Here is a 68,757-nt window from a genome sequence, read left to right on the forward strand (position 1 = left end):
CCTGGTTTTTAAAACTAGGTAGCGAAACTCAAATATGCTATTTAAAATTATTTTCAGGAAAAACGAATTGTTGGAGTGACCTGATTTTAGAAATAAGGATGCGAATACCGAACTCATTCATTCAATTATTTTTAAAACAAACAATTTTTTCATTTACCAGGTTTTAGAAATAAGGTAGTGAATTGTGAATTCATTAATTTAAATTAATTTTTAGGCAAACCAAATTTTTCGAGTTACCTGATTTTCGAAATAAGGTAGCCATATTTTTCGATGATAGATAGCACCGGTTTCAATTCGTACGAAATTCCAATTAACAATACAACGTACCCGGGTAATAAGGTGCCGCGAATTGGTTAGTAATATCAATAAAATTAAAATATTGATATAAAACCGAAAACTTATACTCAGTATTCACTAAAAACATAACTTTCAAGTCGAGCTTAATTTAAAAAAGGTATGTAAATTTAAATTCGAAAATCAGCTAAATATACTAAACGGAAAAATTATTAACTTGGGCTCAGATTTAAAAAAAAATATCGGGATGACGAGGCCAGTAACTGTTGCGTCGAACCAGATATCGTTGAAATTAATAACCCTGACTGTTATAGAGATATGTAAGATACGGTGGCATCAGCGGCTTCGGCTTCACTGTACGTAAAACCAATACACAAAATTATCTTGGATTGCTTGTCTAAACCATTATTCAATAACTTTGAACGCGGTTTCCGCTACTTATGAAACCATGATTTTCTGATTAATATAAATATACATTTGTTCGAATTTCAATCGTCCGAACGGTGAAACAAATGCTCGAATTTCATTCGTCCGAAAAGCCGAAATAACAATTGTTTCAATTGTTTGAATTCGACAACTTGTTTGTTTCATTCGTCCGAATCGGTAGCATCACTTGTCCAAATTCTGTCGCTATATTAGTATTTCTTAGTGCAATAATTAATTTTTTTCCTTTGGCCGATATAGTAAATGGGAATTGCGTTGAATATTGTGGATATTTTAGGTTAGGTTAGGTTCACGTTAATGTTACTATTTTCTTATCTTAACAATATTTAAAAAACAAACAATTCTTAATGTTCAAAAAAACGGACCAACGATTATTCGAATAAATGAAATTCGCCAGTAAAGTTAACATAAATTGAACGATTAAATCACCAACAAAAGTTTCGATAAATTTTTCGGGCAAATTAAATACGTTTTCGGACATACGATCCTGTTTTCCGGCATTCGGACATTTGTACCACCGTTCGGACGAATGTAATTCGAACAAATGTTCCCAAATCAAATCTTTACGCTTGACGGTGGTACTTAAATTAAAATAGTTTTGTATGTATTTTTCCTAAGAAGCACTATAGAAAATATTACTCAAATAAAGGTTACCGTGTTTGTTCGTACATGTTTGGGTGTAGGCGCGAGTTTCTACATATAAGTTTGATCACAAGCCTATCATAGGTGCCCCATAAGCAAAGGTCTACCACAGGGGGCAATGTTAACAGCGTCGTCCTGGCAGTGTTGGGCATTTTCGTCAAAGAGCCGCTCACGCTCACGTTTTTTTGAGCGGTAAAATGTTCGCTACTCTCTTTCCGCTCTTTTTTGAGCTGTAAAATTTTCGCTCCTCTCTTTCCGCTATTTTTGAGCGGTAAAATTTTCGCTCCTCTTTTTCCGCTCTTTTTTGAGCGGTAAAATTGGCGCTCCTCTCATTTTTGTTTTGCGCTCTTTTAAAAAGATATTTTACCGCTCATTTTCGCTAGTAATAACAAATCCGCTCACAATGAGATGAGCGGTGCCCAACACTGCGACCTGGAGATAAGAAAATGAACGTACGACGATAGGGCAGTAACGACATCTTCGTTTTCAAAATTTCTACATCTAAAATATTATCTTACCTGGTAGTTCAGCCACACTCGGGTTGATAAATACTACACAAAATGCGTCTAGATCTCACATTTGAAAAATAAATACCTGCAGAAACCAGTTATCTTATTTTTAAAAGCCAGTTTTAGGTTCTGATGAATCATTTTGCAACGATAAGTGTTAATATTATGTTTGAAAGTAATAAAATTGAAAATAAGCCTTGGCTCCGTTTCTAAAACCTGGGGGCGGAGATTTCTCCCGCCAGGTTTTAAGGTTAAAAACGTTAGCACACGCCTTCTGCGCGTTCATCAAACGACGCGTGAAATTCATTTGGGGAAATGCCTAGTTGCGAACATAACCACTAGGGGAGTCAGATTTTGAATACCTTCCTCTTAATAATGGGTATGTTATCGTAAAAAAATTAACCTCGACCTTTGCTTACGGGGACTTTATGATAGGCTTAGGGGTTGATGGTACATGTACGATATGATAACGCTTTACTGATACACCGTAGGAACGTATTCCATAAACGTTTTAGCACTTGAGTTTATAACCATGAAAATTATTTTTTAATCTTACTTGAATTAGTTTCAAATTCAAATGTATAATAAAATTTGTCACTGTAGCTTCAATATAAGGATATATTATAAGAGGTTATATTTCCTTTCTTCTAAATTTTAATTAAAGAAAAAACATTTTTGTAGCACAATATCCGATTTTTTTTAAATTAGAAGAGATACCTATGGACACCCTGTCTATAAAGATAATATCATTTAATATATATTCCAATTTCTTTCTCTGGCAAAGGAGGATGAAAGACGGAAGGTGCAAAAGAGGTTGAACAAGAGAATATGCAATGTAGGGGGTTCGACATAGGTTGCAGCGGAGGTTGAATGACGGAAAGTGCAACGGAGGTCGATGGACATAGATTGCAACGGGGCTGAACGACGGAAGGTGCAACGGAGGGTGCTTTAGATAGGGTGCTACAGAGTGTACTCGACATAGGGTGCGACGAAGGTTGAACGACGGAAGGTGCATTGGAGGGTGCTAAATATAGAGTGCGACGGAGGTTGAACGATGGAAGGTGCAACGGAGGGTGCTTTAGATAGGGTGCTACAGAGTGTACTCGACATAGGGTGCGACGAAGGTTGAACGACGGAAGGTGCATACGAGGGTGCTAAACATAGAGTGCGACGGAGGTTAAACAATGCAAGGTGTAATGGAGGTTGAACGATGAAAAGTGCAACGGAAGGTGCATGAAAATAGGGGGCAAGACCTAATTTGCTACGGAGGTTGAACGACGGAAGGTGCAATGGAGGGGTTGTAAATAGGTTGCAACGGAGGTTGAACAACGGAAAGTGCGACGGAGGGGCTGGAAATAGGTTGCTACGGAGGTTGAACGACGGAATGCGCAACCGAGGTGCTGGACATAGGTTGCACCGGAGGTTGAACGACAGAAGGTGCACCGAAGGGCGATTAACATTGTTTGCAACGGAGATTGAATGACGGAAGGTGCATTGGAGGGTGCTCAACATAGGGTGCGAAGAAGGTTGAACGACGGAAGGTGACATGGAGGGTGATCGACATAGGGTGAAATGGAGGTTGAACGACGGGAGGTGCAACGGAGGGGTTGTAAATAGGTTGCAACGGAGGTTGAACGACGGAAAGTGCAACGGAGGGGGCAAGACATAATTTGCAACGGAGGTTGAACGACGGAGATGCAACGGGGGATGCTTGGCGTAGGGTGCAACCAGGAGCAAATAGGGGGAGTAGTGTAACGAATATTTTTCGATACGGTACCCCTCTTTTAGATTTTGTTAGGGAAACAATTATTTTACGTCCCTTGGCATCCCCATATAGTCGCGTTGGATAGTTTGTAGGAATGGGAAGTAGTTAGCGAAAGGCCAAAAGAGGGATCCAACGTGTTTGCATTGTTACTACTCTGCTAAAAGGAATCTCTTTAGGTGCCCGAAATTGCCCTCCTGTCCACCCAGGCACTGATTTATAGTTTTACGATCGTCTTTGGAATCGACGGTGAATATCGTATGGTGTGCATGCCACGTGTATTTGCCAGATTTTCTCGACCAATGCTTACAATTATAGCAGTGCGCCTCGATATTATTGTTTTTTGTAATAGTCGCCAAATGTGTGCGCGTCTTGTGATCTCAAGAAATTGAAACACAAGGGCGCTTGAAATAAAGCCCTACGTTGAAATTTGGAGATTGGTCAAATCATAGTGCCCCTCCACGTGACAGCCCGTCATAGTAATTCGATTGGGTAACGAAAAAACCAGGATGTAATCAAAAAGTCACGTGGCTTATACAACAAAACTGGGAGACAAGAAGTAAAAAAGGAGAGAAGAGGAACCGTATCTCCGGACAGAAAGTAAAGGATGATCTTAAACACACCGCTCCGGATGACCTTAAGAAAAGGAACATAGTTTTCGCGCCGGTCGCAATCTATGAATGTCTCCAGCCAATTGAGCAGTTATCGCCGGACCATGGTTTTTCTTTGCCCATCACCACCACAACACCTCGTAGACGAAAGTAGTAGCCTCATTGTATCTCCAACGTCTCAAGCCTTCAACTCGTCTCTTCAACTCTACGAACTCTCTCCTCGCATCTACATTATTCATTTATTTTCAAGTCTCGAGACCAACGATAATCAAGAATAGTACTTTTTATATGGCACATTTTGTATAAATAGTAGACCGCGTATTTTTAGTAGTCTGGCATTGGTCGAGTACATGCTGCATGTAGTTATTTTGGGGGCCATGTAAATTAATCTAGTAGTATTTTATTTGTTAGCGGTATTGTTTGTTTTTTATTTAGTAGTTCGATTCGATTTGTTTCTCTAATAGTAAATTTAGTAGTTGATCATTAAATCAGAATCTGGGTATGGCAAAAACTTGTCCTTACTTAATAATTCATTAGCGTCCTTACGAACCATTTTAATCTAGTAGCATAGTAGTAGTATATGTCAACGATAGGCACCTTTAGGCCTATATTAGTAGTAGAAAAGCGTTACAGTAGCTCCTTAGAATGGTGTGGCGAGGCGTCCCTTTCCAGAAAAGTTCGTGCCTTTTTAGCTCGGGATTTTCCCCGGGAACTCGCGGGTGAATACAGCTTTCGAAAGAACCAAGTATAAAATTGCAATTGTCGTCTGCTACACAGTCGTATAGATCTAGGCTACTTGTTGTCCAGATTTCAAGTTTTTGCAATGTAGCAGGTGTAGTAAAATGATTCTTTTCAAAGGAAAATTTCTCAAATCTTTTAGTCTGGTAAGTTAATTTTTAGAATATATCTGTTAATGGTTTTAAATATTGAAAACTAAGGGAATTTTCTGTATTCAGCCAGTGAACTTTCAAAATGAACGAATCTAATTTTATGACTACTGAAGAATTCAAAGCTTTTTCGCTATATAAAAAGATAAATGAAATATTTCTAAATCTAAAAGAAAGTGGGAATCTTCGAGAAGTTTTTGCAATTATGGAAAATAATTTTTTAAGTATTAAAAAGAAGAAAAAACCCTCAGCTGTAGACCCTTAAGCGGGATAAGGTTATACGTGCTTTTTAAATGAATGCCAACAATATGTAACACATTTAAACGCAAAAACCGTGGGAATAGAAAATGAAGGTACAACCACTGTGGACGAGGAAAAAATTGTGAAAATCACAAAACCATTCATAAATTCTAAATCCGATGGGGTAATAGAAGAAATCACAATCATAGTTTAGTGGATTGCATCAGAAATTTTGAACAACCACAATAAGTAAGAAGTGCCTAGTCAACTACCATCCTATGTTCCTTTTGAAATTCCAGAATCTCCAACACAGTCATTAAGAAATAAACTAACAGATTCTATTTACGCATCTTATAGATTGGGAGGAGGGACTTTGGGATAAATTATAAATCTTCACAAAAAACGTCAAGAAAACCCTATTTTAAGTATTAATCAACGAAGTCAATCTAGTCTTCTTCTAAAACTTGCACAACTTCTCCGTGACAATTTAAAGAAAAGCTCGTTGATCCCAAGTGCATTGCATAACATGGACAGAGGCGGAATGCACTTCTTGTACGGAAGTATGGTACCATATACTAGAAGTACAAAGAAGTTTACAAAATAGATGAGCTAAATGTCATAAGTAATAAAGAATTAATTAACGTGCCTATTTGTTGTATTTTTATCTAATGATTATCATTCTTAATTTATTAAAAACTATGGATTTCTTATTTGCAGACAAGGACCTGGAAATGGAATTCTTTTAGTGCCTCTCTTCAATAAATGAAGTTAAGGAATTTGCATTCCAATCTGAAATAATTGAAGAGTTTCAACTAGTTCACCTTTGAAAAATGGGCCATGCACTCCTAAACGACTTTATAAATGCTAAAGTTGACAAAATAAAACCGAGATGCTAAACTACGTGGACGAGGTGGCCAACTCCTGAGAGACCAACTTGATCAGGTATCGTCATCTGCTAGAGTTATGATTTCTTTGGGCTTAAGCTTTTCTATTTGAGACTATTTCCATAGTTATTCAAATTAAGGTAAATTGTCCTTTATTTATCTGAAGGTAAATAAAACTTTTCTCATTAGAAATGTCTAACAAGCGCTATGGTCGAAAATGTTGTGTGCCAGGCTGCAAATCATATTCATATAGAAACCCTTGTTTCTATGTTAGACGGTTAAGGAAGATTGCAGAATGAAAACGTTAACTTGAAGGGCTCGCTATGGAAAGTGGAACTCAATTTTTTTATTTAGTTATCAAGTTACAATGCCTCAATACATGAGCGTTTAGGGAACTTGAAATTAAAGAACTGAAAAAGCAACTCAAAAGGAATCTACAATTTTAATTTATTCTGCAACACAATTTTTTTTAAACAGTACTTATAATAATAATAATCAGCTAGGCTAATACCCAAGGCACCACCTTAGGCCCAAGTCATCGAGGGACTTATAGTGCCTTTAAACAGCTACAGGTGGCCGGGTTACAATGCGCTTCATGCCACGCGAGCCAAACGCTCCCTACTACCGTTAACCTAGACAAGTTTTTATGGAAAGAGGAAACCGAAGACCTGGGGGGAAAACCCCTTTAACCCGTGGGGAGAGAACTTGCAAACTCAACGCAGAAGGAGTAGTTCCGAATTTTCACCCAGTGCCGCAAGTTGAGATCGAACCCGGCTCCTCTGGCTGCGAGGCGAAAACGCTAACCACTCCGCCACCCCACTTATTTATTAGCTAGGTAAATCTAAAAAAGATGTAACATTCATCTCTACTCCACGGTACAAGCTTTCTGAAAATTTCTTAGGGCTTTTCATGCCCGAGTTAATGAGTAGGGATCTTCGCGCTGGTTTATAATTAGCGCTGGTAAGTTTACCAGCAGTTATGAAACGCATCTGACTAAAAAATGTTTCAACCACACTACCGTTAATTTTGACTGGGTACACATAGAAATTGGGATTTCTTGCGTGATAGTCATTAATGAAGCCCGTGAATCCGAAAACCATTACCCGCAACAAGTCCCAGGTTCAAATATTTTGAAAGGTTGCACATACTTTGAAAATTGGGCCCCAATTTTTAAAGTATATGCAACCTTTAAAAATATTTTTAACTGGTTCACTTTCGGACGAGTTAACTTTTTTTTGCGAAAGAAATCGAACTTCAAATAAGTTATGACACGCATGGAGGTAATCATAGCACGCCATGACTGCCTCGTAATCTTTAGGTTTTCGTACTCCATTGGCATCAAGATTACTAGGAGGGGGAATAATTGTAAAGCTCGATTAGAAATGGAAGTTGTTGTAAAATCTTGGCTGGTGTGGAATTTAACCTAGTCCAAGCATCCCTCTCGATGTATGAGTGACGCAATCCTTTAACTTGGCACAACTCAAGATTTTTTCTTTCTTTCGTCCTCCCAAGCTTCAACATCTTCGATCAGTTTCCAGCCAAATGTAACGCTTCCCTTTTTAAAATTATGAGTTTAATTTTCTTTTGAATGGATTAGCCCATTAATTAAGTTTTTAAGTTGGTGAGTGGGGCAAATAAGCCTGAAAATCCAACGGTTAGGTAATAAGGGGTTTCGAGATCTTGGAGAAATTTTAAAATTTTGGGTGCCATCTTCTCTATTAGTATAGGAATATGGGTTGTTTTTTCATTGTCAAATTAGTAGTTGCTCCGTCACAAACTATAGCCGAAATGATAAATGGAATGCAAATATGCATTTTTGAGTTATTGCCGTCAATTGATCATGGGTAAATGGCACATGGTTTAGGAAATAGGGTCCGATGATGACGCACTTTCCGCCAGCGCACAGCCAAATAAACTGGAGAACGTACTGCGCTGCTAGACATTTATTGATCGATTTCGGGTTATAAAAGTTAGGAAGAGATGGGAGCTCAGTCGCATCCATTGCCAAGCCCATAAATTGGTAGTTTCTCGTTGTCCAAACCATCTTTCCTATTACTTTGACATCATCTAGCTCTAAAATGCCATCTTGCGGAGGAATTATCTCTTCGGGAAGCTTGAGAATGTTTCTTTGAACTTCTCACTCTCTCGCTTTAAATATTCGATATCAATTCCTGCATCACATTTTATCTTGGTAAGGGATTTCAAAGCTCTGTAAGAAGACGGTGAGCACGAGTATAGAGTTAAGGCTAAACGGTAAGTTAGGGGGCTCCATCTATTGCCAGTGCTGTTTTCATTATATCTTTCTTGGTCTTTTAAAAACGCTGCTAGTTTATGATTTTTACTGTCATTTTCCCACGAAGTTGAAAAGGCAGTTGCTTAAAGTGGATTTCGCTTTTTAACTTCTGAAACCAACTTTTTCAACTTCTCTTTGTGATTGTCGTTAATCTCAGATACCACTTGGGATAACTCCAAACTATGTTTATCATTTAGAGAAATAGCATTTTCCTTTAGTTCTTTCTCCATCTTCGTAATTCATTTATTTAGACGAAACCGTTGGGTTCGCAAATTTTTAATTCGTATTTTACGACTTATTAGAGTTAAATCTTGAATAGCAAATTATGAGCTGACATGTCGCCTTCTTAGTTTGGTACGTGATGTAGCAATAATTACTTTAGTTCGTTTCTTCAGGTACTTTATAAAAAATATTAAATATGGAAAATTACCCAAAGTGTACACATTCATATACTTACTTTTCTAAAGCAGAACATTTTGGACACTGGAAGATTTCCTTATTAAGAGTTGTAACATCTGAATTCGTACTCTGTTTTTTCAATGGCACTCTGAAAAGAATGGGGCAATTTTTTGACTGACTACGCTCGCACGGATGAGATAATTTATTCAGGGATTTTAGATTTGCATAGGGAAATTCCTAATTATTGATAAGAGTGTAGGACTTTAATTTCAGTTTGAATACCTGCACAAAACAAATTTTTCTCACTGAAGTAATTTAAAGCTTTGGATACAATTCCATTATCTATTTTCTTAGTTTCCGAATCCCAGAATGTATCTTGAATGACCGGCTTAAAAACCAAGATGATTGAGAGTATCCCATCTGTAAAAACCTAATTCTGACAGGTATTTCATTTAGACCCCCAATGTCCGTAAGCATGTTAGTTCGTGAAACCTCCATAATTGATACGGAGCCATCAAACGAATTTTGAACAACGCCAACAAGCTCTACAAATTAATAATTACAATTAAACCACTACCTAATGTAGTTATAGTTCATTTATTTTTAACCCTACCAGAATGGTATTCAATAAATTCATAAACTGGTTTTATAGCCTCGTTAGAAATCACTGGCCTAGAATGTCTTAAACGTTTAGGCTGAATGTCAGCACCACCAGGTAAATGAGAACCGCGCCTTTTACATTTACTAATTTCACAGCTTTGTTTAGCGGCAATTACTCCTATTTCTAGTACGGTTGTATCACGCTTTAATTCCTTAGTATTTTAAACACCACAGCGGACATATGCCCTATCCCGAGTATCCCCTTGTGCCACTTGTAAGAACCTTGGAGTATCCCAATCTTTTAAGTGGCCAAGGCTTGGCCTCTCAGTCTCAGTGGAAATTGATTTATCTTTTACTTCTGGTTTAGTTTGAACCGATTTAACTTTTCCCTTTAACGAAATTTTAATTTTCTTATCACTTTTTTCTTTATAGTTTAAATCACATTGCGTAGAAATATTCATTTTCCGACTTAAAACCCTCGAACGAATTTACTTACACAATTACCAAGAATCCGCCAATATACGCCGTAAACACTCCCGAGTAGTTCAAATTCTTTTCACTAGGTTCCACTATCCCGAACTTGAACGTACTATTTCTCTCAACCAAGATCTCCTCCTGATTGGCTAAGATTAAATATCTTTGGCCCGAACTGGTTTTCTAAGGATAACCGACGCCTTGTACTAGCCAAAGGTAGACTGAGCTACTCCCCAATTTTCTCCTGGTGTAACGGAATGTGCTCAACATAGGGTGCGACGGGGGTTGAACGACGGAAGGTGAAACGGAGGGTAATGGTTATTCGAACTCTGATTTTTGACCACGCAAAATATTTTAAACAACGCCATTACTTTAATGCGTTTATTAAATGAAATAAAGTTGATCGCATCCCTCAGTTTCATTGTTAAACATTTCCGATTATTGTTCGTTGGGAATTCTGACAATGGATAACGTGATGTGCTTTTGAAAGATAGTGACGAAGGAGCTACTTCAACACACACATTAAGTCTTTAGTTTTTTGAAAAATGTTTGCCTAACGAAAATATTGAAACAAATTTGATAAGAAAATAATATCAAAAGTTAGGAAGATCTAAATTAATTGAAAAAAAAAATAAAAAAATCAACTTTGGAGAAGGATAAATTATACTTCGATAGAATTAATGCGGTACTTCAATCGATGGGCCTTTCAGGCGGACATACAAATTGATTTATCTTTGTGCTTTCGCTTAGAAGATCAATCGGCTGATAAACGCTTTTACTTCTAATGAAAACCTTAATAAAATATTAGATTCAATGAAAATTGAATTGAAAATTTATATTTTGATTCCAATGGGATTTAATTTTTATATTGGATCATTAGGAATTACATTTTCTTCACGATAGGCAAGAAACTAACTTTATTAATTGATATAAGGAACGCAAGAGAACAACGTATTCAATACACCAACATAAATTTTATTACTTTACTATCTTATACAAATATTTTCAAACTAACTATTTTTAATCGTTGAAACAGTTCTAGACGTTTTCCACATTTAAACGATAAAGTAAATATCGTCACATTTCTGAAAACATATTTTGATTATTTATAAAATGTCATTAATTTCGTATCAAATAAAATCGCTCGACTTCGCCTTTAAATAACTTTAACTATTAATTTGTTGAAGGAAGCGGCTTATTTATTATTGGACAAGAGTAACACATTTCGTAGGGCATGGTTACATTTGATCGATTTTCAAATGATCGACAATGGGTCCTTTTGATCAACGTGCTTTTGATCGAAGATGTGGTTTCTTATTATCGACACGTTTTTTTAAATGGGAAGCTTTGTTTGACAAAAGTCATAGCACAGGTTATAAGTCTTAGACTCTAGGTTGCGAGTATCTTGTGTATCAAATTAAATTTTGTAATCTATAAATGTACCTGTTGAAAAAATAGCTTATCAACAACGGTTTGGGTAAGGTTGTTAAATAGTTAAATAAATAAATACATGATAAAAATTAAAACTGCAATTGGACGATCATTTGGGCTTTAAATATAAACATTTCGATCAAGTGGGAACTGCTTTTCGGTTTGTCAATCAAAGCACGTAAATCAAATTACTCATGTAGAATCACTTGGAACTCGATCAAATGTTCTCAATCATTCCGTAGTGGGGAACTGTTAAGTAAAACGTTTTATTGACAAATATCTTATATTTCAATACAAAAATTACGATGTTCTCTAAAATTGACACCTCTAGTGGTTGGTTTTAGAAGCTTCGAGCGAAAAGCCAATACTCAGCATCGTTTGGGAAGTAGGACAACATCACTTCGGCCACTAATATGAATAGAATATGCCGTCTACGATTAATCAAACCTCTGCCTTTAAAATTGTTCTATAATAGAACTTCTTAAAGACTTTATCTAGAAATAACAAGTACTTAATGTTGCCCAAAAAGCCATTTTCTTATTTCCAATAACCCTTTAAAGCCGTAAAGCAATTAATATGAGTTATTTATCCATGTTTTATTGCCTCGGTTCTTTTTAATGTTACACGAAAACCCGTAAAACAATGCAAATTCAATATCAATGCTTCTAATGTTAAAATAAAGTACTATGACCGAGAATGTATAACTCAAATATATGAATGACCCATTTGAAAAACTTCACTTATAGGTAGTCGGAAAGTCGTGAAAATATGTAAATGGTCCCAGGATCCGAAATTGCTCTGCGCGTTCCTGGTAGCTTATTATCTTAGAACAGGCAGGAATACGCTAGTTCTCTTTATTATATAAAAAAATCTTGGTAGTATGTTTAAGGTCCCAAATAACTATCTTTAAGGAGGCGCGTGACTCTTAGGCTGAAGCGCTTTCTGTGAATATCTCCCGTTTTTTAAAATTTTTAACGAATTCAACAAATATTTGATTAAGTATAATTTTAATAAAGTTGCAAAATCTCGATCAGTTCCATATTCATTTCTGTTCAAAACGTTTTCAGAAAACCGTAAAAACTGGGGTTGAAGGATACCGAGAGCAGTTTTTTTTTAATGTTAATAAACCTCGTTCGTTTCTTAGCTTTCAAAACGAGTTTAAGAACGAAAAAATGGACCGTACAGGCTTTAATAGTAGCCTCTCGTGCAACGCTGTCTCATTGGAGACACTCAACTACACTCACTCCACCAACAAATTTCCCCGAGCCTCGGTTGCCCTGACATTTCGTAATCTAGAAACATCTGTTTCTAGGGTAAGTGCGGGATAGATTGGACACTTTTTATAAAATGTAGCTTGCCTCTTTATAAATTATGTTTTGGAGAAATATAAGTAGTGGAATATGTAACACCATTCCTTATTCTACTTCCTATCCTTATTTGACGTTAAAATTAAGCATTTTAATAGCTAAAATAATTATTTTCTTGAATGAAGGTTTCGAGCCGAACTTTGGACAAAACGGTGTTGAAATGGACAGGGGGTGGGGTAACATTGGACACCAGACTCTAAGATTGGACACGCGAGGCTAAGATTAAACACACAAGGTTAAGATTGGACACGATTTTTCTTGTGATACATATAGATAACATTGGACACAATGGAGTTATCTTTGGACGCATATAGCTAACTTTAGACAGTAATGCCTAAATTTGGATAACTTTGAAAAATACATTGAATAAATGGTTTCTTTGCCGTTTTTAGGGTTTAACTCGTTTGTTCGATGCTAAAGGGGTTGATTTTATAATTAATTTTAGTTCATTTCACAGTTTAGACCATGCGGTCGGTCCACGTCTAATTTTTAATACGGGACTTGCAATCTCAAACTGATTTTGACAGTAATTTCTACGATTTCAAGATTTTGAAACGGATTTTAAGATTTCTAAAATCCCTTTTTCGGCATGTTTACCGACTTTTGACGTATGTCCGACCCTTCTGTTTAGGCGGAAACGCTATTTTTGAGATTTCCCTGCAAGTGCCGCCTTACGAAATCAAACGAATAGTTTGCTGCCCATATTTTCTCCTAGTTTTAGATAAAAATAAGGAAATTAAATCAGAAGTTAATCTTTAAACTTTAAATCTTAAACCAAGCTTTGGCTCTAGAGAAACCCCTTTGGATGCTTCCGTGTACGTATAGTATCGCCCTTTAGCGTTGCGGCAGCACAAATCTAAATAAATTCCACAAATAAGGGCATGTAATTTGAGATTTAAGAACTAAGATGTTAATTAAAATAAGTTAAACAAGACCACACATTAACGACTCGGTATGTCTTTTTAAATTGCGATTGAAAAGTAATAGTAACTCGATGATATTAGAGATTTTGAGGTAGTCGGTAGTAGAAATCATAGTTTTGTCTTGGAAAAATTCGGTTCGGACATTGACGACTTGGTGTGTTTTTAGTAATTGCTATCGGGAAGTAATTGTAACATGTGGATTCGAAGGGTTTTCGAGAATCGCTTGTTTAGTTAATAGGTCTATCTACGATAAAGACCAGCGAGCTAGTTTCTAATAGCCAAGACGAATTTCCTAGCGTATCTGCTCATGTACTTTGATGATTTTTCGACAGTCGCTTGTATAGTCAATAGGTCTAGTGAGCCTAAATCAGTGTTGGGCACCGCTCATCTCATTGTGAGCGGGTTTGTTATTATGAGCGAAAATGAGCAGTAAAATATCTTTTTAAAAGAGCGCAAAACAAAATTGAGAGGAGCGCCAATTTTACCGCTCAAAAAAGAGCGGAAAGAGAGGAGCGCTAATTTTACCGCTCAAAAAAGAGCGGAAAGAGAGGAGCGCCAATTTTACCGCTCAAAAAAAGAGCGGAAAGAGAGGAGCGCCGATTTTACCGCTCAAAAAAGAGCGGAAAAAGAGGAGCGAAAATTTTTCCACTCAAAAAAAGAGCGGAAAGAGAGGAGCGCCGATATTACCGCTCAAAAAGACGTGAGCGTGAGCGGTTCTTTGACGAAAATGCCCAACACTGGCCTAAATACGTAAATATGGCCACCTTTCTCCAAGACATCTTCTATGCATTCACAGCTTCCATGAGGCTAAGCGCAGATTTTTGTCGGACCACTTTCGATAATGTCTCTTGATTTTGGTTACTGACTCATCAACTATACTACCCATATTTTATAAAAGTAAAACACTTTAGTTATTATATTTTTAAATAGATCGTTATATAGAATATATTCTTTCCAAATGGACCAATTTCAGTAATCACAAGTTTTGCTCTTAACTTTCCATTGCGAAATAAACCATAAAAAGGCCAAAAACACCAATTTTAAGGGACAACTTGTAAAAATATTTAACCATAAGACCTGTTTTCTGGCCAAATGGAGTAGTATGCGTTCAAATATACCTTCATCGATTTAGATTTGTTGACCAAATTACTGTCCTACATATGAAAACAAACTGTGGGTAACTCCTCTACTACCCTTATCAAATATGAAAACCCTAACTTCCCTAAAACTAAACTCTTAGATAATAAAAGCCTATTCTGGCTTCAATTTGTATAACTGACTAACTTCCTCCTCCTAATATTTCTTAAAAAATTTCATACTTTGCAAACTTAAAATAACTTTATACATTTTTTAATTATTGTTATATAATGCGTTTTAAGTGTCCAAAGTTAGCCACAAGATATTTTATTTATATTTCTAAAAATATTATAATTTAAAGGTCCTAGCAAAATGTTTACTACACTATTGAATAGAATAGGGTTCATTTTATTTATTGAGCATATATTAAAATAAATCTCGCATAAAGTAAACCCACTAAACCTTATTTCGTTAACTAGTAAGAGCTACATTCCTTAAACTTTTTAACTAATATCAAAGTAGATAATCACTATACTTGATTCAAGTTCATCCACTTTGATAACTTAAAATCTGAGAAGCTGAAATTTTTTGCCCAACTAAGTCAAAGGTTGGGGCTAAAGGAAATGACTTTTTAAAATCGTCTGCGTCGTCTGCTTCAGGCGGTAGGTTTTTTTAGTTTAAAGTGTCCAATTTTAGCCGTGCCCCAACTAACCCGAAACCACCATATCAAACCTTCTGAATTTGAATAATAATAGAGGAGAACGAAATAGCGCCTAAAACACGCTAATTAGCTTAGGCTCTTCTATAAAATCTCAAGGAAATGAAACACATGATTTTTAATCCGCGTTTTTGTTTCAGAAATATTACTTATTTATGAGGCCCTATTTTTCTGATCTGATTCCTTTTCAATATCGATTCATGTCGTATTTACATTGTTTGCCCAAATTGTTTCCGGAAAATCGTATGTCCACATGGTTGCAGATAATGCATATGCACAATTGGTTTCAGATAAATCATTTGCCCAATTTTATTAGCATATCTTTACCCATTTAGGTTTTTTTATAATTTATATGAATACACGAACACTTTAATGTTGATAGCGGCACTTATACATAAGAATATACTGAAACTAACAAGTCCACTTTGTGAATTTTACATTTATTTAAGTCAAAATAAAACGACTATATTTGCTTGTCCATTCCCTCATGAAGCACCGAATGGACTGGCGAAACTAGTCGTTTTATTTCTACTTAAAAAACTATATTATACAAAAAGTGGACTTGTTCTTTTTAGTACAGGATTTTAAATTGTCGTGGAAATGTAAGAAATACATGGTTTAATAGAGGCAGCAAATTCCGATAAAATGTCAATAAGGAGAAATCTCCTTTTCATTCAAAAAACACTTTGACTAACAAGAGCGGCGTGGCACATGCATTATTAGAAAGACGGAACTTAAGTTATCAAACTTTCCCTCATTTAACTTTTCAATGAGTAAGTAGGTATGTATTCACCAGCGCCAACCACGATTGTATCGAAAATAACTTCCTCTTTTCGATATAACTAAAGAAGGGATGATGCTGGAAATTGTTTCTTACATAAACAAATCAAATTATCCTCGGACCATGAGCCATCTTCTCGGCAACACAATTCTCGGACAGTATGTCCTTTAGCGCTCTTATAATTATTCTTGCATCTCGTTTTACAACAATATTTAGACTGATTTTTCCTTGGTGGATCGCAGTACGTCTCTGATTTGCCCGAATCTTTGATTGAAAAACAATCGTAAAATTCTAGATAAAATATAAATATATATTATCTATAACACTCAACAATATGATTATGTGCTGACTATGTGGACCAAAGAAGTGATCCGCCAATAGGGCTACAGATTTATTCGTAGTCAGCAATAAAATTTTCTCTCTTCAATTTCAACGGGGCCAAAGCTGGGGTCAAGTCTGAGAAGCCACTTCGTGTACAATTCGAAACTAAAGGGTGGAAATCTAAAGACTTTCTAAATCTGGGTAAAGTGGGACTCGGGAGAAAAACTTGGGAAACTTTATAGACGCGGTTATGCCATTTATTTTACAAGATTAAGTAATTTGAAACAAAATGCATTTAGAAAAAATTTTAGTCTACGACAAAACAGCCATGAGTTGGTTTTCTTAAATGAAATCCACTTTGAATGGACCGTTAATTAGTTATTTATATTGCATTTAAGATCGCATTAACTTTTCGAAACATTTTCGGTAATTTGGAAACCTGACGTATCGGTGTCTAGTACTGAATAAAAATGCGACATGCTTAAAAATACAAATTACTTTCGTAAACCAAGACTCTTTTGTAGGCCCTAGACATTGTGCCTAATGTGCCTTTGGGAAACAGAGCCCTAAGTACAACCTTGATCTAGAACTTATTTGAATTTTTTTATTACATTGTTTATCATGTACTATTAAGACCTTTCAACTCGAATTAAAATAAACGTCGCAGTGAATAAAACAGCCTAATTTGAGAAAATCAATGGGATACCAAAATAAAAAGCAACGTAATTAAAGTCGTTTAAAATTCAACAGCCAGCTTAAATCAATGTCATACGGGCAGAAGTTTATAAGGTGATTAAAACCGTCACTAAACAAAAAAGAAAAGTACGTACTAAGACAGTAAGGTAAGTCTCCAGACCAATCACCATTCTTCTCACATTTTTGAGTAACTTTCGGGCCAACCACTTGGTTACCATCTTTTAAAGTATAGCCTTTGTGACAAGAAAATGTGCAATTCCAAGGTTCATATGGTTGTCTAGGAGAGCATTTATTTATTCTTCGCATTGACTTATCCAGATTGCAATCGTAGGTCTCTAAGATAAATAATTATTAAAGTTTGTTTATGAAAATGTATCCTTATTTCTGTTACTGAAATTATTAACGTTATTAAATAAATGTATATAACAATCAAACTACTAAAAGATGATAAAATTTTGTATCATCCTTTGCAATGCAGTCCATTGGTGGTTCCTTTTAACGTTACATTTCGTATAAACTATTAAAAGACCCACCCAAAGTGTTAAGATACTTTTAACTTTAGAAATATTTACTTTTGCATTTTAATGGATTTGCTGACCATTTTCTACCATAGAGACATTCAATTGTTATTTCCCCTTCAGTAAAATGATATCCATAATCGCAGCTGAAACTGCAGTGCCGAGATGTAATATTTGATTTTCCAAAACACGTGTCGTTTCTTCCTTCCATAGGACGTATTGGTTCACATTCAAATGGGTCTGGAAAAGAAGCAATATTGGTTAATTGATGCATTCAAAATGTTAATTGGATAAAGATTACTTTTAAATTCCTTGAAAGTTAAAAATAATAACGATAGTTGGCGGATACATTTAATTTTTTTTATAATTTTAATAACATTTTACGATTTTAAGTTGCGAGACACTTTCCTTTATAGATTATGGATCAAGTCTAAATATGCCGGTAATTATAAGAGTTTATGTGTAATAATAGGAATAGTTTCATCATTAAATTTTATTATAAAAATGCAAAAACTCAGATTAAGGTTACGCTGTGAATAGGTTTATTTGTTAGATAAGAAGGATACAAATTTATAGTTAACATGTAGCATATTGATAAAATACGTGAATAATAATAATTATATCATCCTTTGCACAGTTCATGGGTGGTTTTTCTAACTTAACATGTAGCATATTTCCAACACAAATTAATATTTGATAATAAAACATAATTGCCATACATAATGAAATTGGGGACCTATGTGCGCAAGGTAAATGCGGAATACTAGCTGGTTATACACCAAAAGATATCGTTTGACTTCCGGTTACTTATATGCGCATTATAGCTGATTTATGATGACACGCTTGGATATGATGGCAATTAGCGTGTCCATTCGTGCTTATTTTGAGACTTAACGAGGCAGCGAGTTAAAATAGTTTTTCGCGATCGCGCATCTTCTGACTTCAAATTATTCAGGCAGAAAGAATCTGGTGAACATCGCTCGCCCCGCGCACAGAAAGAACGGGCGTTTTTCACGTCTCATTCCAATGTATCTGCTTTTCTTTTCTTTTATGAGTTCTTTCATCGTGAAACCTTCCGGCGAAAAATGACAGTTGAATTCGACCCTTATTGGTTAGCAACTGTTTCTACGCGTTATGTAAGTGTCCTTTCATTGCATCCACTTTACCACCGCACTCGTCGCTAGGGGGTAAAATAACCGAAAAAAGAGTATTTTCCAGCCAGAATATCTTTTAGGGTTCCAGGAATATAGTAATAGTGCCAAAAGAAAATAGAACTAATAAGACATGATAAAGTAAAAGTGTTCCAAATCTGTTAGAGTTTAAATATTATTTATAAATAAATTATTCTTTTTGACACCTTAATGGGTTTGCTTTATACAGAGCTATAATTAATTTAGTTTTAGTATAAGTAAATTATGGGCCACCAATAAAACCTTCAGCAGACAGATGGAGATCAGGTTCGCAAAATCAGTAAACAAAAAAATTAAAAAAGACGTCACCCACCATGCCGCACCAAATTTTGACTAAATATATATCTGATACGAAATAATTATAATGGAAAGCGGGTTTCGTAGCTCTGTACGCGTGTTGCGTGAGTTTTTGATGCTCTCGCGGGACAAACTAGCCATGTAGCTTATCAAAATATCTTCCGGAAAAACGGGATTTGGGCCATATATGATTAAATACCATTTCAATAGAAATTATTTTGGTATAATCATCAACCTAAAGAGTTTAAACCATCTGGTAGTGGATGGCATGGATTTCATCATCATTTATTTTGATCCTTGCGGAGTATTAGCCTAGTTAACAGGCCCTTCCCCCCTAAAAGGGCAAACGCACCTTAATTCTAAAATGATATTGCTATTGGAGAAATATCCTCTGGCACTTTAACTTGATCTGCGGTTCATACACGATGGCGCCCCAACATATTAAATCCTTGGTGGACGAGCTGAACTGGACGCAAAGCAGCTTTTCAGGTACATTTTTTGAGGAATTCCTGTCGCTTGACAATCTCATTAACCGAACCAGAACTATTTTTTTTCTGATGAAGTTTTTTATAGCTAATAGTGTCCAAAATGTAGTACCAAACATTTAGCCACTACGCGAGCGAATTAGAGAACTCTGTTATTGCATTGGAAGTACACCTGAAACTTTTGGAATATTTTTTGTAAGGATAAGTCAATTTTTTATGTAAGTCAGTTCCAGTTCTTCTTTTTTGAGTATTGTGACATTAATATCTTCTCTGTAAAACAAGTGTATATAAAAGCAGTTACGATAAAGCTGTCATCAATTTCGTTTACTAGGTTTTCTTTGAATGTGTTGATCATAAATGAAAAGCTTCTTAAGGTAGCAATTCTGAGTTTTGACGGTTAGGAAAAATAAATACGTAAATAAACTATTTGGTCCACCAATTTTTTTAAGTTAATTTTGGTGGGCTCGTATCTCCGAAAGGAGGCTATTTTTGATGCACATTCATTCGACATTTATTACTCGTTGAAACCCATTAAACAGATCCTGTTATTTGCGGCACACTCTATATTGGCACACGCAAAGAAAAAAACGGAATTTGAGTAACTTGATTTTAAAAACTTCTTGTATCCTTGCTATCAACATTGAGGTCTATACATATATATACCAATTTAAAGTATTTAAATTATTGAATATTTTCAATTTTCGATAAACATGAAAAAAATATTAACCTTAGAGTTTCGGGAATTAAACCATAGCAGCCACAGGTTATAATTATATTATTAAATGTTAAAGTGTCATAGTTTCCGTATTTTGTTCTAACGAGAAATAAATACAAAATTCGATCAGCATTGCGGCAAGTAAAACATAGGCGGCAGCATTCGCGTAACGTCACGATATTAGGTAAGCCAGCAATTCATAATTGAGGCTAAGAACGATTGTCAAATTTAATAAAAACATTGATCATATTTCTTTGGTCTTCCATAACGAGGCTTTGGGCTATTAATTTCAATTAATGTCCTTTTAAAGGCACCTTGTTTAGTTATTTGAAACGGTCAGTTGAAGATTTTATTTTGTAAAGACGATTTTTAAAATATATTCCAATGATCCTCGTACTCGAAGAATAACCGTACCGGCCAGGTATTTCAATGGTTCTCTTCAAGTCGCGACTCGATTGAAGCGCACGCCGGTAACGTTTTCCTGCAGCCGCTTCTTTAATAAACGAAATCAAAACATGACGGCCGCTGCTAGTCTCAAGCAAGTACCTTTTTCTTTTATTAAAACCGTTAAAAATTATAAAAACCTGAGTTTCTGCAGATTGTTTAGGGTGGCTTGTTTAGAGATTTAGAAAAGTGGTCTAGACATTTTTACAACGACGGGAGTATCTTCTTGTTCTTTTTTTCTAAACCAGAATTCAGGATGAGCAATTTTTTTATTAAATATTAACAAAACTGAATTTTTATTTCAGCAAGCATTAAATTAACATGTTTTCTCTTCGAGATTAACGGTTTAGAGAAAACTATATCATTTCAAATTCTTTCTAATTAGGATTTAGCTTTAAAAGGTGTATGTTCAAATGGTGCAAAATCATAAACAGATCAAAATATTCGTGACAATGAAAGCGTCAAAAACGATAACGTGTGTCTCGACATAATTGTTCAAACGATTAGAACGCTTAACTTATTCCTTTATCCCAAAGAAAAATAGTTTTGAAGCGCCTTTAGAAAATAGTTCCAGTGGGTCTTGGATTGTAATTTATACTTCTCATTAGCCTTGCGCAAAACACTTTACTGTGGCAGATACTTAGGCAAAAATTCTTTAAACTTACCAGTTATGTCACATTTGGAATTATTGAGCATCCAATTCCCAGTCTCTAAGTTACATTCAGCAAATTCGCCGCCTTCCAAATGAAATCCTTTTTCGCATTGAAGCTTAAAAATATTTTTACGGGATTTTTCGACACGAACAATGTTGAACCTGTCCGTTATATTATATTTCCTTTTTCCATAATATGGACTTTTCTTAAAATCTGGACCCCATATATCAGGTTTCTTTAGTTTTCCATTTGCAAAAATCTCCAACCTCTTATCCCAATACGTGCATTTTCTGATAGGATGAACTGAAAATCATTGATAAATATATTTATTGAATCTTTTTAGTAAGCCGTAATAATATTATTCTTGAGCGACCAACTTACTATTAATGGTGTCTCAGAGCGATTGCCCAAGGCATTGTTATCTAAAACAATCTAACCTAGAGTTCTGAATTTTCCGGGTTTATTTATAGGCAGGGAAACTCTTAAATTTATTTATAAAAAAATCGTAAGTTGTTTTAATTAAGATTAAACGTCATGAACAAAAACAGGGTGGAGGGGTGTGCAAAATATTTGGTGATAATAAATAATTCGATCGAATACCAAATCGAATATCCGATTCGTCGAATCGAATAGCGCTTGGAAAATTTCGCTAGTATTCGTTTTTCTTGACGAATATTCGAAACGATAGGGAAAAAGTATTTGTTATTTTCAAATAGTTTGCAAACTGGTAGAATAACCGCGGGTCTTTTTCTAGTTTCTTGAGTTTCAAGGCCATCAAATTTCCGAACTAGTTCTTATTTCTGGCACCTCTCTTTAAGGACCATATAAAGAGTAATTTGCAAGTATGTTATCCATACCGTGTGTATTAAAACCCCTTAGCGAAAGGCAGAAAAAACTGTCGAATTCTTTGATATTCGAAATACTTTTTGGTATTTGATCAGTTAACTGGCTCAAATTGTTGACCTAATATTTTAACACCTCTCCAGAATAAATATCTGTACACCCCTTAGGAAGGTTTTGTACGAAAAAAAAACCAATTACACGTCCAAAATTTACTCTAACCAAATTAATGAGTGACATAATCAACTTCACTCTCAAATCAAATTTCAAACGACAATTTCAGTTTTATTTAATACCTGAAAGTATATTATTTACATAAGTGTCCAATAATTGAAAGGTGCTTTGTGGACCGATTATCGATTAAGATAATTCAAGGTTAGCTAAGTCTGTGGTTTTTGTTACGAAAATAATTCGGCGTTCTAAACTGTTTCTAACCAAACTAAGGAAAACATAAATAACGTATTATAAAATTGTAGTCAATTTTCGTCACATCTTCGTTAACTGATATACAGTTTTTAAAAATGGAAATTTATCATTTTTAAAACCCCTGGCTTTAATTTAATACTTAACCCGCATTAGGAAATTTATAAAATATTATATGGTTAAGTATAGTACGTAGGAACGTTTATATTTTGGAGAAACTATTGAAACTTAAATTGTAGCTACACGATTGTTAAACTAAAAACTATTTTTACGCCCTCTGTATGTTTTCGTCGAAAACTAGATAATAGTCAGTCCGCATGTTCAAAAAATCGCGCGTTTTGTGATAAAGGTATTGAAATTTGTATACATACATTTTTTATATGCTTAATAAAACAGTTATTACTTAATTTATGTCACATATTTGTATTCTTGGTAATTGTATATGTTACATATTAAATAAAAAAATATCTTTAGGGTTGCTCTTTTTGCTCTGACCACGCTTTTTTTCTAAAAAAAAATTTTTGAGATATAATTTTGAAATTTTCAGGGTATGCGTATTCGGTTGGGAAAGCTTTGAATTGCAATTTGCAGAAAACTCGAAACGTCTTCAAGTTTTTTCTTATTTATTATTTAAGCGATAGGTGCTAGGGGACAATTTTCAACGAGATAGTTGTTAATCGTACTTGAAAACCTACAAATAACGTTTGTTCGATCACAAACGAACAATTTTTCCCTAAGATATAATGAGGTCAGCAAAAAACAGTTTGCCATAGCAAGCCAAAGGCTTCTTTTACAAAAATTAGTTTAAATAATTGTTTTTGAGAAAAACATTGCCACAAACAAGTTAGAGAAAGATAAACTGGTCTTATTAGACCTACTAAATTTACAAAACATGTTTTTACTTAGTTGTTTTGTACAAAGATTTATTTTAGTTTTAATAATTAAACCAAATTCGAAGCGCAGTCTGAGTCTTAAAAGTTTTCAAATTTCCAAATTGCCGGATTATCGAAATGTTCGAAGGTTATCTCAACTTTTCAGTAAGTGGTATCCTGACAGATTTCCCGGTCACAGCACCGTTCTCGGAGCTGTTCGAGATTTCCACAGCCAAGGAGATGTCAATCCAAATAACCGAGGAGCAGGCGGTCAAAACATCGACGCTTGTTTTAGCGTACTTCGCGGCATATCCTCAAGCAAGCATTTGAAGTGCAAACGTAGAGTTGGGTTTGAGCAAAATCCACATTTGGGTTATCTTTCACGAGCACAACTTCCATTCATATCTAGCTCTTAATGAAGGAGATATGGTACGTAGGTTTGACTTTCGTAACTGGTTAAGCAACATGGTGAACGAAACTTTGGATTTTTGAAATCTGCTCTTGGTTCGTTTATAGAGATGGACCAATTAACCACCAAAACAATCCCACGTGGAGTGATGTGAATCCACGATGGAGATTTACCCACCACCAATGTCAGTTAAACGTGTGGGCGGCTCTGGTCGGAGATCGAGTCATTGCCCCATTTTTTAACCGTCTAAATGGGCAGAGTTACTTGGATATGTTACAGAATGAAAATGCGGGCGCATTAAAAGACATTCCTTTAGCCAACTACGAACGACTCTGTAACCAACCTGACATTTTGTCTCAACATCAACCTCGAGCAGTACTAGACCACCTTTTTCGCTGAATTCTAACAATAGTGGATAGGACGAAACTGACTAGTTCATTGGCCTCCAAGGTCGCCTGACCACACACCGACACACATCTTCCTATTGGGTTTCATCAACGTTCATGTCCATTCGACGCCTATTACGAGAATGGATGAAGTATCATCGATGCTTTTTAATTGGTCACTCTCGACATGATCCAGCATGCACTCCAAAGTAAGCTTCATTGCGCAGAAACATATATCGTGGCAGACAGAGGAATTACCGAACCATACCTGTAATTTCGCAGCACTTTTGTTACTTCGTTTAAAAATGTTATTTCTTAATTTGATTGGAACATACTTTGTTACCCTTTCTCTCACTTGTGTGTACCAAATAAATAGTTACTTATCGTACATTGTTTCCTAAATTTAGTATGCCTAATAAGACCAGCTGTTCTTTCTCTAACTTGTTTGCTGACATGTTATTCTCAAAACTCAGAACCATTCCTTGTGCGTTTAGTTTTCAGGTTCTCTCGCCACAGTTTTAAAGGGTTTTCCCCGAGCTTTTGGGTTTCCTCTTCGATAAAACTTGTAGAGGTTAACGGTAATAGTTCGTGTAGGGAGCTGTTTGCTCTCGTGTAAAACAACCCTTTGGCTTGCTATGGCGAATTGTTTTTTTTTGCTGACCTCATAATCTAAGTGCGAAACTATTCGTTTGTGATCGCACAAACGTTGTTTGTAGGTTTTCAAGTATGCTCTACAACTTTCTCATTGCAAATAGCTCCCTAGCACCTAACAGTCAAAAAAATAAAAATAAAAAAGGTGAATACATATTGGAAAAGTTCAAAATTATAATTCAAAGAGTTTTAGAGGAAAAACCCTAGTCGGTGCAAAAAGAGTCACCCTAAAGATATTTTTTAGATTAATATGTAACATATACAAATACTTGTAATTAAAATATGTAACGTTAATTAAGTAATAACTGTTATATTTGAGAAATTTCTAACCTCGATAAATAATATATATTCTTCGATTTTTCCCATTTGAAAAAAAAGTATCATACATTTAGTTTAACTAAAAACCGACCAAGTGGAGAAAATGTAAGAAATTGCTTTTACGGATGCCCCCTTATATACACCCCTCTCCTTCCCATATGAAAGAGTCACGTGGACCGGCACTTTTTCCCGGGGTCTTTAAAGTAATAGAAACGGATGCCCTCTCGTCTTAAATCGAATGAGCATATTAAAAAATGTCTGTATACAAATTGTCATGCTTTTATGACAAAACGCACGATTTCGTCAAAATTTTACATTTTGCGACCTGACTAAAAGTAGCAAATAAGAAGACGCTTTTGACAACCAGACGCACGAACGATTTCTAGAGGTAGTAAGCTGTTTCGCCACCGAGCAAGAGGAGCTGATTCGATCCCATCTTGTGGCAGTATGGGGAAACTTGAGTACTTCATGTACCCTTTCTCATAAAACCTTGTGGAGGTTAACGGTAATAGTAAGGGAAGGTACCTGTTGGCTGGCGTGGAGTGATGGGCTGGGTCCTACCAAGCGAAGCATTGTAACCCGGCCACCAAAATTAAAGGCCATTTTAGTCGCAAGGTGAATTGGTCCTAAGGTGGTACCTTGGGTATTAGCCTGGGTTTTTATTACTCTGCCTTTATGGCTGGATTTGAAGCAATAAAAGCTTGATTTTAACGATTAAGTATTTTGTTTACGGTCTTTTTATTTAATTACATAATCACTTAAAATTATTCCTCACCAAACCGATTAAATTGAAATTTGTATTTTGATACAAGAGAATTCCTTCGGAGCGTTTCAAATTGGCTACAGCGGAGGATTCGAAAGAGTCGCTGTCTCGGAGAAGCAGCGCCTCCTGGATTTATTTTGGATCGCGAATAGGAAAACAAAAATCCTGGCACTGGACTTTTTCTGGGTAAAAGAAGACCTCTTTTAAGCCCATGCTTATTAATTCATATTCAAGTAGGGGTGTTTTACAGTCTTATTAAGCCTAATTTCATCATACCAGGGTTACACAAACCTTCGTTGTATCTAGATTTCTATTATGGAATGTTAATATTTGGCAGTGATTGACTATCGGTGACGTAATGTTGAATTGTCTGTTACAATTGGTTTGCTGGATAAACACAATAGCCGGAACTTGTGGCCTGGTCCAGTAATCAAATCATTTGGGAGGCGGATAAAGTGGATTGCCGTGGGTTGTAGGTGTTTGTGTTGTGGATAGTAACCGTTTTTTTTGTTAAAGACCAACGGAGTGCTCAGGGTTACGATAAAAGTGTTAACATCAAATGGCACGGATTCCACCAATATTTCATGATATACCTCTTATCAATAGCATCGGTTAGGAATTGAACACGAGTCACCTGCCTGGCAGGCGCGTGTTCAAACATTGAACAACTTATAACTCTACAGAGAAATTAAGGAATACGAGCCGATTTAATGTAGCTTTTCCCAAAAAGGTTAAAAAATCATTATACGGAAATGTATTTTTTTTGTTATAGATATTTTAAGAAATTTAATTAAAAAAATAACACTTTCATTGTTAGCATGAATAAAGGTTTAATTGAAAATATACAAGTTGGCAAGCCAAAATATACCTCTCCTCGGAAGAATTGTCCCTAGTGGTATTAATTTCTCGAGATAACCCTTAAAGATATGTCTCCGCAATTTAGAGTTATTTGTTAAAAATGTTATACCAGTTCTATCCCGCCCGGTATAAAATTTTAATTATAATTAAAATAATTGAGACGAAACGACCAATTTTAATTTATTCAGAATATCATAAGTTAAGTAGTTACAACAGTGAGTTAGACGTACTATAACTATGCACAATTGAATTAAACCCTTTTTACAGTACAAGTTTATCAGTTGAATATAATACGAAGCAAATTTTAATGAAATAAATATCTACAGAGGGTATTATAACGACCGTTCGCTTTTTGGTTTATAATTTTAACGGAATCGGGCCGATTTTAATTAAACGATAGTTTATCGAAATTTTGTTAAAAGAATATTCCCTAAGGCCGCGTGATAAATTTACGAGAATAATTTCCCGTCGCCGTTATATCGAAAAATTAGTTGATTCGGGATTGCCAGAACTTTAATGTCGTGAACGAGTGATTAGAAAATAAAACGGCAACCAGAATTATGCAAAATTATAAATGTTTATTTTTATTCAGAGCAGTCTATGGAACGTTCTAGATTTAACTTTCATCAATAACCCAACAATATATATCCCTTCTACGTAAATGTACAGAACTGGTACTCAAGTGTCTAAGACTAGATTTGTCTTAGTTCATCGTGATTGAAAAATAAACCAAAACACACTTACACTTAAGTAAATATCATAAATTATACTGAGTAATTTTAACTAAATTCAAACTACCTAACTATAAACTGTCTTAATTAACAGCTGAGATCTACTTAATTAGCCTCACAGGATGAGTTGATAATTTCAAGGGTATAATTAGGTTATTCCAATTCAAAAAATAATAACAATCAATTTTGTCTTACAGCTGACTTGAGTTAGTTCACAATTACTTTAACACTTTCAGTCTTAAACACGTACTGTTCATACACTTAAGTTCATTCACTCACGTTCCAAACGCGAAACACAATTTAACTCTTTTCTTGACCGAAGACCGAACATACTAATTAAAACCGCAAAGTTACCTCATAACTTTTGACCGACACCAGAACCCCGTCCTGTAGTAGTTCGTCTGACAGCCAAGAACTAAGAAAGACTATATCTTCTATATTGACGGCAACGTCCTTATATACTTTTATTTTGAGTTTTATTTTGACCCCCTCGAGATTTGACTAAAGTTCGAAAAAATTAACAGATTATATTTTTTTATCCGGTTTGATTGATAGTTCTCCACACGGTGGCGCTATATTATTACTTTGATATAGTTTCCGCGGGAGTTTTGAATAATTATCCTTTTTCTAAGCGATATTAAAAGGTAACAATGAACTACTTTTTGCGTTTTAACGAAATTTTGTAAGAATTAAACAAAAATTTCAAACAAAACAAAAAACCGTACCAAAGAATAAACAAACAAAGTTCAATAAACAATATATACAGATATTGTATTAATCCGTTTGGTAAAAAACCGGCCTTATCATAATGGTTCCTTTACTTAAATATTTTCCCTAAGGAAGTCAATGGCTCGGTGGTGAACTATCCGCATTGTTACTATGCAACCCGAGTTCAATTGCTGATCACGATCAAATTTTACATTAAAATACTAAAATATTTAATTAAATATAAGATTAATATAATCTTTAAATATTTAATTAAATATAAGATTAATATAATCTTTAAATATTTAATTAAATATAAGATTAATATAATTTACAAATATTTAAAATGATGTAGAATAAATTATAATACCTAACGTTAAAACTTTGTAAAGGACATTCGCCAATGCTGTTTCTTAGAAAAACACCGTAACTTAACAACCGTTGGTGCAAGAGTACATCTCTTGCACGAGGCAGACCTGGGTTCGGTTCCCGGCCGGCGCCAATAAATCTCAAATTGATACTAACACGAATACCGTGTACAATTGGTGGAAACCCTGCCATTGGACGTTGAGAGGTTGCATAACACTCAGCACTCGGTCCGTCCCAAAGTCATTAAGAAGAAGCTGGAGAGAAAACGCCCGTACAAACACACCAGACCCAACATCCACAACCATCATCACACAAACACAACAAACTCAACACCCACAACCGTCACAACACGAACTCAACATTTACAACCTACACATAAACATTACAATAACGAAATATCCAATCAAACTGAATTAAAACTGTCGCGACGGTGAGCGTTGACGAAAAAAAGACCAACCAAACCAAACCCAACCGCAAATCAATCCGTTAACGCTCACCGTCACACGGTGGTTTTGCCAACCCTTCGAGAAACTGCGTACGCAATGATTAACCTTTGCCCCGAAAATGCGAACGCGTTCGCAGGCCTGACAGACAGACAGACACTGTGATTGTATAACCCGTCCTAGGGGACTTTGTCTCCTCGGAGAGGTGAAAATCTAGTTCCCGACTAGTTTCGAAACGACCAACGTTTCATTGTCAAGAGATACAAAGAAAAATTATTCGGCCCACTACAATATATATATTTCACTTAAAAAATACCTTTCCAAACAGGGTCAAGATAAGGCCCATTATCTATGTTCATAATTTTGTTACATGTTTTCATTATTTCAACCGTTTCACGGGTATTACGCTCGTAATAGTTTCTAGGCTGCGCTAACAATTCAGTTTTTTCCCAATCAATACGGTGTGTAGAGTTATTTTTGAAGTGTAGCGCAACGGCTGATTTTTCGTAGTTATTATTTTTACAAAATGCTTTATGTTCAGATAAGCGTTTTTTAAAAGACCGCTTCGTTTGACCTATGTATACATTATCGCATTGCTGGCATGGAATTTCATAAATGCCCCTTTTTTGAGTTTACTGAATTTATGTTTACCTTTATTAAAGTTACTTTCAATTTTATTACTAGGCCTATATGCAATTTTTAATTTAGATGATTGATTTTTATTTTTAATCAATTTTTCAATTTTATACGAGACTTGTGCGTTATAGGTGAACGTAGCAAACTTAGTATCTAATTTAAGATTGATTTTTAATTTGGACAGCATGCGGTCAATTATACATGGGTCAAAGCCTCGATTATGCGCTACGGATTTAATATAAAGTAATTTTTTTTAGCCGCAACATCATCAGAACATATTTTTTCATGCGCCACAACATTGTCTTATATACACCGATTTTGTGATTATAGGGGACCCTAGATTTAGCGTGGGGAAATAGATTAACCGTATTTGGTTTCCTATAAACTTCTGTTGATATACAATCAAACTCGTTACGTTTAACTAGAACATCTAGAAATGCCAGTCTATTCCCTTCTTCAAGTTCGAGAGTAAATTGAATAGCTGGGTTAACTTCGTTAAATTTCTCTTTGACAAAGTTAGGACTATTTGTTTCCTCGGTTACTAGAAACTATTACGAGCGTAATACCCGTGAAACGGTTGAAATAATGAAAAAATGTAATGGGCCTTATCTTGACCCTGTTTGGAAAGGTATTTTTTTAAGTGAAATATATATTATACAAAAACAGTTCTCTGAACAGAAAAAACCGTGTTTATTCTTGTAAATGTTACGGCTAAAAGGGACAGATATTGAAAGTTCACATCTTGTAAATGTTAAGGCTAAGAAGGGACAGATATTGAAAGTTCACAACAGCGTTTCAAGTTCTGTTTAATTTTCCCAAGTGACTTACGGAACACCTATGAATTTTCAGCTAATAAACTTAAACGCTGGAATAGCCCTTAGGAACACTCTTAAAGGACTATTCCAGCGTTTAAGATTATTTCCTACCGACTGAAATAATCCGGGACCGCAATGCGCATGCGTGTTAGCTGAAAATTCATCGGTGTTCCGTAAGTCACTTGGGTAAATTAAACAGAACTTGAAACGCTGTTGTGAACTTTCAATATCTGTCCCTTCTTAGCCGTAACATTTACAAGATGTGAACTTTCAATATCTGTCCCTTCTTAGCCATAACATTTTTAAGAATAAACACGGTTTTTTCAGTTCAGAGAACTGTTTTTGTATAATATCTGTCCCTTTTTCATTGTGCTAAAATTTTGATATTAATGTCGACTATTTGTTTAAGTAATTGATTAATTCGAAGTTACGTAATGAAATAATCATAATTCAACTTCGTTTTTATTAATCTCAGATTTGGATGAACATGATATTTAGTATAGTCTAAGCATAAACGTATACCAAGTAATTTATATTTAGTATAGTCTAAGCATAAACGTATACCAAGTAATTTACGCAGTTTGCGGTAGTCGTTTTCAAAATATTTAAAATAATATATATACTATAGTCTAACTACCAATATAAGCTCATTCAAGAGTCCTACTTTACCGTTTCCTTGTCAGTTCTAAAAAATAAGCGCTATGTAGGGTAGAATTTACGGAAATCACGGTATCACCAAAAAAAATTCCATCTCGACTCCTATTTTATTTATTTGCAATTTTACTGAAGCCTTTTTAATTATGTAATAATTGTACCAAGGCTTAACATACCAAAGTAATTTTTGGAAAATAAATATAATTATAAATACCTTGAGCGTTGCACTATCAGATTTAAAAACTAAATAATCACTTATGGCAACTCTGCGACTGGCGTGCTAAAAGCGAAAGGGCCAATCACGGCCCTTTTTCCCTCTCAGACAAGTATTCCACCCCCGCGTTTTCCCCTTTCTCCCGTCCCGAAAAGCTTGCTCTATCTCTAGCCGGTGGTTTTTAGAGCTGATAAATTATTAACTGAATTTGTATTCGATGATTTACTAACTAAAATTAACTGGAATTGATTTGAAATATAGCAAAGTCTGAGGATTGAAATGTCAGAAATCGAATGGTGTTTTCCGATTTCACCTACGACAAGTAGTTTGTTCTCTAGACCGTACTGTATACAAAAGTGTCGAAATGCGATGTTTTTGCAAATTTGAAGTGTAAAATCGGGTCTTAGCGATCGAATATAGCGCAATGCTACACGATAAGGTACGGGATAAACAGCTAAACGGGGATGGAGTGGAAGGCAGGAGTCGAGGGTAAGAATAAACAGTAAACCTATCGGTTTACTTTAATATTGTAGCGGGCCGAATAATTTTTTCTTTGTATCTCTTGACAATGAAACGTTGGTCGTTTCGAAACTAGTCGGGAACTAGATTTTATATTTTTAATTAAACCTTTATTCATGCTTACAATGAAAGTGTTATTTTTTCCTTAAATTTCTTACCCTAAGCATGAAGTTCTTCACGCTAACGTTTTTACTTATAGATATTTTAGTTTTAGTTTCAAATTAGTCAAAACCAAAGTAAAAGCCAACATTTCAAGGTTTTATATAAATATTTCACAAAATTTTATATTTTATCAATATACAATAACGGTTTTAAACCTCAAATAAAAGCAAAGATTTTTAAAATATATACATTTTCGTATTATAAATATTTATATCAATTAATGAAATAGCCCAAAAAACTTATTACAATTATTTTTAAACATCTAAGAAATATATTTATTTTTTTTCAATTATTCCCAAAAATTATCTCTAAATCTAAATATTATTATTGATAGTTCCAAACTTAGTCCCCCACCTCCTTTAATCTGCCTTTAATCTCCTTTGGTAAAAGCATTTATGTTTTAATATCTATCGATCTGTTCTGAACCACATATTTTAATCGAAATATGTAAATTCCCGCACGGTTCTCGAATTCTTTGGAACGACAAATTGAATTATTAATACATATGATTTTAACGCACTGTTTGAAATTGTTATAAATAATTTTTTCTTGGTCACTTTTTCGCTTCGTGTAACATGGGCGTGGATATGCTCATATAGAAAAAAACAGTAGGAATAACTTGGTCCTATTAGATTAAATTTAACCAATTAGCTTCCAGTAAACTTTAATATAGTACGAAATAAAAGTTTAAAAAAATATTAAACGTGTATTAAATTTTAGATTTTTATGGGCTAATTGTTTCTACGAAAGCAAAGTTTTAAAGGCTTAGGAAAGATTATAATTAAATTACTTATGGTTATGATTATTAAAACTTCTTATTTGGGTTTAAAACCTTTCATGTCAAAACCTTTATACTGTGACCAAATTAAGTGACCTAAGCCTCGTTAAGAAATGTAATTCTATGGGGTTTCCGTTAAATTCGACGGTAGCAATAAAGGTTGTAAGCTTGCCCTATACTGAATCTTTGTCTAGAAAAGTCTTTTTATATCAACTTTACTTTTTTTGGCTGTACTAATTTTTCTCGCAGATTTTACTTTTTAAAGGAATTATTCGACAACGAAAAAGGCGTTATATTATATAAATTTTGGCGGAATAAATTTTATAGAATTGTAGAAATCATTTTTACTAACAAGTTGAAACTGAAAAACTCTTTGCTTACGACTGCAATCCAATCCGTGTTTATCTGACCATTCTCCATTTTCATGACAAGTTGTCTTGTTTTGTCCACCAACTTGGAAATATGGGGTCTCGCATCTAAAGTGGCAAATCAATGGCTGGTTTATGGCATGTCGGACACACGACATATATCTTCCTTTTTGATTTGGCGGTAATGCGCAATTGTGGGTGGTAGCTTTAATGAAAAATTCAAAACCACTCGACTTCGAATCATTGAAAAGATTCTCGATGTCACAGAAATGTATTAGTTCAACATATTTTTACAACGTGTTAATGCAACTACAAAATGGTACTATAGGTAAAAATATATAACAAAAATAAAATACAATAGTCTTGCTTTTTACGAAACTGTAATAATGCTTTAGGCGTTGCAATGGAAATTTTTACGCGGAAATTAAATTACGCCACCAAAACCACCTACTTTCGCCCCAAATCAGCTAAGCCACTTAAATTATTTCATCCTAATAAAATTTAGTCAGAATTGTGACGATGATTTCGATGAAATTGATCTTTAAAGTTGCATAGACATCTTTTATTAAGTTACGTCATAAAATTCCATTTTCATTTAAAATCACCAATACGTTTTTTAAATGTAAGTACTAAATAAACCAACTCACAATTATAGCCCATCGAATCATATCTAGGTATCCTGTAGGATTAAATCGCTCAAAATGGTCATATTTGATAGAATTGAAGATTTTTTAATATCAAGTTTCAACCAAGTGATTAATTATGTTAATGTTGCAATTTAGAATGTAACGCAAGGAATCAATTCCAAAAACGAACTCAAAGGAATTCTTAAAATACTTGAGGAGAACGTTGAAAAACTGTTAGTGTAGTTAATGACCGAGGCCATTTTACGGATAAATTTCTGTATTTTTCTGATGATAATAAATAAGTTTCCCTTCCATGATAAGTCTAATATATTGATTACAAATTTTAATAAAGCGGCATTTAAGCCTCATTTTTTCGAATTTAAAAGTAACAATAAACCTCTAGAATAGTTCAAACTGATTAACAATTTAACACTATTTTGTTTTGTAGTATGATAACTGATATTAGACATTTTAAGTTGTTAAAAAAGTTAAAAATATTAAAAAACCTTAAAAAGGAATTTATGTTTTAATATGTTTTCAGGAAATTTTTCCGCCTTTTATTTTTCCGGATAATTAACAACACTAAAAATGTTAAAATGAAAACCACATAGTTCGTCCAAATTGTGCGAATTTACGTCATCGTATCAGGAAAAATAAACTAAAATGGTGTTATTATTACTTGAAAATAAGAGCAACTATTAGAAATGGTTCAACTAAATCAATATATTTTTGTCTTAGCAAAACTCCTAGAAAATGGTAAAGCAAAAATTACGCTCAACCAACGAAAATTAAATTTAATAAAAATTAGCATTGAAACTATTTAAACCAACAAAATATATTTATTTCAATAAACCCAAGACACGAACTTAGAATATTTAATGTTAAATCTGCATTTAACAAGATATTAAATTTACCTCTTAGAATAAAGTACATGTACCAATCTAATTGTTAATTTTTGGTTAAAGTTTTATAAAGCCTGCATAAAATCAGAAACATTAAATCACAAATAACACCTGGAAAACTTGATAAAGGACAAAAAAAGTTATTTTTAAGCTCTTAGTCGACTAAAAGGATAAGAAAACGAAAATTTCACGTGTTATTATAAACCATAAGTGACTTGTTTTCCATGAGATATCTGGTTGTGTCGTGATCACGAGTATGCACAGGTAGATTATTTATTTAGACTTACCTTTACATTTTCCGAAGCTACCTTTCCATTTTCCGTTTTCACATTTAATTAATCGTTGTCCTTCCAAATAATAATTATCTTTGCAAGTTGCGACACCACCCTGGCCAACCAATTCAATATTTCCATTTACTACTGATGGTAATCCACAATTGATACTGGTATTTTTTACTACATTGAAAGGAAACCACAACGCGAAAAATAAGAATTTCGATATATGAGGTATTACCTGTGATTTCCAACTAAAATAGTCGATAACGGTTGAAACAATGACTAATTCACACAGGGACGCCCAGTTCCCGAATATTTGCTTCGGGCGATTGTTAAATGTGCGCTTGGGCGGCGGAGTTAGGAACTAACGGAAAACTAAGGTCAACCGGGGAAGAAGGAATAGAGGGGGGGGGGGATACAAATGTAGCTCAGCAGCTGGAAAACAGGGGGGACTGGCTCAATTTGTAAAATGAATTTTTCTGCGTTAACGAATGAAACGTTACTCGTTTCACCACTAATTAAGAAGGGGGAAAAAGAGGTAGATGACGAAGTAAGTATTTTCTAAGGCTTAAGAAACGACCTTATTCCTTTCTGCATTGTAATATTCTTTTTATTTCAAAGATGATGATGCTGATGATTTTGACGAATTAATTTAGCAGGTGAAATTCGAGACACTATTAGAAGAGAAACTAAGCCTAAACATTAAAAATTTCAAAACGCGTTGCATAGCAACGGAAAGCCGAAAAGGGGAGAGTGTGGTGGAGAATAGTATGCTATGCAACGCGTTTTGAAATTTTTAATGTTTAGGCTTAGTTTCTCTTTTCGATATAACAGTCACCAGCCAGATTTCCCACACGGTACTGATGAGTTCCAAATAGAACGAAACTGGTCTACCGTTGGAATTTCTGGCTATTTTATTTAGTTTTTATTTAGTTTATTACTCGAAGATCTATTTGATCCGAGATTCGCTCTAAGACCTATCGGTACGAGTTATTAGTAAGTTTTTTAATTTTTTCAAATTTGTTTAGGATTTAGATATATTATCCCTTTTAATTATGGACTAATCTACTTTTTCGTGTATTTTATCATCCTGCTGTGTGCTCGTCGTACCCCTATAGGAGCTCTTTCCAATGGGTTTGACTCTCTACCTTCCTAGGTAGGGTGTCGGCCGGAGTTGCTAGAGCATCCGCTCTCACTCCCACTGCTGTGTGCGAAGTGGCGGGCTGGTCGTCTCATTGCTGCACTTTCTGCTGGGTTGAGCGGCTTGCGTCGAGGGTGCGACCATCAGTAAAAGGGTTCTACTATCCATGCTGGTTTTGTCACCTGTTCGGGCTTGTGGACGCCGGCGTAGGGCATTCTGATGATAGACCTCCGGTGGTGTGGTTTAAATCTTATCGGTACACCGGGCTACAAATTCTGACACATGTAGGAGATATTATTTTTGATAAGATGAAAACGCTTTAAAAAGATTTACACAGAAACCCGAGTTGATAATGTTTATTCAAAACACAAGGATATTTTCTGGTCCAATTTGATTAATGTAGTGGAAGGTGATACAAATTGTGATTTAAGATAGCACTAAATGTTTATCATTATTTCATTCTGGATAATAATTTCAGGCTAATCTTCGTGATTCGGAGAAAGAAGTTGGCCTAAAAAGTGAGTTATTCCCTTTATATAATGCACTGATGGAAGTTTCTGAAGTAGAAAAATGAGGACCCAGCGCAGAACACCTAACTGTGGTTAAAGAGGACCAGGAAAGCTTGTACTATATTATAGGTGCAATAATACGGAAACTTTTGAAGCCAAACAAAACCAATTCTAGTCAAAAAGGAGGATCAGTGCTACGGGAACCTGATAGAGAGGAAGTGCCAAACACAAAAGAGACTGAGTAGATAAACAAACCCGTAATGGTTTGATTTAGCCCACATAAGAAGCTTTTAATTTTTTATTGAGGCATTAAACGTTCATGGTTTGAAATTTAATCAATCAAATTATGTTCGTGAGAAAATTAAATGTACAGTAAGAGCAATTAACGAAGATGAACAGATATCTTCCCAATGGGACGCAATTCGTCAGAAGGCTGACATAGGAAAGGAAGAAGGAATTAAAGTCTTTAAATGCATAGTGGACACAATGGCAAATACCGCAGGGAATGGGGACCCCAACAAATTAAAAAAAAAACATATATATATATATAAATAGAACAGCGCAAGAAAATAGAAGCAGATATTAAAAAAACAATTGAGCTACAAATATCAAATTAAATTTGGTTAGTGTTATACTTGTAATACTGAATAACAAAAAGTTCCTATTTTAATAAAATTTGGTTACAATGAAATTTTTGAAGTTTCTGTATTTCCACCTGAAACTTTGAAATGTACCATTATTGTTCCTTGCTCCATTATTTCTAATCGTTGACTCGTTCTTCCAAATTGGTAAAGTCTGGGCTTCGAACCAGCCTTACTAGGTTATCGTTGTTTACTAAAGAGCTGTTCAACGGGATCTTGATTAGCATGTGCAGTAAGCACAAATTTTGCACCTTTCCCCAACAAGAAGCGAATTATTTCTAGCATTGCATTTGCTAAAAGTAAATCGAATTTTGTAAGTAACACTCTAATTCGTACTTTTTGAAAAGGAGGCTTTATACTAACTATTTTGGCGTAGCCTTGAAAGAGTTTCCGTTGTTAGTAGAATTTTCTTTTTATGGAAATTTTTTTCATCCAAATTACTAACATAGCTTTCCCACTCATTTAAGTATCCGAGAAAGTCTGTCTTCAACCACTGGGAAAAAAATTATGTCTTTTAAATCTTTGGAATATTAAATATTAAACTTAATATTACCTCTAGCGTTTTATCATTGGCTGTTGTAAGGTTTTATGTCATTGTTCCTAGAATGGTATCCTGCATTCAACTGGCCAACATTCAATTCATCAAACCATTTATTGAAGTATTCTATGAATCGTATCAACTCCTTATGTTCCCCAGGAAAATACGATTTTAACGCGTTTGCCACTGTTTTGCTCAAAATATGCGTAGCTAGATTTACCAAAATTTAAAATTAAATTAAATTTAATAAAATATTCAGTAATATAAAACAATTTCGAAATATACCTTCACTTTATTTTCAAGGGACAAATGGACTGCAGTAATTTTGTAGAGTTTCCTAAAATTAGCTCCATTCTCCATTTCCTTACGATACAATTTCGAACTGTCTTGATTAAATGAGGGTCATCACAAATAAAATACAATGACCTTTCAGGAGCGAATGGATTTTGCACTTGAACTTTTCTTGTTTCGTATTGAAATTGAAACATTTCCTATTAGTGGTAACTCCGTCACCTACCACTCCCAATACTTTAAATCCAGAGAATTCCAGTTTTTGAATAGCTTCCCAGAGAAGGGCATCGAATTTTTCCGCTGTCAGTGAGTGAGTGGTAAAATGTGCAAATGGTCATTTAAATCCCGTTGATGCTCCTCTGATCATAAATTGCATAACATGGGTCGCTAAGGGTTTCTCTTTATGTGTATAACCAATCACATCTCCAGTATTCTTTCTGTACACTAGGTCTTCGTCTATTTTAATTTCATCGGTAATAAGAAAAAAAATTCCTGGTGTTCTTGTGTTTTAGAGTTTTCAAAATCTTCCTTCATTTTAAGGAATACATCATCGTGAAAACCTGGAGTTACACCTAAATTTTTTGAATGCCTGGCTAGTGTGCTTTTAGAAGGAAATAGCATCACCCCAGATTCGTGCAAAGATTTATAACGCGCAGGCGATTTGGCATATATGAACATGCACCATTGGAAAACCAGAGGGTGCCATCGCCTTCTATTTTTGTGTTTTGTTTTTAACATTGCTAGTTGTGTTTTTAAAAAAAGTCTTGAAAAGTAACTATTTCCCTTATCGTATCCTTTGCTTACACTTTCTTCTAAAATTTCAAGAAGGTGGTCGTGGTCTTCTCCAGAAACTTCCTCACCATCTTTATTAATTTGTTTTGTAAATTCAGCTCGTAACCTTTTAATTTTGATTTTAAACTTATAATCATCATTTTTACTGTTTCTTAACCTCTTCGCCAGTTCAGCTTTACTCAAGTTTGAGAAGCGAGTGATACTAGTTTATTGTTTTTCTCTTTACGACTAACAGTCACTTGCATCTAGGAGCAACAAACACAACACCCCACACAAGGAGAACGCAACCCGTCAAAAGTCGTGGATTTTCTTGCGTACGTTTTTCATTGGCTAGACGCTTTAGCGCCTGCTGCCGTCGGAAGGGGAAAATTCGGAAATTGTCTTCCCCCCGCCCGTAAAACGTTCATCGTAAAGGCTCGTGACGCTCGTCCAATGAAATTCGTACACAACCCTTCGTTAGCCTGTTTAAAGGCTAGTTGCGTTCTCCTTGTGTTTGTTGCTCCTAGCTTGCATGCTGAGTCTTTACTTGGCGCAAGCGAAACACCTTGATTTATTTCCATTATTTACTAACAGCTCGCATTTAGCGCTATGGATTACACCAGTTCTTGCGCTTTTAAAACCATTGTTTTCTGTTCTATTTTCAAAAATTTCTGTAAAGTAATTTTCTACATTTCCAGGGCAAATTTTAAATAAATTGAAATTAAAGAAAATATCCTCCAGATCCTTATTACATGTTATTTTTTCAGGAAATGTAGATGCAATATCAGGATGGACTAATGGTTTCCCTTGAACTACATAAATTGGTATCAAATTGACATTTAGATTAATACAGTAAATTACTTTTTCCCTCTTTTCATAAAATTTGCATATTTTAAATCCTTCCTTAACTTGAAAAATTGCCCATTCCAACGGAGGAGAAAAGCCTTTCATAATTGAAACCAGATCAGTCGGATAATCTTGAGGTGGTTGAACGGTACAATCTATTTCCATTTCAACTTGGTTAGGTTGTGAAAGTACAGAATTGATATTTTGTTCTCTTAAAGGTAGCGAATCTAATTGAACATCGACTGGTGGAATTGGTGAGGAAATTTTAACTTCATCAGCTCTTGTTGTTGACAAATTCATAATTAATTTTTTTCTTCACTGTGTGGTTTCAATTTTGAGACGTATTCCTAAGGCTTCCCAAAAAATATTATTAATTAATAATACAAAATTTCCACATAGACTTAATTTTAAAAACTTACATAACCATGCACAGGATCAGGAAACTCGGGTGTGTGTCCTTTACCTCCAACAAAATGCTTCGAACATAAATATGTATTTACACTAACTCTACTGATGGGATAATCCTCACTGTTGAGCCAATTAATCCATTTTTGACACTTAACATTATTCCTCTTTGGCTTTGGGAATGGTATAAAAAACCACTGTTATGCTGCTTACTGGTGTAACTTGAATAACGTTTACATGATTTATAAACGCAGAGTTTTTTCATTTTTATCCAATGATAAAAAATATATAAAAATCTCAAATAGATATATTAACGATAACAAAAAAAAACGGTTTATTCCGTTTAATCTAGGTTACATGTACCTACTGATCTGTTTAAAAAAACCGTTGTAAAACCGAAAACCGTCTGCTACTATAGTGAAATTATTACCAAGATTGCGCTAGCCCTTTTCTTTCTGTGGCGTTTGGCCGGGTTGGTTAAAAAGAGGGTTTGCATTTAACAAGCCACTTTTAGAGCTTTTGGAATAGCACGGAACGGGACGTCCCTGTGTTAATTAGTTAATGGTTGAAGTATACTTATTCTAGCGACCGCATTTCGTTAAAATCAGCACGGTACGGGTCCTTGATGTCAGTTTAAACCATTGTATCACGTTTTATATTTAGATAGATGTATTGGTCTGAGTATTATTCTTTACTTTCCACATTAATAACGGCTACGTCTTTCGGTACCCCCAAACTTTTCGGGTCCACATTTGCAACACTTTAAATATCTTTTTATCCAGTAAACATATCAAAACCATTTTTCTAAGATATACTAAAAATTGTTTCCTCAATTCACCTAACCAAGTTTGGTTGGTTAAAAGTAGTAAGCGGCGATTTGTCAGCCCCTTTCATCCGAACCCCTTAAACACTTTTTAAAAATATACGCAGTCTTTCGTTCCGATCGACTTTCAAATTCCGTTTTATTTGTTATCTATATAACTGATATACATCTACACTGTGTGCACGTTTCAGCTCTGTCAGTTTAACAGGGGGCGCAACAGCCCCTATTAAAAACAATTGAGCAGTCTGTCTTATAATTTTGGATCCGATTGACTTCTAAATTCCGTTTAGTTTTTTAATCTATATAACTGCTATACCTCTACACTGCGTGTACGTTTCAGCTCTCTCAGGTAAACAGGGGGCGCAACAGCCCCTATTTAAAACAATGGAGCAATCTGTCTGTGGACGGACCAGTCTCATTTTTCGAATGTAGGGGTTGCGCGTGAAATGGAAGATAATATTTGCCAAAGAGGTTTTTCTTATATTCTTTTGAGATCGCCAGTAGTCAGAAAGAATCGAAGGGTACAACGCTCTTGCGGTATAGATGCACGCGAATATTTTTTAGCTAATAGAATTTAAATATAATTGAGTCTTATTTTAATTTCTATTTTGTGGTTCTTTTGATGTTCTGTTTTTTGTACTTTTAAAATTGGCTTTTGGATTATTTTTATTTTCCGTAAGTTATATTATGCCCAAATATCTACATGCCCGGTGTGGAACTATTATTATGGAATTGGCTGATTTGTTTAGTCTGCCTTGCTTGTTTTCCGACAAAACATTTTAAGATCCGAATTCTTTAATTTATTGTGTTTTAATCGTAACACTTTGTTTCAGGTCTTTTGAAAGAACATTAAGGGTATTAGATTTCATATAAATGGACATTTAGATTATAACATCTAAGATCGGAGAAGGTCAATTTTAATTTAAATGTTAGAACACTAGTCCTAAGGTTTAATTTTTGTTGAAAACTAAAACCAAAACGCACTTGTAGGGAGAGCTTAAATTAACTGGCGATTAAAGCGGACTGAAACACTCCAATCGCTGAATTTCTTGACCTGACACGATGGGTTACGTGAGAATTAAATTGAAATGAAACCAAACTTCTTTAAAAAACAAAACAACTACTTTGTTTAACTGATTTTACTTAATGCCCTAACACAAGGGGCGCTTAACTAGGAGACGGCCGCAGTCGCTCCTTTCTGGACTAAGTCTAAAACTCTTCTGCTTCTCTAACGGTTTTCTTTCGAAACTAAACCCTTTTTTTCTTAAGACTGGCCCTAACGGCCAGTAATCCCTATTTTGGGGTTTTTCCAAAACGTGACCATCCCGCGGATGGTCGACACTTTATCCACATTCCCTTTCATTTCTCAAATTATCAACATGAGGAAACAACTCCCTCTAGCTATTTGGGGAATTTCCACACTTCATTTTTTCGCTTCCCTTCATAGGGTGGCTATTAGCTACTTCCTTGACAAAAGGTATTGGCCCAAGTGGCGCCTACAAAATACGTGGGGAAATACCGATAACTAAATGACAATAATACATACAATACACTACCTAAATTACAAATATTACAAAATTAAATTCAACATAACAATACACTAATTTACCTATATACATTAAAATTATTAGTTTACATTTAATTAATTAATTAAAATCAAAAACCATTCTATACAATTGAGATTTAACAATTTTAGAACATAAGTGATTCGGTTCTTATATTGGATAGATAAAATTTAGAAAATAAAGCCTTATCCCGGACTGTAGATCAGTACAAAACAAATATTGGTTGTAGTAACAGACCTCTACTATCTCATATCAGAACAACAATTTAAAATTTTTCATTTCCCGGATGTAAGGTTAGGGCCTCCATATCAAAACAAACGTCTAAAACCACAACATTTACGGTGTATCAAGTTAATTCTTATCTAGAGAATAATCATCAACATTACTTACAAATTTCGTGACATCCACATATGAATTTACAGTTAGATACTTCGCAGATTGTCTTTTCCACAGATTTGCATTTCATTTTAATGGAGCAACGTTCCATTTCCTTTCTAGGGCAATCAACTATTTTAAATAAAATTTTCAGTTTTGGTTTTGTTTTTAGTAGTATAGACAAGCGAGCCAAAATAAAATAATAGGATTAAAAAATTGTTTTACGAATATTAAACTTCGTTACATGCTTACTAAGAGTAATGAACGTTTCATGCTGAATTGATTCTACTTACTATGCAAGCATTTGGGCATGTCTTCAGTCCAAACACCTCCTTTTTTACAATACATCGTTTTCACTCCTTTAATTACGAAATGGGGATCGCAAGTAAAATTGCACTTCTTAATGTAATTTAATTCATCATGCAGTTCACACTCCACTTTTCCATTATCCAATTTCGGAGGCTCACATAATTCTTTGGCCAGAAAGAAAAAAATATTGCGTGAATAGAGAGTATCCTTTTGCGAAGGTGTTATAATCATTTAACTTTGACCTAGTAGCGGCAAACGTGACAAGCTCTTAAACTGATGGATTAACGTCTGCTAAGCAGAAACTTTGTGATTCATATCGGTTAAGAAGACAAAAATCGATTAGTTTATGAGCTTCCCGTGTTCGCCGCTGATTTGGCTTGTATCAAGTGATTTGGCTCATTAAAGCGAGTATATAAAAAATATTGTTTTGGCTGTACTGCATCGACTGTAAAATCTCTATTATTGATAAACTGTTTATGTTTGACTATAAAAGAAAGTTTTTTGTGGCACATGATAGTTTAAACGTTTTGAAATACTCTAAATGTTTTTCACCCATAATATTATTTTATTTAAGTTAAGTCTACCAAGTACATAAATTAAATAAAGTGTTGATCACGACTGATACTTCATGGTTTTTAAATACATTTATTTAATTAAAAGATTTTCAACCATGGTAACAAATTTTAATTGATATGACCATTGAGTTGGGAATATTAATCTAGAGATCCAATCAAATCTGCTCCCCGTGAAACAAGTTTTCGAAAATTACGAAAGTGCCGTCTCCTCCAAAATGACGAGAAAACGTTATCATGTGACCCGTGGTACCATCCATTATTTTTGAAAAAAATAATATTTTTGCCGGAAAACGCGTGTTATTTGAACGAACCATTTAGAGATAGACGGCGCCACGGGTAGAATGAGAAAGTTCTCTCGTCATTTGGGATCAGACGGCAGTATTCTTATATTTAAAAACTTGTTTCGCGACGTTTTGATTGGACCTCTAGATTAATATTCCCAACTCAATGGATATGACTATCAAGTACATATCCAATTCCAAACAAACTTTAGTGGAATGGTTATCCCGTTTTCTGTACACTGATTTAGTATTTAACGAAAACGGTTAAGAGAAATCAATACGAAAACTGTTAAGCTTGTTTTCCACTAGCGCGCGTCATAATGTTATTTTCTTTACGCGCGTAAAAACGTTTGAACGTTTCAAAGCTGAGAAACGCGTCGTTGCGCGCGCCAGTGGAAAACAAGCATTACTGTAATTACGAAGACTACGCGCTAAATTCTAACGTTACGATAATAAAGATAACGGGTCGATTCCAGATGACAGCGGCTACCGAAATTTCGTCAAATTTACCATGATAACGAGCTGATACCAGCAAAAATGAAACAACTAAGAAGATTACAGAAGGACCACAAGGACTTCGAACGATTAAAAGTTAATATGGAACAGTAAGACTAATAACAAAACGAGTACAAAGTGATTGTGTGATCATAACTTTAAAGCATAAACAAGAATAAGTGCAGGGTAAAGGACCGTGTTTAGGCCCTCGCGCTGAACTTCCGTTGATAAAATTCAGCCGGAATTAAGTCTTGTTATTTCCATCTTAAGATACTAAAAACATGTATTTCGTTATAAAAAAATAAAGAACAAAAATGTATGTGAACACCTGCACCGAACCCTTGATATTTCTAAATCCATTTAATAAATAACCTCAGTTGTTTACAATTTTTGATTGAGCTGTGAAACAGTTTTACTTACCTAGTGGTGCACAAAAGCAATGGTCTGTAGGATTTTCCCCTCCTCTCATAACACAGGATTGTTTTTCTCTAACCTTACATGTAGACCATTCTGTTAGATTTTTTTTGCAATTTAATTTTGATAGCAATGAACATTCTGAAGCTGCAAACGATAATTTTCCATTAAAATAATTTTATCTTGTTAATTAGATAAATTATTAACATATTCATGGATATATAATTTGTCGTATGGTATTTTTCAGTTTTGCTTGATATACGCTTTTAGGCTATTATATCGAAACAGAAAATTTAACTTAGGCTCAAAAGAGAGAGAAAAGGGCTCTAAAATAATGACTGGAGGCACTCTTTAAGTGGCGCAATCTACTTAAATAGGGAAATGGAAAGATACACAATTCTTTAAAATGGCAGTTCAATTTTGTGATAAGCGCATTACGCTCACTTGAGAACGGGTCGGAGCGTTAACTTTTAGTGATTAAGATTATTGATATGTCATATTTTATTTGAATAAATGAGCAAATTAGTTGAGTGTTTGTAGGTGAACCTGTCTTAGAGATAAGCGCTTGTTCTAAAAATAGACGAATAAAGGGAAAAGCAAGTAATAATTCGCCTTAAACCCGGAATTAAGATCTTCTTATGGAAATATTTCTTTGATTTTTCTGAATTTTACAGTATTTTGAAAATTCAAAAATGTTTTGGTTGCATAAATAGGTAATATGATTTTGGAATTTAAAGTGAAATATAATATATTTTTACTGAGTTGAGCGTTAGGTACCTTAAGAGCCAATGAGAGCTCAAGCATTTTCCCCAAGAGCGCAACAGAGGGAGACATTAGCAAACCGGGTTCATATGAGTGTCTTTGAAAGAGACTCGCATAATCTGAGCTTTGCTTAAGAAGAGCCAGATAGACATATGTCAAGTTAACATAAGAGCTGTTTATATTAAGTAAGAAATGGCTATTACTCGCAAAATTGCGCTAGGCACTCGCCACCGCTAACGCTCTCTAACGATTTTTAGCTCAAAAATAATATTATCTAAGAATATGATTTGTTTATTAACCAATTTTAATTTAATACTAAACATTATATTTCATATTTTTGCAAAATTCCATTTCATGTATTTATTGACGTCACACTACGCAGTATCGTCACTTGACAGGGGAAGTTCAGAACCAGGGACAGAACCCAGAGGGACCCCAAAAATAAACTAATTTATTTTTGTTGTTTTGGTCACCGCGGGAACCTCTACGGTTCAAAGGTTTAGTTTCGATTTTTTTAATAAAGATCTTACGATTTTATTGAAATGATATTTAAGTCAATTTAATAAGAAATCTTTAACACCGCTAACACGCTTGCGTCCACCCCATTTTAGAAAATGATGGGAAAATTTAATTGTGTCTGAAGCATGGAAGGGAAAACTAGTTACAAGTGTTAGTTTTAACTAATACTTTATTTGAGCAAAGCTGCGTCATAAATAAATATATTAACAGTTTTCCAGAAAAAAAATTGATTGAATTATGTTATTGGCAATCAATTCTCAATTTCAGCTAGACCAAAAGCTACCAATCTTCCGAAATTCAACTTGTCAGATTTAAAAGTATGAAGTATCAAGCCTCAATACAAGTAATGTCCTACAATTTTACCAAATATCGAGGTAATCAATAGGTTTATGAGGATAAATTCGTTTAAATATTATAACCGTTTACAAAACAATTGTTTCTAAAATTAACGGTTAATGGACGCTATTTCTCAAAATGGATAATAGGAAAAAAATATATATATATGAGGTTTTATTTTAATTGGTTTTTAATTGTTTAATCAAAAGAACAGATAATTCTTTCAAACATTTTCATAGAATGCCTCGTCAAAAGTTAATTTAGGTTTTATTAATTTTTTTTTCCAAAACCTCATATTATAGTGATACATAACCTTTTTAAACAATGAAATTAAAATACATCGTTTTTTTAAGTCCCTTGATCTATAGTAAAGCTACTTTCATAAAAAACCTCGATTCGCATGTTTCAACATTGAGACCTATTGCCAAAAGTGTATACGCTTTAACGTAAAGGTTGTGGATAAATATTGCCCAAAGTGTTGTGAAACCTGGAAATTATCGGCTAATGTTCAAACCATGTACGAGAGCTAAACTGTAAAATACTCTTTATTAATAAAAATGTATATATTTGCCAAAGACAACAAAGCAAGTAAATTTTTCTCTAAGTGAGAATATAAAAGACTTGACTGGTTAGGTCGCACTCCGTAACCAAGACAGTGAATCCAGTGTCCCGACGTCCCTTATATAGCGGGCCCCTCGGATGACGCTACCGGTCTCCAACCTAATAGGCTGGAGAAGAAAGCCCGCCAAGAAAACTTGATGCAATAGTAAGCGTCACCGGTAACTTTATCCCGCTCTTAACACTTCGGGTCAGAGGTCGCCACTATCGGAGAAAAAGCCTAAAAATTCCGCCTGCAACTAATTTTTCAGAATTTTGGCGAAAATTTTGATTATCTAGCCTCGATATGCAATTAAATTATTTAGGACTCTATTCAAAATTAACTTGTTTCATTCGGATCCGCTTCGAGTTTGGCTCGGTTGAACATTTACCCCAAATTCAACTTAGTATTCGCTCGAATTAGTTTAAACAAGGCTCAAATTTATGACGATTAAATACTCTTAATAGTTGTCACTTACACCTTCAAAAAGAAGTCCGTACTCTGGAATTCAAAGAAATTTCCCTTTTATAAGCTTGCAAATGAAAATAATACACTCTGTTACAATACAACGGCCAAAAATAATAAAATGGTTAAATATCCACAACCAAAATAAACCCGAGCTATACAATCCTTCAACTCAAATAAGTGAGCCGACTTTGCAAACATACATTTAATTAAAAAAAAACCAAACAAAACTTACATGAGCAATTGAACTTCAAGTTAGCTTTATTGGTGTATATATGGAAAATGTGTGTTGGCATTTTCCCAATAAATATATCACCGGGTTTCTGACAAGTTAAAGTACATTTTCCGTTTTCACAAACAGCTTCTGCATTTATTCTTTTTACTTTACGTCCCATAGAACCATATGAATTTTCTTAAATAAATAAATTATAATATCTTATATTATTTTATTAATTACCGAGTGCAAAAAAAAACGAGGCGAGTCTCTCAAAATTTAAAATCCCCAGAAAAATCCTATAGGAATTCTTCTTGCTAAAATGTAAATAATCGTCTGCAATTTTAAATGTTTTCTCCGCTACTGCTCGCATATGAATCGAGGGAATATCCAATCATTCCAATGTTAGAAATTTTGTACTTATGATCTCAGATTTCAAGTGATTTCAATATTTAATTGATTACATTAAATAAATAATCAGCTAGGCTAATACCCAAGGCACCACCTTAGGCCTAAGTCATCATGCGACTTTTGAAGCCCTTAATTCAGGTGGACGGGTTACAATGCGTAGGAGGGTGGTGGCAAGCCCTGCATGCCACGAGATCGAGCCAACAGCTCCCTACACTAACTATTACCGTTAACCTAGACAAGTTTTTATGGAAGGGGAAACCGAAGAACTCGGGGGAAAACCCCTTTAACCAGTGGGGAGAGAACTTGCAAACTCAACGCGGAAGGAGTTGTTCCGAGTTTTCACCCAGTGCCACAACCTGGGATCGAACCCGGCTCCTCTTGCTGCGAGGCGAAAGTGCTAACCACTCCGCTACTAAAATTACGTCATTTCACAGCTGAAATGTACACCTGAAGTCAATCGGTATAAATATACCGGGAGGACTATATTTTCTGGCCACATTTCGCCTTAACAAATCGGTATCCCTCCGAAATCGATGCGTTTCACTATTTTGGGCGAGTTATAGGCTTCTTCTATAGGCTTTTGATTAAACGTATTTTGAAACAACTTTCTAGCACGGCCCTAAAGTTGATTCCGAGCTTTAGCTTAACAAGACATTTCTCTATAACAGATAAAAACATACTTTTAACCGTAGAGTTAAGAGTAAAGGCATTAGTTTCGAGGTACAACAGAAGTGTTGCGTAGATTCCCATACAATCCATTTTTATTTAAACTATATTATATTATTTTATATTATATATCAAATATTTTACTTTTTGACTAGGCTTTAGCTTATTTGAAATAATTGTTTGCATAAGTAACAATCATTAGCATAAATTTGGCTAGTTGTCAAGCTTATGGTTACTATGTTAATTATGTTTTTTTAAATAGCATGTTAGCAATATTATTTAATGACCAAAATATTAAATTAAATAAACATTATTTAACTTTTAAAATTTACCGAAAAGAGTTTAGACAAAGAAAAAACGACATGTTTATTAGGGTGAAATGACTGCAAATGTATTCATTTTGCACCTAATTTACAGAAAAAAATTAAAGGTTGTCAATAGTCTGTGATTGAAGCTTTAATTTAGAATGTTTATAACCTTCAGAGAATAATTAATATTTGGACGGCAAATGCATCAAACCTTTAATCATATTACAGCTAATAATAATAATACAATTTTAGACTAAATGCCGTCTAGTTGCATCTTGATCAAAAATATGTTTATTTCCAGACCCATTTCAGTCATATTACCGATTTTATGTAGTCGTATTCACAATGTCAGTAAACTGCAATACACTAGGTTTTATAAACCCGTTTTGCGGCCAAAAATCTAGATGGCACATAGAAAAATTATTTTTATAAAATTAGTTTCTTTATAAAATTAGACATTTTACAAATCTAAAATTTTTTAATGCGCCATCTAGTGGACAAGTTAGCCTTGTGATACTTTTTTGAGCAAATCAAGCATCGAAATCAGTTATGAAATAGTTCCATATCTTATATAAAAAAATTATTGCATTATGTTATCGAAAAAAACCACTGAAAAATGCACCAAATTCGCCATTTTCGTTTGGGTTTAACTTGAGAACCCGCAGGCTAATTTCGATTTCGCTTTTTAAAATTGATAGAAAACAAGTGATATTACTATAATATTTTGAAAAAACTTTGGGATTTTTGACAAAGTTGCGGCAATGAGTTTTAATTTTCAGTAAAACAATTTCTGGTAAATAGCACAAAAATAGCCAGAAATTGGGCTATTTATGGGCTAGAAATTGAAATAGTTGGTGAAAAGTTGATGCATAAAAATTAAGAACCAAATTGTCCTAAATACGGATAAATGACCAACAGTTTTAACTTATATCATTGTTAAAGAGACATATGTGAACTCGCGACGAAATTACTAAGATGTTAGACGAAAATAAAAAGTAAGTTCCCGTCGGTATGTTTATATCATTTATCTTATAACCATAAAATCTTTTACAAAATTAAAAATTGCAATATAATAATGAATCACACAAATTAATTACAATTTGATTTTAATACATTTTTAATAAACAAAAGTAAGGAAAATTTAACTTTTTGAATTTTTAACATGTTTTGCTTCATCATATCAACTGTATTATATATGAGTTAGATTTTTAACTATTTGTATACATCAACTGGACGGCGTCATTTATCATTCATTATTATATTGAAAATTTTAATTTTTTAAAGGAAAAGTCCAGGTTGGGTAAAACTTGGGTCTATTTGAAAGATCATGTTTAAATAAACTCAAAAATATCAGTCGTAAAATTGTATCTTTTTTTAATGACGAGGAATTAATTTTTAAACGAGCGAAATTTACCGCCAAGCGATCTGCAATTTTTTGTTTCAGGGTGACGTTTAAGGACTTTAATCACGCGCTGTTCGCGCTATAACAGGCTTTAACAGCGCTCTGTTCCCCGCGCGTGCTTGCTCCGCGTGCGGTCTACGAAGGGAAGGCGAAAGAAAATGGCAGCTCGCTTGGCGGGTAAATTTCGCTCGTTTAAAAATTAATTTCTCGTCATTAAACAAAGATAGAATTTTACGACTGATATTTTTGAGTTTATTTAAACATGATCTTTCAAATAGACCCAAGTTTTACCCAACCTGGACTTTTCCTTTAAGGTTTTATGTTAATAAGATAAATGATATAAACATTCCGACGGGAACTTACTTTTGATTTTAGTTTAACATCTTAGTGGTATCGTCGCAAGTTCACATATATCTCTTCAACAATTATGTAAGTGAAAATTGTTGGTCATTTATCCGTATTTAGGACAATACGGTTTTTAATTTTTATGCATAAACCTTTCGATAACTATTTTAGTTTCTTACCAAAAATAGCCCAATTTCTGGCTTTATTTGTGCTATTTACCAGAAATTGTTTTACTGAAAATTAAAACCAATTGCCGCTACTGCGTCAAAAATCGTAAAACTTTTTTCAAAATATTATAGTAATATTGTTTTCTATCAATTTTAAAAAACGAAAATGAATTTAGACTGCGGATTCTCAAGTTAAACCCAAACGAAAATGGCGAATTTGATGCATTTTTCAGTGGTTTTTTTCGATAACATAATGCAATAATTTTTTTTATTTAATTTATAGGGCTGTGCGGGTAGTGCTTTTTCGGGTTCGGGTCGGGTACGGGTAAATCAGAAATATTTCTTTAGGGTATCGGGTCGGGTAGCCAATTTTTATCGGGTATTCGGGTATTTAAGCCTAAGCAAAATAACTATTCGGATAATAAAAATAACGGGTAATTATCGGGTAGTTACATTATTTAAGGGAATTAAATAATTAAACTTTTATTTATCGAAAATTCAAAAACAATCCTTTTATTTTAGTATTTTAGTACAGTTTCATTAGAGACATATGTTGAAATATCACATTTTAGCTGTAAAATATGATAAAATACATGAACTTCAACTTGAGATCATTTAGATAGCTAAGGAAGACTAGAGTAAAATATGAAAATACTAAAATAGTCCTGGACGGTTTGGTCAAGGTTAACTAATATTTGGCGGGAAAATTTGAATACCCGAATATTTGGCGGGAAAATTTGAATACCCGAATATTTGGCGGTAAAAAATTTAATACCCGATCACTTTCGGGTATTTAAAAATTTAAATTTCGGGTATCGGGTCGGGTATCCGCCCCGATACCCGACCGAGTATCGGGTCGGGTATCAATACCCGCACAGCCCTAATATTAATTTATGGAACTATTTCATAACTGATTTCGATGCTTGATTTGCTCAAAAAAGTATCACAAGGCTAACTTGTCCACTAGATGGCGCATAAAAAAAATTTTGATTTGCTGCTCAGAAATTCAATGCAGTTAATTGCAGTTTTTGATTTCGACTGAAATATGACTGAAATACATTGCAGTTCAGTGTAGCAATACAAGTGATTCCTACTATACTTATCACTTCCACACAGTACAGAAGATTTATTTTTCAAAAAAATTTGCTTTAAATAAAAGCCTTTTTTCTAATGTGATTTATCCTTAAAGTAGTTTTTTGAAATATAAATTTACTAAAATAACAACCACAGCACGAGCCAAATTGTGCTCATTATCATCAAATATTTTAAAAAACCTTACATACCAAACATACGTTTAACCGTAAAGTTAAGAGTTAGCATATTAGTTTCGAGGTTCAATTGAGAATAAGTAAATGGTAAAGATGTCAAATATAACAGAAGTGTTGCACAGATTCCAATATAATCCATTTTCATTCAAACTAAAAAAAAATAACCTTTATTAATTTTATATTTTTTACTCACTAATCATTTGATGCAAAATAAGAAAACACTTGGTGATATTTATTTCACGCAATGAATAAAAATTGAAAAAGGACACTATTAAAGGTAGGAAGAAATAGTTACACTTTAAGGATCCCAGTTTAGAAACTAAATAAATCAAACACAAAGAATTATCAAAACAACTATTTCCGAGTTATATACCTTTCACTGTATAATTTCAAAAAGTTGCAAACTAGGATTTCCTTGGTCCAAAACAGTGACGCCCCTTAGTTACTTTGACGATGTGCGATTTCCAATAGTCAATTGAAATTTAAATAAACAAGGATAATTGTTTTATTCCATAGTTCTGCTATTCAAATATTAATAATAATTTAAGTCGTTGCGTACTTTATTATATAATGCCGTGCTAGCCTCGATAACGATGGTACAGTTAAACAAGGCAATGATTTGTCTTGAGGCTTCTGATTTACGCCATATACAAAAAAATGTGGCATTGCAAAGTGCAAGTAAATAACAAAAACAAATGAGTAAATAAGAAATGTGCAATGCGTTTAATAAAACACAGAAGAATACAGTAGGAAAATATGTATTTTTGTACAAGTAACAATAAATGTTCGAACTTTCTTTTTGTAACTCTTTCACAAAGACGACAGCGTCGAATGAAGGAATCGCATACATGTTGAAGTATAACCGCTGTGTTCCGAATATGTTCACTTTGGTCTTTGTGTTTAATTAAACTCATTGCACATTTGTCATTTGTTTTTTGTTATTTATCTCAATTCTAACGAATTCCCCATATTCCAAACCCCATTGTTAACATGATGTTTAACAACTAGAAAATACATTTCGCAGCAAAACACAAAATCATGGAAATTAATCTGGTAGCTCACGCCTAACGTGGCATAAATATAACAGTTAAAAAGCCTTACCTAAAAAAATCCAAAGAATAAAAATTTTGACTTACCAAAATTGACATAAAGACTTAATTGGAGACGTTTGGTTTGTTAACAAAGCTTCAACTAATCTTTAAAAATGGCACGACCACAAACGACTAAACCCTCGGAAAACTCTTGACGTGACGCACAGATAATGTACAATACATTAAAACAAGGTGGATGACGTTTCTTTTAATTATTCGATTAATTACGTTTTGTTCGCATTGTGGATGAATGCTTAAAAAACCACAAAATATTATTTGCCTATTGAAGTAAAAATATAAAAAACTTGTATACTTCCACCTCGCAGTCGTTCCCGACAGCTGTAGCCACGTCGCAACACCTGGGGTGCGATGTTTTATCATTTCAAAAATGATTTTAATTGTTAATTGCCCAGAAAAACAGACACTTTTATTAAACTGTCAATTCAGCCAGAAATTTACAATTCAATTCATTGTTTAAAATAATAATATTCAAAATTAGTAACATTTATCTTGGGGAAATTGTTTTGGCTGCCGGAAATATTTTGCTTTGTGAAATAATGAATTAACCTTTAAAACTTTAAGTTTGCCAAAACTAACAAGTGTAAATGTCTTATTGAACCATCTGCGAAAATATATTTCAAAAAATGAAAATGACTTGAGATATTTGGTAAATCATATTTACACAAGGATAACGCAAAAGTAATTTGACTTCGTCAAATCTCGATTAAGCCGGTACTGAAATATCTGAAGGTCCGTTTAAAAGAGAAAATCTATGAGGGTTCGTAATGCCTTAATGAATCCGGATCATAACAGAAGACCAATAAAAACCACCACAGTTCATTATGAAAACGAAAAAGCAACTAACTTGTTGAGGTTAACGGTAATAGATAGTGTAGAGAGCTGTTGGACCGGCCGCGTGGCATGAAGTGCTTGCCACCATCCTCCTACGCATTGTAACCCGGCCACCTGAATTAATGGCTTCAAAAGTCGCTTGATGACTTAGGCCTGAGGTGGTGCATTGGGTATTAGCCTAGCTGATTACTATTATTACTTTATTTAAACACAAAGCCGAGAGTCTTATCTTTTTTAAAATAACCTGCTTAATTCAAATCTTTCCCGCCAAATGATCGCGTGCGCCAAACTCCCACTCGCTCACTCACTTTAAGCGCGTGTTTAATAAAAACCATTATATTTTAGACAGGGGAATATTCTAAATACATTTTGGTATAAACTGATTTTGTTGCTAAGGATAATAAAAGGGGATAAACTTATAAAGATACCAAGTTATTTAATTACAATATAAATATGTTAAATTCTTAAAGGACCAATATCAAAAAATATCACAAACTCCCGCCGATTGAGACTGACAGTTCAATTAAAAGGTTTAATTAAAGTTCCAATGTATGTAGTTGTTGGATTTTTCTGCAAAGTCGTGTCCTCTTCGCCAATCTTACCATACAAAGCTAATCTGTTTATTTTTTTCCTTGAAAGTTCGTCAATATCTCCCATTCTCCAGAATAACCTCTGTGTTTTGTCTTCGGCAATGACGACGACGTCCCCTTCCTTCCCTGGTTGCGTCGGGAAGTTCGATGCACGATGGAGAGCTGATCTCAGCTGAAACATATACTCCTTGCTCCATCTTCGCCAGAATACGTCAATTAGGGTCTGGCGAAACTCAAATCGGTGAGTTAAATCAGTTCTGGTAACTGATGCTGCGTTGTCTCCAGAAAATCGTCTCGATGGTAGACTTGTTTTCCAATTTGCGGAGTGAGTGGTAGTGGCTCAGAGGAATCCTCTGATAGCGTTGTGATCGGCCTTCTGTTGTTAGGTGCTTCGGCTTACACGGTCTCTAATTCTTCGTGCGTCAGTTTGGCGTGCCCCAGACTTTCCGTTAAGCTTTCTTTACTGAGACACCAGTCTTTCCCAAAAACCACCCCACCAGACATTTCTATCTGCGATTAAAGTTCATTTTATTTGTCTGTTTGCCAAAAATTGGTTGACTTCCGGACTTAAGATGTTTTCCAATAACTCGCCCAGCTCGTTTTTTGCACGCTTGAATGTTTTCGCTTTATCGGACATAATGCGTTTCGGTAGTCCTCTTAATTAACGCTACGAAACGTCTAAAGGCAAATTGAAATCTCTCGGTAGTAAGGTTTGAAACAAGTTCGAAATGTACTACGTGAGTCACGGCACAAGTAAATAAAGTGGTGTAAAATCCAATCCGCTAACTTCAAATGGTGGAGCTGGTGTAGTGCGTAGTTCCGGTAGCAGCCCCATGATAGCTTGCGATGGCGTGGCTCGAAAGAATTGGCAGATGGTACACGATTTTAAAACAAACTGCACGAATCTTCGGCTTTTAATTAACCAAAATCTTTCTCGTAGGGTGACTGTGTTACTTGTCATTCCAGCGTGCATTACTTGTCCATAAGAATGTTTCATTAAAAGTGAAGTATAAAGCTGAAGCGGTGCAAGAATCCACGGATTCGTTACTTCGCAGAGTAGACCAGTTCCATGAATTCTTCTATCTACGCAGAGTAGTTATTTTGCGTCCAGTTTAGGGTTTAGCGTCTGTTGTACTTTCTTTAATATTCTTAGTATAATATGTCATGATTCTGTATAACGGTTTCTTATATTTCGCCAGATGTCGCCTCATTGTATAATCAAGGTCATTGACCTGCCAGCAACAAAAGTTAAACTCAAACTTAATAGAACAGAGAGAGAGACCAAGCGAGATAGACTTTTCTTTTAGCGTATCAAATTTAACCTTTACAATAAATAGTTATATTATTATTATAATCACTCTGTCATTCTTACAACTTCCCACAAATACAACATTGATGACGGAGATGGGATCCAAGAAAAGAGAATAACACAGTTCAAGTAATATTTGATATATCAGTCTAACATTTGCACAACACGTCTCAACACTATCAATCTCAGAACAAAGGATTAGGCTTCAACCGCAACCATGACAACACCGCCCACCATCACTGTGTCAGGCACTTATATCCAATGCGACAAGCTCAATCCAAAGGACGAATCTTTCACCAAATACTCGGAACGTATGAAGTTGTACTTTTTGGCAACTGATATAACTGTAGATGCGAAGAAACATGCCATTTTGGTAACTTGTCTACCATCTGCTGTATTCTCTAAACTGACTGGCATGATTGTTCCTGAAAAACTCAGGGACAAGACGTATGGTGAACTGGTAACACTACTCACGCAGCATTATGATCCAACACCCAGAGAGATCACGTAAAGCTACAAATTTAACCAAAGAGTCAGACAACCAGAAGAGTCAATTAATAATTTCATAGCGGAACTCAAACGATTAGCGGAGCATTGTAACTTTGACGCAGCTTTCGATAGTATGATAAGGGATCGCCTGATATGTGGTATAGCAAATCCTGAAATTCAAACACGTTCACTCCAGGAAGCCACACTCACACTAGCACAGGCAAAAACCATAGCAGAAGCCATGGAAACAGCAGCCAAGGATTAGAGTAATGAAATCCGCGGATGGAAATTCTGCACACATGGTTTACCACATGCAACAATATCACTCACGTGCACCAGGGTCCAATACTCAACGTAACCGCAAAATGGGTAATAGGAATGAACCAAAGAAAGGCTTCTTTGAACTCCCTACAAAGAACAATGGCAGATGTTTCCGATGCGGAACGAAAGACCATTTCACAAGAAGTTGCACTCATAAAGAAACCAAATGCAACAAATGTAACAAAGTAGGACATTTGGCCAGAGTATGTTTGGGTTAATCAGGAAAGCCCAATACAGCGGTGAAACAAATCACAGAGGATGATCGGCCAACCACAGTTCAATACAAACTTTTCGTTGAATACAATGCAACGGCTTACCACATTGACGCTGCTAGCGCACGACCCTCAGTCATTGAACCATGTCTACTAACATGTAAACTGAATGGTAAAGCTATACCATTTGAGTTAGACACGGGTTCTGCCTTCACAATTCTCTCTGACGATGTGTATAGCACAATTCCAAACGCCAAACCTTTGGAGTCATTTCCGTACAACTTACGCTCAGTTTGTAGCAGTAGCCTGGATACCAAAGGATTTTCGACCGTCGAGGTAGAGTTTCAAGGACAGACAGCCCACTTATAAGTAGTCGTCACACGGGGACCCAATCCAAATCTCTGTGGAAGAAGTTGGATCTTCTAGGATCTAAGAGTTTTGGATCACTTTGTTCATCACATGACTAGCGCCACACTCACATTGGATGATATCTTGGAAAAACACAAAGATGTTTTCACACCAGGATTAGGACGTTTTAAAGACGTCATGGTTCATTAGTAGAAGGAAAGTAAGGTCGACACGCCGATCCCGGGATCGGGATCGTCGGGATCCGGGATTTAAGGCGTGAAATGGGGGTAAAATCGTCGAAAAGTCAATGTATTTATGATATTTCTCGCGACGATTTGTTTTTTCGTATATCAACATACTATGTTCAGGCCAACTTGTTCATTTATATCTGCTTATCGCGAGTGACACTTGAACGTATATCTCAATCGCGTTTTATCGTACGGAATAAGTTGAAATGATGTAAAAATTGATAACCTAGGCGGCGCGTGCGCGGATTCCCCGGGGGACGCGGTTAATTTGAATTTAAGAGTGTTTTGACGTCATGGAATATGGGACGCGGTTAACGTGCGCGGATTGGGGCGCGGTTAATTTGAATTTAAAACATGGATTTGAGTGTTTTGACGTCATGGAATATTCATTGTTAAAGTAGAATGGAAATATTTTTAAACTTCATTTTATTATCATTGTAGTACTTAAATATGCTTGACACTTGAACCTATCTCACGAGTATTTCAAACGAATATTTTAAGTATGAGAAACGTATCGTTCTCAAGTATTGTAATTGTACACGTGATTCCGTATGAGGACCGGGGAAATTCCTATATACGTAACGCGATACACTTCAAAATGCGTATACATAGAATGGAATTAAGCCCCATTTTAATAAATAAGATATCGAAGATAAATAATTTTAGAGTATAAAAAGGAAAACCGTATAATAGTAAGACCATATTTAGAAAGTTCACCATCTGAATTGTATTGGAAAAGACTCCGAGGTACCTTAAAATGTAAGTAGGAATACTCAGTGATAATTCTTAACTTTGTCTTAATGTATTTATTTTATAGGAATTGTTCATTTCCTGTGTCTGGTGATAAAGGGTTAATCGTTTATGCAGATGAAACCATCTACTGCGGTCTATTAGATTTAACAAAGGGCATCAAACTAACAGAAGCGGAAGTGCAAGAGCTATGGACAAAGAAAGATGCCATTGAAGCTTATTTCAATAACGAAGCTGAAACTTCATGGGTTTTCACAGGTTCTGAAACCAAACGGTTTTCGGTTCATAGATTTGCCGAACAAAAGGTTTTAGGTGTTAGACAAATGTACCATGGTTATGGGGTAAACTATGGAAAACTGTTACCGACTAAAGAGGGGGTAGCTTTCGCTCAATCTTCTTGGTTGAATTTCCTCGACCAGTACGAGTCTAATCAGAAGTGTTTAAAGCTAATCAAGGAAATAAAGGAGGCGATGACTAACGTTGTAATTAAACAATTACACGGAGCTCTTAAGAAAGCGTGCAATGGCTGTCAAATTGATCATCCATCTCAACTCCAGCATAATTGCATCATGACGGATTATTCTAAGCGTGTAGATTTGCATTTTTATGAAATAATTATGTCGGTAGATTGTGAAAATATTATTGAAATGTTTACTATTCGCTGTGAATTGTCGAAAGAAATTTTAAATAATATAATGTCACTAATAATATGCAATGCTAAAAACTTGTTAAAAAACTAATAAAATTGATTGCACTAATGTTCCGATTCTCATTAACCATTATGGATTTAAGCTTACAACATCCAATGAATGGGCTTGTAGCCGGGTCCACCCAATGCGGAAAGTCATTCCTGGTGGGACGGTTGATTCAATATAAGAAGACCTGCATATCCCCTCCTCCGGAGAGGATAATATGGTGTTATACCGAGTATCAGCCGAAACTATTTCAATCAATATTAGAACACACACCTTCAGTCGAGTTTCACGAAGGGTTACTCGATGTTAATATAGTATTAAACCCGCAAATTAGGAATTTATTTATTCGTGGATCTCATCACAGAAACACCTCCGTACTAATTTTAATGCAAAACCTTTATTACCCCGGAAAAGAAATAAGAACTTTAAATTTAAATGCTCATTATCTATTTATTTTTAAATCACCACGAGATAAATCAACAATTTATCATCTCGCGAGGCAGATATCTCCAACCAATAGCAAATACGTTATTGATGCGTTTCAACAAGCTACGTCACGGAAGTTTGGGTATTTATTAGTTGACTTGAAACCTCACACCCCAGATCAGTATTTACTACGAACAGGTTTAATACCGGGTGAAGAATCGGCTGTCTTTATTCCAAAATAAAGTGTATTATAGAAGGGAATTTTTTAGGGTTAATCGAGAGTGGATTATTAAAGAATTAGCTTAGGTAGTATTAGAAACTGAAGAATCGGAAGTGTTTACTTTCAAATCTCCATGCCCTTTCAAAGAGCTTTCAAACGAAGATAAAAGACAATGCAAATGGATATCTCATAACATTTGTCATCTTCGATGGAATGACGGCGAACGTCCTTACAGAACGAGACGTGACATTTGCAATAAGATAGCGGAAAAAGCGACTTCGTTTTTCACCAAAGGTTTAGAAAAAGCTGCAGTATTATCGACACTCCTCGTTGTTCCAGTAACTAACATCGAAGATACCGGTTGTCCTAAATTATCAGAACTAGAAGACGTTGAATTAGACTGTCCTTTTCATTCCGAAACTGTTCATTGCGCTTTAAGAAAGGCTAAGAAAATCTCTAAATGGTTGTCTCAAAACGAGTTAAAAAAAACATAGACTTTCTACGTTTCCTAACATCCTGTAATCTAAATCAAAGAAAGACAGCTATTAAATACGCTAGCCAGGAGGCTATATTGGCTCTCGTTGAATGTTGTATAAATGTATTGCACGGAACAATTGAACTGTCAGAACGTCATCGTAAGCGGTTAAAGAAACATAGCGCGGTTATACGAAACGTGTCGAAGAAGAACCCTTTATCAAAACGACGAAAGATTCTGGTACAAAAGGGTGGTTTTCTTCCATTTTTATTAGCGCCACTGCTATCTATCGTTAGCTCAGTCGCCGGAAGTGCAATAAGCCGAGCTATAAACCGATGATGGCTCAAAAAATGCTTCTAGTACCTGAAGATGTAATGGAGAGATTAAAAAACACTACACCTTCCAAAACAGAAGAAACGCCTGAACTTCAAAAAGAGAAGACACTCGATGATGAAATGAAATCTATTCTAGATAATCCAGATTTAAACGAATCAGAGAAATTAGCATTATACAATCAAACTCTCCAACGACGGTTAACTTACGTACGTAAAGAGCAAATCTCTCCTGTTATTGAAAACTCTGAACGACCTAAAACTTGGTTCGCGCAAATATCTTATTCTCTACCTGCAACTTATGTTAGTGGTGCAATTTCATTATACCGAGCGACTACGGAAGATCCGAGATATATTAGATGGACTAACTCAGGAGAGCTTTCTATTCGAGGACAAGTGATTGGAGGATCTAATATAATCGATCTTTTGTATGACACTGTGAGAAAAACGCCTGGAACAGTGATTGATCCTATAGGAGTTACTGAGTTTTACGAGGGCATTCATAAGTCAAATATTTCAAAACGTTTAATTAAAAATCCTGTAAGATTGACACTGTTAAAAACATTCTCTGTATTTCATACACCACCAAGTAGCTCAATGTTATCATCATCTTCACCTAGTCCTCTAAGACCTTGGATACATACTAAATAAAATATATTAACCTGATAATGTTGTTCTCATTTCATAGTATAAGCCTACAATGGAAGGTTGTACAGAAACGGTCTCTTTAGGACTTTTAGCCTATTTATCACAATCATTTTCAAAATCACCGAAAATTATCACAGCTGTATTAATTATCATAGTTATTATATTATTAGAATTATTTAATTTCCTTTTTTTGGTGTTACATGCCATAACATCAAAATATTACCCGATATGGAGAAAGAACTTGAGAAAATCTATACTAATCCCGCAGACCCAGGGTCATTCGCTGGAGTTCGAACGCTCTATAATTCAGCTCGACATAAAGGTTTAAAGGTTTCATTGGAAAAAGTAAAACAATTTCTAATAAAGCAGGATACATATACGCTGCATAAACCTGCTAGAAGACGATTCAAACGAAATCGAACTATTATTTATGGAATTGACGAACAGTGGCAAGCGGACTTGGGTAGATTATCAGAAGCTGTCTAAATATAATTCAGGATCTCGCTACGTATTATGTATTATTGACATATTTAGCAAATACGCTATGGCTGTACCGGTTAAATATAAGAAAGGTGTAACAATTTTAGAAGCGTTACGTAACGTTTTTGAAAATGGTCGTCAACCGAAAATAATTCAAAGTGATCATGGTAACAAATTTGTCTGTCAAGAAGTGCAGAGTGAATTACAGCGAAGGGGTATTAACTTTTTCGCTACTCGATCAGAAATGAAAGTGTCCATTATTGAAAGATTCATTAGAAGTTTTAAATCTCGTTTATATCGCTATTTCACGCAGAATAACACCCTTAAATATATCGACGTTTTAGATTATATTATAAACGCTTATAACAATAGTTATCACAGATCAATTAAATGTAAACCCGCGGAAGTTACTCTAGATAACTCTGCTAAAATATGGAAAAATCTTTACGGTTCAGTAAATGTTTCTCCTCCGTTAACATACGCGTTTGAAATTGGAGATATTTGTAGAATAAGTAGAAATTTATCAATTTTCGATAAGAAATATAACCCGAATTTTACTACAGAATTGTTTAAAATAGCTGAGAGACTACCACGTGACCCACCTGTATATAAGCTGACGGATTTAAATTCTAACCCCATTTTAGGAGTATTCTATCGAGAAGAGGTTCAGATTGTTGGTCGAGATTTAAAAGACTGTTACTTCATAATCGAAAAAGTAATAAAAAAGAGGAAAAAATCGGACGGCCGCGTAGAACTGTATGTAAAGTGGCAAGATTACGACCCTACATTTCATTCTTGGATACAAGAAGTTGATTTAAAATGAGTTTTTACTTAACGCTACCTTCAGATTCCTCGTCATTATATTACCAAGATAATAGCGTTGGTAAATTTCGAACGTATTTAGCTGAACCGTTGAGTTTTTAATTCCTTAGCTAATAATAAGTATATCAATTATACAATTATATATTCATAGGAGCTAGAGACTGTATAACAACGAAATAAATAAAAACAATGCAGAAATTTATATGATAATAATTTAAGAAAACCCAAACAATCATTTCGCTTGATATCAACAATTTTATTATTCTTTCTTATATTTTTTTTTACAACCACTTGTTTTTATATGGGTAACCTGAGGTCGGCTATAATATGGGCATATACCTATAAAATCGAGAATTTAAGAAAAAACCCTTCAATTTACTATTTTTATATTCACACGTCCTAAATTATGCAAATTTTATATTAACATTTCTTAAAATGATTTTTAGTATTTTGTTTTTAGGCAAATCAATCAAATAATTATCATAGCGAAAAAGCGATTAAGATAAACTAGGTAAACGGATTGCACATTAGGTAAAATTAGGCCTAGAGTGAAACATATGAGAAAAATAAATTAATAAAACTACAATAATTAATGCAGACCACTACCATATTTTAGTTAAGTAACTTTAGTTAGTCATAGCCTTACTGTATTGAGATTGCTTGGTTTTTTCGATTTCAGATATTCAAGTGGGTTAAATATATGACGTGAAACAATGTGGGGAACCCCTTTAGCTATTAAACTTGTAAAATGACGTCACTGTAGTCGCTAACCAACTGAAATCAACCTTTACTTGCAGTTTTGATCACGAGACGGTTTAATGTTAAGTGCGCAGAACTGTTATCCCAGAAAGACGACCAATAGAATTTGAGGGTTAGTTGTCGTTTTGATCACGTGATTGATTAATCTCAACCAATTGGAAACAACCTTCAGTTGCTGTTACATCCTAGTTAAATATATCTGACACGTGTTAAATATTAGTTCGGAAAAATCTCGTTAGGGGGCATCCTGATATGGCCTAATGGGTTTTTTCCACACGATTATTAAATCGAAAAAAATACGTTAAGTGTCATCCTGATATAGCGTCAATGGGTTTATCCACACTTGTACTTGGGAATCAATTCTTAGTTTCAGTTTTAGTTGTTTCGTTATCTCAAGGGGTTTTAATCTCAAGAGCCTTATCTACACGTCATATATAGCGTTATTTTAGTCCTAGGGAATTGTGGAAGGTCACGCAGGTTTTTGCTCCGCTTTTAGCTGTTTCGTCGCCTCTGGTTTATAGGGCATAGGATTAAGTATTTTCAACCGTAGAAGAGAAAAAGTAAGTTTATATTTTCATTCATAATTTTACTATATTTAAAATGAAATTTTTAAGCGTTTTTTATATATTGGAAATGCATTTTATTGAATTAGACAAACAAAATTAAACCCAAATTAAATCCTGTAGGACTAACATTAGAGTGGAAAGTAAATACTATTTTTTGTTATAAACTTTATATTTTTAGACATTTTTAAAACAAATTGCATATTAAAAAAGCGGTTAAATTGATAAATTTTAGATATTTAACCAGTTAAAATCATATAGATAAAATTAGGCTTAGCATGTTGGATTGGAGAATGTATCATTTGAAACTATAGAAAATATTTTTCTTGAACAACTATGGATATCGAGGCGTATCGACTTGAAACGTTTCGTCAGAAAAAAAACCACACGTTATTAAAGAAAAACTAGCGGCAGCTGGATTCTACTATATTTAACGTGGAGATGAAGTACGATGTTTCAAGTGCTACGGAAACTTAGAACACTGGGAATCAGGAGACGTAACTTACCAGAACTTGAACTTGCCATTTTCTTCCCACGCTGTCCGTTGAGGGATAATTCACCCTCGGAAAAAAGTACATCTCACAAGATTGGGACATTCCACCTACGCCAAGGGCAACTACTGCCATCGAGAAATGCATCTCACCTCTACCTGAAGACGGCGACGACGTTTGTGACTATCGCTCATCCGACAGATGGTACTGCTGTTAGACGCTACAAAAACGTATGGTAGAACTTTTAATTAAGTTATTTAAACAAGTTGCGCTTTAAATGGAATTGTTTTTATCTCTTTCGAAGATCGAATTCATTACTATTATAAAGATAAATTACGATTTAATCGGGTTATATATAAGGTCGGACTAGTCGTAGAACCAATTTTACGTAATCATGTAAAACAAAGTTATAAAATAAAAATTAAATTACATTTAAATAACTTGTACATATTAATCATATTATAGAGAACAATGCATTTTGTAGTATAAGGGTTAGGAAATTAGTCTTAATTTAAATCCGTCGGGAAAATATTTATTTGATAATTGTATTTTAACGTATTCTAAGCATTGCTTGGAATTATAGATATTGGGGTGGAGAAGGAGTGGTAAAATAATGGATATTCGTTTTTCCAACTGCTTTTCTGATGTACGGAAAAATGGACCAAAAGTACCCTAAAAGTCACCAAAGTCACTATTACCGGCCCTATGTACCCTATTTCGGACCAAAAGTACCCTAAACAGGAACTAATAGCTTTATTGTGATGTTAAACTCCCATAGAGATTCCCCTAAGAAGATAAAAACTTGCCGTCCAACTTTGGGTACATGAAGTATTTTGGAGATGGAACCCTCAGTAGAAAAATATATAGATTGGCTAACGATAGGGAAAACAAATTGGGGCGATTGGAGAGGGGAGGGAGAGCAGAGAGATAATCTAATGATTGCGTTTTGGGTATTGAGATTTTAGAGATAACAATTATGGAGTTTAGGGAGGGGGAAATTCTAGAGAATGATAATTATGGTGAAAGGAAGCGATAACAAATTTTGGCAATTGTTGAATAGGGGCCAAAAGGGGGAAGCAGAGATAGAAACTTGCGATTACCATCTGGGGATTGGGGAGGGAGGAAGTCTGGGGATTGAAGGGAGAGCAGATAGAAAGTCTGGCTGTTACCGTCTGGTGATTGGGGAGGGTGAAAGTCAGGGATTGAAGGGAGAGCAGAGAGAATCTTGCTGTTACCATCTGGGGATTGGGGAGGGTTAAGGGAGAGCAGAGATAAAATCTTGTGATTGTGATATGGTTAATGAGATAAGATATCAGCGGTGGGGGATAGAAGGGGGAAGCAGAGATAAATTATCTCTGTTACCGTCTGGGGATTGAGATAAGATAGCAGACTGAATATCTCAATATCTGGACGGTAACACCTTTCTCTGTTAATATTAGATTAATACTTTTTACTCTTTTCAACCTCATATTTCATGTCTTATAGACGTTAAAATAACGTTTAATTTTATAAATATTATATAAGTTATATTTAGAAAAATACTATTATTTTTCAAAACATTTAACATATTTTCGGAAGTTTTTATTAAAATAAACTTAATTTTCTTTAATAATTTTCGAATTAAAACTAACAACTGTAAAAAAACCTTATTATTGAATTAAAAAAGATACTCGTAAATGATAATTTTGTTTTTTTTTCACTTCTGTAAAAATACCTCTTACGAGACGCTTAAGCTTCAATGTTACTGCGCCACCTAGGCTCGAGTATTTCAATTTAAAGTACTGTTCTATATAAGTTAAGCCAAAAAATAATGTGAAGTTAAACTTAAAGTGATTGATTCAAAATAAAATATGAAACATTATAAACAATTTGTTAATTTATTTTGTTCATATGTTCTATTTGTTAGTATTATGAAGATAATAACATAAATGAGCTCTTGGTATTATAAGATCTAATAATGATATAAAAAATATTGAAAAATAAACGTTACAATATTGTTTTTCTTACTTAAGCATGATTTAAAGTTTTTTAAAAGTTTATAAAACTAGAAGTTCCATAATATAGTTTTAATAATAGAAAAAGATAAGAACTTTATTAGAAACTAAATGATTAAACATATTGAGACATTGCTTATATCTAGCCCTTATTCTTGGGTCATTGGCTATTTTTATACGAAATAGATTAAGCTATTAAATACAAATACACGTTTTAAACATTTTTTGCAAGGCTAAGATTAATACTGAAAGTGCAGCACTGAAGTTAATAAATCAGTATCCTTCATAACTCAAAGACTTCCGATCGCGCCTAAAGTTTACCAATTATCAACAAAAGTTTTTAAAATAGAACAAAATATGGTAAGTAAATTTCATTTTACATTCTAGTTAAATTCATATTCTGATTCTGATAAGTGTAATAAGCTATTTAGAAATTTCAAGGTAATGGAATATTTAAAATTTAGGACACTATTGGAATTGAATTGTGAAATTTTTATCTTTAAGGGATTTGAATTATATCGCCATTCATATGCAATAATAAAAATATTTTTTGAAACTAGAACAATAAAAACACTTGGCTTTAATCTGTTATCAGCTCTTGAAAATTATTTAGGGAATATCATTTAAATTAAATTGGTCAATTTTCAAACTTAACTGTATATTTAAAATATAGAAAATTGACATCTTAGTAGGCCTCAAAGTAGACCTGCCGCTTTAAGAATGAGCATAAATATGTATGAGTTAATTGAATTCTGATACAAGCATCATTGCAACTTTTTTGGAACTTTATTTAAATTTAATTGTTTTAGGCTAAAATGGTATCACAGATTGCAAAATGGAGTATTTTGATATCTCAAATCGTTAAAAAAGGAGAAACGCAGTTTATGTAGTTGACTTAACGACAGGTCAGCCCTTTATTATATCTTTAATTAAAAATAGCGATTATTTGGATTAGTATTCATCAACTGTTAGTATTTAAACGTATTTTAATTTATGAGTTATAACCTATTTAACCTGACACCTGTTAGTAGCGTCTATTTCACCGTGGAACTGAAGTTCGTTAGCCTTCAACCATACAAATTCCTTTCCGTCGCGTAAAACGTGATCTCTGAGAGAGACGGCTTGAAGTAGAAAGCCGGTAATTGCTCGCTGCTTGTCGTGGACGGAAGTTTTAGTTTTACTTTATGTAGGAATTATTCTTGGCTTCGTTTAAATTTCTACAAGTTTTTCTTGCATTATATTTTATGTACCCCTACATTATTATTATTATTTTCTACGCATTACACACGTTAGCGCAAAAAAGAAAGAGCTCAAGTCTATTTTTTACCCACACTTCAAGGGGACGTTTCTGGTCACCATTGCATTGTGACTTAGTGAGAAATTGTGGGTGTCCCAAAGCCTGTACTGCAAAAGCGCATGGAAAAAGATAAGAGAGAGAGCCCCTCTCTCCGAAAGAAAGTATTGGTTTTAGTTATCGTTTTGAATTTGAAGCGTCGAAGCGAAGAACGAGCGAGCGTACAATGTAAAACTTAAAACTTTATATATTCCCTTTTTGCTTAACTATTCAGTTTCTATAGTTGTAACCATTATATTTAAACCAATATTAAATCGCATAATTAATCTGTTTATTTTCCAACTCACATTATCGTCTGATTAGTCTAATGTATCAAGCGCATACAGCCGGAACAAAAGTTTATCAGAATCGCGAACAATAAAAACTGTTCGCCAAATCTTACACTTTATTCGATCGTGTTTTTTAGAAAATATTAAACGTTTAGAGACACACAGAATGAATAAACTAATAGAATTTTATGGGCTAATTGTTTCTAC

At 34.5% G+C, this 68,757-nt stretch overlaps 1 protein-coding gene across 2 annotated transcripts; it reads right to left on the reverse strand.

Annotated features, from left to right (window-relative positions):
- Positions 1-10,993: 10,993 nt before the first annotated feature.
- Positions 10,994-54,158, reverse strand: LOC149943736 (P-selectin-like). 2 transcript variants are annotated; one of them, XM_090175975.1, is made up of 13 exons: positions 53,949-54,158; positions 52,828-52,962; positions 48,267-48,443; positions 45,358-45,498; positions 43,571-43,750; positions 43,293-43,409; positions 35,385-35,552; positions 33,583-33,774; positions 21,668-21,958; positions 17,926-18,111; positions 17,488-17,688; positions 16,433-16,627; positions 10,994-11,124 (listed from the first exon to the last, which is right to left on the reverse strand). In XM_090175975.1, coding segments are annotated over exons 2-13 (1,980 nt in total). In that variant the 5' UTR covers positions 52,958-52,962; positions 53,949-54,158; the 3' UTR covers positions 10,994-11,122. The 2 variants fall into 2 exon arrangements, with proteins under 2 accessions (XP_090032101.1, XP_090032102.1); XM_090175976.1 differs by lacking the exon at positions 53,949-54,158 and adding an exon at positions 53,186-53,281.
- Positions 54,159-68,757: the final 14,599 nt, after the last annotated feature.

Source organism: Leiobunum rupestre, chromosome 5 (assembly GCF_980474605.1).
Source record: "Leiobunum rupestre chromosome 5, qqLeiRupe1.1.hap1, whole genome shotgun sequence".
Classification (NCBI taxonomy): domain Eukaryota; kingdom Metazoa; phylum Arthropoda; class Arachnida; order Opiliones; family Sclerosomatidae; genus Leiobunum; species Leiobunum rupestre.

What these genes read in the sequence shown, in the direction of transcription:
- LOC149943736 (XM_090175975.1), bottom strand. Translation starts at nt 52,957, where the DNA reads ATGAAAATGGATTATATTGGAATCTGTGCAACACTTCTGTTATATTTG. An exon ending in TACGGTTAAACGTATGTTTG is followed by an intron (nt 48,444 to 52,827) that starts GTATGTAAGGTT and finishes TATTTATTTAAG; the next exon opens with AAAATTCATATGGTTCTATG. An exon ending in TTCCAAATGTGACATAACTG is followed by an intron (nt 18,112 to 21,667) that starts GTAAGTTTAAAG and finishes CTTCTTTTCCAG; the next exon opens with ACCCATTTGAATGTGAACCA.